At 47.7% G+C, this 70,042-nt stretch overlaps 2 protein-coding genes and 1 pseudogene across 12 annotated transcripts; 2 read left to right on the top strand and 1 right to left on the bottom strand.

Annotated features, from left to right (window-relative positions):
- Positions 1-5,303: 5,303 nt before the first annotated feature.
- Positions 5,304-5,477, bottom strand: LOC128574417 (uncharacterized; annotated as a pseudogene).
- Positions 5,478-9,445: 3,968 nt separating this feature from the next.
- Positions 9,446-28,279, top strand: TRIB3 (tribbles pseudokinase 3). 2 transcript variants are annotated; one of them, XM_053574506.1, is made up of 5 exons: positions 9,446-9,694; positions 15,896-15,939; positions 16,726-17,016; positions 21,126-21,418; positions 26,657-28,279. In XM_053574506.1, exons 3-5 carry the CDS (start codon positions 16,726-16,728, stop codon positions 27,147-27,149), a joined length of 1,077 nt encoding a protein of 358 aa, XP_053430481.1. In that variant the 5' UTR covers positions 9,446-9,694; positions 15,896-15,939; the 3' UTR covers positions 27,150-28,279. The 2 variants fall into 2 exon arrangements, with proteins under 2 accessions (XP_053430481.1, XP_053430480.1); XM_053574505.1 differs by lacking the exon at positions 15,896-15,939.
- An 8,752-nt stretch (positions 28,280-37,031) lies between these two features.
- RBCK1 (RANBP2-type and C3HC4-type zinc finger containing 1) lies at positions 37,032-65,192 on the top strand. 10 transcript variants are annotated; one of them, XM_053573696.1, is made up of 13 exons: positions 37,032-37,165; positions 37,634-37,722; positions 38,822-38,963; positions 54,673-54,766; positions 54,873-55,071; positions 57,040-57,161; positions 57,232-57,405; positions 58,351-58,511; positions 59,509-59,620; positions 61,374-61,553; positions 62,367-62,465; positions 62,829-62,972; positions 64,069-65,192. In XM_053573696.1, exons 2-13 carry the CDS (start codon positions 37,701-37,703, stop codon positions 64,147-64,149), a joined length of 1,530 nt encoding a protein of 509 aa, XP_053429671.1. In that variant the 5' UTR covers positions 37,032-37,165; positions 37,634-37,700; the 3' UTR covers positions 64,150-65,192. The 10 variants fall into 10 exon arrangements, with proteins under 10 accessions (XP_053429671.1, XP_053429667.1, XP_053429669.1 ...); XM_053573692.1 differs by having other exon boundaries at positions 38,819-38,963; XM_053573694.1 differs by having other exon boundaries at positions 37,092-37,139; positions 38,819-38,963.
- Positions 65,193-70,042: the final 4,850 nt, after the last annotated feature.

Here is a 70,042-nt window from a genome sequence, read left to right as displayed (position 1 = left end):
AGCACTTTGCCCCCCCACCCCCAAGCTTTTCTCTGAAAGGGAAGAGCTGGGCCTGGCTTGAACAAGCATAATCTCTTTCCTTCCCCAACCTCCAAGAGCTCAGGACCTGCGGGAGGCAGGCAAGAAGGCCAGAAGAAAGGAAGGCGGGACAGATGACTCAGCAACATTCTAGTATCACAAGGGGCAAAGGGGCGGGATCTGCACGTCCTCCTCCTCCACCCGGGAAGAAGGAAGAAAATGGGATCCCTGGAAATGTGGAGATCCCCACCCCCACACACAGAGGTGTCATTATGTGGCTGAGCCTATGGAGAGACCAAGGTCACCTATCAGAGGCAAGGTCAGAACCAGAGTGGCCATCCTCCTACTGTCCTTCCACCTTGAGAAGAGCACGAGACTTCCCCGGGAACATTCTGTCAATCTCACTGACCTGGGCAGGTTACTTCTGCTCTCTGACACCTGGTTTGCCCTCTTACAAAATGGCCATAAAAAATAAATAAGTAGAATGGGCATAAATCCATGCCTAGCGCACAGGGCTATATGGACTTGGTGAGAGACACAGCTTACGCCTGCGACATGGGCCACGCTCAGGAAACGTCCCCCACCCCTTTCATCCTCAGCTCTGTTGGGCTGTGTGTATTGGGGGACAGGCACAGCAGCCTGGACCCATTGGAAATAATATCAGCCAGTAACAGTTCCCAGTAACAGTAAGCAGTCCATTAATGCTGTCAGAAGGACACTATCATCAACCCCATTTTCTAGACAGGGATACTGGTCTCAGAGTAGCTAAGTGACTTGTCCAACATCACACAACTAGCACAGGTGGTACAAGGCAGGAGACAAGAGGCCACAAGTGTTTTGAGTCCCACTGGCTCCGAGTGCCCTGGCCCCTCACTCCTCACTTCTCTGAACCATAGTTTCCTCATTCATCTCAAGGGATGTAAACAGCAACTTCGTGGGGAATCTTGAGGATGACCTAAGATGATGCAAGAGTAACAACCCCACAGGGCTACCCTCCATTCACTGGCACAAGAGTCACATTCTTGTGAAGAAACCCATGCTGCCACTACACCACTGCTACGACTCCCGCAGGGCTGGCCTTCCTGCCTCTCCTGGGCCCAGCCTGGCCATGATCTCGATGATGAGAGATTTCTGCAAACCTCCTCCCACCAACAGGAACATGCCCAGTCTCTCAGATAAGGGCTCCCAAAGAACAGGCCTCGAGTGGCAACTGTTGAATCATCCACCTTTCCCTCCAAATTGATTAGCCATTTGTCATATTATTTCCAGAATGTTTTTCTTTCAACCAGCTCATTTTTAAAAACTTAGGTAAATTCATTTTATTTTATTTTATTATTTTTGTTTTTTGGTAAATTTATTTTAAATGGAAATTTAAGTCACTACCCCAAATAGAAAACTACTATTATTTGCCATAAATAAGGGTTAGACAGGCTTGGAGCACTGTGGCTCATGCCTATAATCCTAGCATTCTGGGAGGTGAAGGCAGGTGGATTGTTTGAGCTCAGGAGCTCCAGACCAGCCTGAACAAGAATGACACCACATCTCTGCTAAAAATAGAAAAACTAGCCAGACGTGGTGGTGCATGCCTGTGGTCCCAGCTACTCAGGAGGCTGAGGCAGGAGGATTGCTTGAACCCAAGAGTTTGAGGTTGCTGTAAACTAGGCTGATACCATGGTACTCTAGCCAGGGCGAAAGAGTGAGACTCTTTCAAAAAAATAGAAAGAAGAAGAAGGAAAGGAAGAATTAAATATAAAATTAAATACATGTACATGAGAGTAAAATAAGAGTATTCAATAATTCTGGCTAAATTCTCTTTCTTTCTTTCTTTCTTTTTTTTTTTTTTTTTTTGTGCCAGGGCTGGGTTTGAACCCACCACCTCAGGCATATGGGACCAGTGCCCTACCCGCTGAGCCACAGGCACCACCCCTTTCTTTCTTTTTTGAGACAGAGCCTCAAGCTGTCGCCCTGGGTGAGTACCATGGCATCACAGCTCACAGCAACCTCCAACTCCTGGGCTTAAGTGATTCTCTTGCTTTAGCCGCCCAAGTAGCTGGGATTACAGGCACCCACCACAATGCCTGGCTATTTTTTGGTTGTAGTTGTCATTGTTGTTTGGTGGGCCCGAGCCAGATTCAAACCGCCAGCTCTGGTGTATGTGGCTGGCACTTTAGTCTCTTGAGCTACAGGCGCCGAGCCTAAATTCTCTTTCTTGATGAAGGCTCTGAGCTGAGCTCCACTCTCTTTGTTAACAAAGGAAGTATTAAAAACAGAAGACATTTTCTCTCCCAAGTAATCAGAGAAATTGAAAGAAAATATGTAGATCCCAACATAAGTCAGTGTTACTTTGTGGGCAGTCTCCAGACCCTAAAACCTTCTGGCATCCCACCACTGTTGTACATAGTATATCTTGGAAAACACTGACCTAATCTCTCTTCCTGTTTTGCAGATAAGGAAACTGAGGCCCCGATACAGAGGTGAATTGCCCATTCACAGGGTCAGTGGCTTCAGAAGACCTGGAATCCAACCAGATGTTTCAAAACATCATTTCACTTTTGTGGGGAAATGTATGAAGATGAAAAGTTTCAGGGATACCAATGGTGGACTTTCAGGCATATGGCAGTCACTGTGGAAGAAGGAGGCAGGCATGGCTCCAGTCATTGCCATGAACCTCTCCTCCCTAGCAGCACAGCCCTTTGAGTTTCTCACTCCACTGCTGGGGAGTCGGAAACCAGGTTCGCCAGAACTGTGGATGATAGAAACAGTCTTCTTAGCTCAGAAACATGGGGAGAGAGAAGTTCTGAGCTTGGAGAGAAGAGAATTCATGAAAACTCAACTCTCTCTCCAGAAAAGGGCTTATTTATGAATTATTTATTTATTGCAGTTTTTTTGGCTGGGGCTGGGTTTGAACCCGCCACCTCCGGCATATGGGGCCAGCGCCCTACCCCTTTGAGCCAGAGGCACCACCCTAATTATTCATTTAATTTTACAGGATTGCTCACCACCCATTTTCTCTCCCCTTTTTTTTTTTTTTTTTTAGAGACAGAGTCTTACTTTATCGCCCTCGGTAGAGTACTGTGGCATCACACGGCTCACAGCAACCTTCAACTCCTGTGCTTAGGCGATTCTCTTGCCTCAGCCTCCCGAGCAACGGGGACTACAGGTGCCTGCCACAACTCCTGGCTATTTTTTGGTTGCAGTTCGGCTGGGGCTGGGCCTGAACCCGCCACCCTCGGTATATGGGGCTGGTGCCTACCCACTGAGCCACAGGCAGCTTCCATTTTCCCCCTTTTTAACAGTTGCTTATATAGCATTTATATTCTGGGCACTTAACAAATATTGTTATTTAATTCTTGTGACAACCCACGGGGCTACTATTATTTTATTTATTTTTTGAGACATACTCTCACTATGTCACCTTCTGTAAAGTGATGTAGCATCATAATCCACAGCAACCTCAAACTCTTGGGTTTATGTGATCCTCTTGCCTCAGCCTCCCATGTAGTTGGGACTACCGGCGCCTGCCACAACACCCAGCTGTTTTTAGAGAGGGAGTCTTGCTCTTGCTCAGGCTGGTCTGGAAGTCCTGAGCTCAAGCAATTCAGCCTCCTCTACTTCCCAGAGTGCTAGGATTACAGGTGTGAGTCACTGCATCTGGCCAAGGGTAGTGTATTATCTTCATTTTACAGATAAGGAAACTGAGGTACAAGGAGCTTAAGTAACTTCCCTGAAATCTAAGTGGCAAGGTTTGAACCTAGGAAATGTTAACTATGAGATGAGGCAGCCTTTTAATGCCATGACATAAGGTGCATTTAATCTTTAAGACTGCAATGCAAGGGAGGTTTAGTTAATCCCATTTTATAGATGTAGAACTGAGGCGCGAGGCTAGTTGGTCAAACTCCTGCCTACCTAAATTCTTCACCTCTCTGCCAATACTTCCTGGACCACATGCCAGGAAATCTCGATCTAGGGTTGTACTGCCCAGTATGGCAATTGCTTTAGTCTATTTTCTGTTGCTGATCACAGAACACCTGAAACTAGATGATTTATAAAGAAAAATAATTTATTTCTTACAGTTTTAGAGGCCAAGAAGTCCAAGATAGAGGGGGAACATCTGGCAGGGGCCTTCTTACTGGTGGAGACTCTCTGCAAAGTGTCAGGATGGCACAAAGCATCAGATGGAGAGGCGGCTGAGCATACTAAAAGGCTAGCTCTGGTCATTCTTTTCCTCTTCGTAGAAAGCCACCAGCTCCCCTTCCATGAAAACCTACTAATTCATTAACCCATTAATCCATGAATAAGTTAATTCATTCTTGAGGACAGCCTTCGTGAGCCAATCACCTCTTAAAGGTCCTACCTCTTAATGACATGTTGGGAATTAAGTTTACAAAACAAAAAATTTGGGAGACTGGCTGGGCACAGTGGCTTACGCCTATGATCCTAGCACTTCTGGATCCACTTGGGGTGGGTGGATCATCTGAGCTCAGTTCAAGACCACTCTGCGCAAGAGCAAGACTCCATCTACACTAAAAAAATAGGAAAACTAGCTGGGCCTTGTGGCAGGCACCTGTAATGTTTAGCTACTCAGGAGGCTAAGGCAAGAGGTTCGCTTGAGCTCAAGAGTTTGAGGTTGCTGTGAGCTATGATGATGCCATGTCACTCCACACAGGGTGACAGAGTGAGACTCTACCTCAAAAATAAATAAATAAATTTGGGGGACATATTTGAACCATACCAGTGGTCATTTGCCATGTGTAGATATGGAGCACTTCAAGTGTGGCTAGTGTCATTGTACAGAATTTTTTTTTTTTGGAGACAGAGCCCCAAGCTGTCGCCCTGGATAGAAGGCTGTGGCATCACAGCTCACAGCAACCTCCAACTCCTACGCTTAAGGGATTCTCTTACCTCAGCCTCCCAAGTAATTGGGACTACAGGTGCCCACCACAACGCCCAGCTATTTTTTTGGTTGTAGTTGTCATTGTTGTTTGGCAAGCCTGGGCTGGATTTGAACCTGCCAGCTCTGGTGTATGTGGCTGGCGCCTTAGCCACTTGAGCTACAGGTGCCAAGCCTGTACAGAATTTTTTATTTCATTGAATTTTAACTCTAAAACTGAAGCAGGCAAAATTTTTTTTCTGTTAAATACAATTTGATTGCTTTGGTGGGATTGTATTTTAATCATTGACAATTCCAAACTCATTTGTGTCCAAACTAAGCATAAAATACACACCAGATTTTGAATACCTTAGTATGAAAAAACATTTTTAAAATATTATTAATATTTTTTAGGAATAGGTGCATTGTTCCTGGAAGTACTGCATACCAGGCCGATGTGTGGAGTGAAGGGAGCAAGCTCTTACTCCAACTTCCTGCTCCAAAAATCCATTTACTATATTGTCCTTGGAGAGAGAACATAACTGATACAAACAGATACTACAAGCCGGGCGTTGTGGCGGGCGCCTGTAGTCCCAGCTGCTCGGGAGGCTGAGGCAGGAGAATTGTGGAAGCCCAAGAGCTGGAGGCTGCTGTGAGTCCTGTGACGTCATGGCACTCTACCGAGGGTGGTAAAGTGAGGCTCTGTCTCTACAAAAAAAAAAAAAAAGATACTACAATTTATCTTAGCCAAAAGGCTGAGAAGTGATCATTAATAATTTCTATATGTTTTTTTCTTTGAGGCAGAGTCTTACTATGTCGCCCTCGGTAGAGTGCTGTGCCATCACAGTTCACAGCAACCTCCAACTCTTGGGCTTAAGCGATTTCCTTGCCTCAGCCTCCCAAGAGCCCACCAACTCCTAGCTACTGTTGGTTGCAGTTGTCATTGTTGTTTAGCAGGCCTGGCCAGGCTCAAACACGCCAGCCTCAGTGTATGTGGCCCCAGTACTCTACTCACTGAGCTGTGGGCACCAAGCCAATAATTTCTATATTGATTATCAGTCAAGATAGTAAAATGCTGAGTATATTGGATTAAATAGAATAAATTATTAAAATTAACTTACTTTACCAGTTTCTTTTTATTTTTTGTCAATATGCAACTGAAAGAAATTTTTTTTTGGAAACAGATTCTTGTTCTGTTGTCTAGGCTAGAGTGGCATAGTGTCACCCTAGCTCACAGCAACCTCAAACTCCTGAGTTCAAGCTATCCTGCTGTCTCAGACTCCTAAGTAACTAGGACTGCAAGCACCTGCCACAATTCCCCACTAATTTTTCTATTTTTAGTAGAGATGGGGTCTTGCTCTTGCTCAGCCTGGTCTAGATCTTTTGAGCTCAAGAGATCCTATTACTTTGGCTTCCCAGAGTGCTAGGATTATAGGCCTGAGTCACTGTGCCAGGCCTAAAAAATTTTGGATTACATATATGGCTCACATTATGTTTCTATTGAAAAGTCCTGGTCTAAAGAATTGGTATTTGATAACTGCAAACATGTCAAAGTCCCCAAATTTGGGGGTTATGCCCAGGTGCCATTCCTGTAACCATACCCACAAGTCCACGTGTAGGATGTTAGGTTGCAAAGATTGTGAAATGTCCCAGGACAGCTTAGGCACTGGAGACAGCTGCCCCAGGTTCAAATCTCAAATACAACAAGGTGAGTGGGCGTGGGTAAGTCCTTTACCTTGACTCTTCTTGCCTATAGAATGGCAATGACTGTGCCATCTCATGGTTCTTTTAAATGCTCCATGTTCCTGCCTCAAGGCCTTTGCGCAAGCTGTTTTCTCTATTCCCCCCATGGCACCCTTCACCTCATCTCTTCCTTAAGATCTTAATTTAAACATCACCTTTCTGAGGCGCCCTACTGAAAATAGTTACCCTCAGTCATGATAGAGAACAAATCTTTTTTATTCAAGAAAATACATAACATGATCTATTTAAGATGATCTTGGTTTTGATTTTATTTTTTTTTATAATGGTCTGTCTCCCTAATGATTTAAAAGATCTGTGAGGACAGGGATGAGTCATTCTGGTCACTGCTGAGTTCCCAACATTTAGAACAGGAGCTGACATAGCACAAAACAAAGTCAGGAATGTATGAGCAAACCCAGCACAGTGCTGGCTTTAGAGCAGTGCTCAGAAAATAAGCATCAGGCCGAGAAAAGGGGCTCATGTCTGCAATCCTAGCACTCTGGGAGGCTGAGGAGGGTGGATTGCTTGAGTTTAGGAGTTCGAGACCAGCCTGACTAAGAGTGAGACCTATCTCTACTAAAAGTAGAAAAATTAGCTGGGTGTTGTGGCTGGCACCTGTAGTCCCAGCTACTTGAGAGTCTGAGGCAAGTGGACTGCTCAAGCCCAGGCGTTTGAGGTTGCTGTGACACAACGGCACTCTACCCAGGGCAACAGAGTGAGACTTTGTCTCAAAAAAAAAAAAAAAAGGCGGCTCCCTTAACTCAGTGGGCAGGGTGGCCGCCGCATACAATGAGGGTGGCAGGTTCGAACCTGGCTTGGGCCAGCTAAGAAACAATAGCAACTGCAACAAAAAAATAGCTGGGCATTGTTGCAGGCACCTGTAGTCCCAGCTACTTGGGAGGCTGAGGCAAGAGAATCACTTAAGCCTAAGAGTTTGAGGTTGCTTTGAGCTGTGATGCCACAGCACTCTACCCAGGGTGACAGCTTGAGACAAGAAAGAAAGAAAAGAAAGAAGGAAGGAAGGGGAGAGAGAGAAAGAAAAAACATGCATCCCACCTTCCCTGGCACGTACAGCTGTGGAAGAAGAAAATAAGTTTATTTATCTCTCCCCAGCAAGGGAGTTGCTAAAGCTAAATAACACCCCAGAATCCTCCAGTGTGCCCCAAGGCTGAGACACAGATGAGCTGGTCCCTGGGGTTCAGGAACCAGAGAAACAGAGACCGTTCTGCCTGCCTCCCATTTAGCCTCTGCCTAGAGGAGTTATTTTTTTGACACTCATGAGTTCAGATCAAAAGGGATTTCTAGGCTCAGTGCCTGTGGCTCAAGCACTTACACTTGAGCTGGCCGGTTCGAATCCAGCCCGAGCCTGTCAAACAACAATGAAGGCTGCAAACCTCCCTGCCCCCCACCAAAAAAATAGCCGGGCATTGTAGCAGGCGCCTGTAATTCCAGTTACTTGGGAGGCAGAGGCAAGAGAATCGCTTGAGCCCGGGAGTTAGAGGTTACTATGACCTGTGATGCCATGGCACTCTACTGAGGGTGACAGCTTGAGGCTCTGTCTCAAAAAAAAAAAAAAAAAAGAGGGTAGGGGATTTCTAAGAAAGGTGCTGGAGGCTGGACATTGTGGCTCATGCTTATAATCCCAGCACTCTGGGAGGCTGAGGTAGGTGGATCACTTGAGCTCAGGAGTAAGAGGGAGACCCCATCTCTACTAAAAATGGCATTGTGGTGGGTGCCTATAGTCCCAGCAACTTGGGAGGCTGAGGTAAAAGGATATCTTGAGCCCAAGAGCTTGAGGTTGCTATGAGCTATGATGCCATGGCAGTGTACCCAGGGCCTCAGAGTGAGATTCTGTTGGAAGGAAGGGAAGGAGGGAGGGACGAAAGGAAAGGAAAAGATACTGGCCAGGGCCTTGCAGGGATGTTTCACTCAACAGCAAGTGGCACCGGGGCCTCCCAGGCCTGGGGTGCAAGGCCTGTTGTAGGTCCCTTTCGTTCCCTGAGACCCATTGTTTTCACTCTATTTATTGAGATTGAGCCCCTAAGAGTGTCCATTCTAAGCGTTTTACAAGTATTAAGTCATTTAATCCTCACAACAACATTATGGGGTACTATTATGAGCTCGTTTTATGGAAAAGGAAACTTAAGGCAGGGGTTTAAGTAGCTTTCTTGGGGTATCCCAGCGGGTTGGAGCAGCGGTGGAACGCGCATAGGTAGGATAGCTCTATGCTGCATGCTCGTAACCATCAGACATCGCTGCCTTTTCCCAATGAATGCCGGGAAGCTCTGCCCACGCAGGTCTCCTCGGGACACCACCCTGGTTCTTTTGAGCCCAGAGTCAGCTCTTAAGTCTGTAAGCCTTCTCCAAACTCCTGGGCTTACTCTGGCTCTCAATGGAATGGGGAGAATGGAACTTCCTGCCTACTCAGCTCGCCAAAAGGTTAAAAAAAAAAAAAAGCAACGGTGGGAACGCGCTTTATAAACGGGGAAGCACCCAGGAAACAGTCAGTTTGCTCTTTTTCTTTTCAGCACCCATCCTGAGGAGGTATGTTCTTTGCATTTCATAGATAGGGGAATTGAGGCTCAGAAAAGCAAAAAAAAAAAAAAAAAATCCAAAGTAAGAGTCAGTGGCTGGTGTCTGCACACGAGCTCCGGGGACAGGGCGGGACTGAGTAAGGGGGTAGAGACTAGACACCCCTAGCTGGTCGGCTGGCCACCGGGCGGACCTACTGGAGACGCCCGAGCGGAGCGGGCTCGGGCGGAGTCCCGGAGAGGCGGGGCGCGGGGGATGGTGCAATCCCCGGCCTGAGGGCATCAGGCGGCGGCTGATTAGCTCAGGTTTGCATCACCCGGGCCGGGATCTGGAGCTGGCGCCTGGCGCCCTCGAAACACTCGCAGCAGAAGCGGCGCCGGCTCCGCACGCGTCGGCTGTTTGGGGTCCGAGCCCGGGCGGGACCTGGATCGGATCCCGACCTCAGCCGCAGAAGTGCGGGCCCCGGTTCACCTGCGCTGCCCCAGAGCACCGGCAGCGCCAGGACCCACGAGGGTCACACGGGCAAGCAAGGTATCGGTGGAGGGCCGGAGACTGGCAGGTTGGAGGGAGCGGCCGGGGGAACTCGGGCGCCGGAGCCTCCGGGAGTCGGTGTGCTGCCTGTTACACATAACTTTTAACACACCGGCTGTCCGGGGGGCGCCTTGGGCCGAGTGCCACCCGGAATCTCAGGTGACGCGGCCCCGCAGGGCGTGGGGTCGCCCAAGTGTGGCTGAATTGGGCTGGGGCTGGGCTGCGCACCTGCGGGCAGAGTTGGGGGAGCCGGAGACTGAGATGTCTGGCTGTCACCTGGAGAGAAGGGCATGCCGTTGTCTGTTTTGTGTGAGTGTGCGGCAGGGAACTTGTGTGGTTGGGGAGGGTTGTGTGTGAGGGACCCGTGTGGTGTATTTGTCGGGGTGTCTCCGAGGGTCCTCGTGAGCCTGTTGGTGAGAGGTGTAGGTGGGAATGGGTCTCAGGTCTGTATGTGTATCCGTGGATGGTCACCACCGTTCAGAGGGCTGGGCACCTGGTGACTGTGAGGGGGACATCGCCAGGACCAGCCTGGGGTGCCCTGGGAACAGGCCGCATTCGGAGCTCCAGGTGCGGTGCAGAGTCAGTGGGAGCCAGGACGCAGCGCGCGGGATGCGGGCCCCGCAGGTGTGGGGCCCCTCACCCGCCAGTGGCTGCGGGTTGCAGGCTGCGCTGTACGCGTGTGCACTTTGTGCCTCGGGCCGACCGGAGGTGTGGGGGAGGCGCGAGCCCAGGTCAGGCTCCAGGCTCTCGGGCCCACCCTCCTTCCCTTTGCCTCGCCCCCTCCAGTCCCAGTGCCGCCCCTTAATTTCCGCTGAACTTTCTAACCCCAAACACCCTCGGCCCGCCGCTTCCGCTCCCACGGGAGGGGCCTGGCTGGGGGAGGCGGGACGATGCGAGGTCGCCTGCTGCCCTCGGGACGGATGTCCGACCGGGCCTTGGACAACAAGGCGAGCGTGGCCTTGTTGGTGTCGCTGTGCGTGCGTGTGTGTGCATGTGCGCGCGCACGCTTAGTGTAACGCGCTCGGTGTAACGCGCTCTCGTTTCCCTGGGTCCCAGCTGTGTCAGGGAACAGAAAGGGACTGCCTTCTGCCCAGCAGGTTTTAGTTCTGCATCCTGGCCTACAAAGTCCCTTGCTGTTTTAAAGACTCAATTACCCCATCTCCCCTGTGGAGCTTATCTTAGGCCACGCACCTCTGAGGATGTTAGGTCCTAGGCAGCTTGGATGTGGCCCGGGCCCAGAGTTAGGTAGGCTCCTGCTGCGCAAGACACCAAGCATCTGTCAGGAGTTTGGATGACGACTTGGGGCAGTCTTAATGATGATGGTGACTTGGGGTAAGGGTTAATCCTTGGGAAGTTTCTAAGAGGCAGTGGCACTCAGCCTCTCCAGCTATGAGTAGTAATAATAGTAGTAGAAGTAGCAGTGGAGCAATAGCAGTGACCACTTCCTGACACCCATCTCACAGCAGGTGCACACTAAGTTCTACATGCTTTACTTGTGTTTTCATTTCATCATTACAAAAATCCTGTGAGTTAGCCAGGTGAGGTGGCTCTTGACTGTAATCCTAGCACTCTGGGAGGCCAAGGTGGGAGAATTGCTTGAGCTCAGGAGTTCGAGAACAGCCTGAGCAAAAGCCAGACCCTGTCTCTACTAAAAATGGAAAAACTAGCTGGGCATAGTGGTGGGCACCTATAATCCTAGCTACTCAGGAGGCTGAGGCAAGAGGACTGTTCAAGTCCAAGAGTTTGAGGTTGCTTTGAGCTATGATGATGCCATGGCATGACAGAGTGAAACTGTGTCTCAAAAAAAAAAAATCCTGTGAGCTTTTATTATTTATTTATTTTTAGAGACAGAGTCTCACTTTGTCGCCCTCAGTAGAGTGCCATGGCATCACAGCTTACAGCAACCTCCAGCTCTTGGGCTTAGGCGATTCTCTTGCCTCAGTATCCCAACTAGCTGGGACTACAGGCACCCGCCACAACGCCCAGCTACTCTTCCCACTTTACATGAACTAGGACTCAAAAGGCTGAGGAACTTGCTCAGGACTGTCCAGCCAGGAAGGGTCTAAGCTAGGATTATAACATAGGAACATCTGAGTCCATCCACTCCTGACTGCTCACGCCAGCACTATGTATGACACCTTACTCTAAGGTGGGGTTCCTTCCCTCTCAAGGCAGTCCTTTGCGTTTGGGAGCGGCGTGATTAGAGAAGTGCATCTCAGTTTGAAAACTGACTCTGATGTTTCCCCATTAAACCTGCCTCAGACTTTTGGGAAGGTCTTAAACAGGCCTGAAGTCTGTCTCCCTCTATCTCTCACATACCTGGGTCTGGGCCTCCTTGGAATAGAGCTCACATGGGTGGTTCAGACCAGTCCTGGAGAGAACCTTCCCATTCCGGCATGCCATTGCCCTCTCTTCCACCCACCTCACACACAGTCACACAGCTTCGAGTGTGGTGGTTTCTCTGCTATGCTGAGTGAATGAATCTTGTGGCCTTTGAGAAACCCTCTAGCCCTCCCTCACTCTCAACTGATGATGAAAATGAGCTGTCTAGGGCGGCGCCTGTGGCTCAACGTGTAGGGCGCCGGTCCCATATGCCGGAGGTGGCGGGTTCAAGCCCAGCCCCGGCCAAAAAAAAAAAAAAGAAAATGAGCTGTCTGGTGGACTAACCCTGCATATGGGCCCTGTGATTCCAGAAGCTCTTGGGCCACCAAGCAACAGTAGATAAAATTCACATTTGGAAAAAAGAAATACACTCTGGCTTGAAATACTCAAGCAATGAATAAATGCAGAATATTTTATTTTATTTCCTTTTATTTTGAGTCTCACTCAGTTACCCAGGTTACAGTGCAATGCTATCAGCTTAGCTCACAGCAGCCTCAAACTCCTGGCTTCAAGCCATCTCCTATCTCACACTCCCCAGTAGCTGGGACTACAGGTGCCTGCCACAACATACAGCTAATTTATTTTAGTTTTAGTAGAGATGGGAGTCTCATTCTTGCTCAGGCTGGTTTCGAACTCCTGAGCTCAAGGGATCCTCTGGCCTGGCCCTCCCAGAGTGCCAGGATTATAGGCGTGAGTCCTGCACCTGGCCTGAATGCAAATCTTTTTTTTTTTTTTTTTTGAGACAGAGTCTTACTGTGTCACCCTCAGTAGAGTGCTATGGCATCATAGCTCACAGCAATCTCAAACTCTTGGTCTTAAGTGATTCTCTTGCCTCAGCCTCCCAAATAGCTGGGACTATAAGTGCACATCACACTGGCTATTTTTAGAGATGGGGGGGTCTCACTCTTGTTCAGGCTGGTCTCAAACTATTAAGCTCAAGCAAGCCACCGTGCAGAGCCTAACTTTTTTTTTGTTTGTTTGTTTTTTTGCAGTTTTGGCCGGGGCTGGGTTTGAACCTGTCACCTCTGGCATATGGGGCCAGCGCCCTACTCCTTTGAGCCACAGGCACCACCCCTAACTTTTCTTTCTTTTTTTTTTGTAGCGACAGAGTCTCATTGCCCTCGGTAGCGTCCGGCATCACAAAGCTCACGGCAACCTCCAACTCCTGGGCTTGAGCGATTCTCTTGCCTCAGCCTCCTAAGTAGCTGGACTACAGGCACCTGCCACAATGCCTGGCTATTTTTTTGTTGCAGTTCGGCTGAGGTGGGTTTTGAACCCGCCACCCTCGGTATATGGGGCTGGTGCCTTATCCACTGAGCCACAGGCACCACCCTTCTTTCTTTCTTTCCTTTTTTTTTTTAGAGATGAGGTCTCAGAACTCAGGCAATCCACCCACCTTGGCCTCCCAGAGTGCTAGGATTACAGGCATGAGCCACTGAGCCTGGCCAGAATGCAGAATCTTTAAGATATTGAAACTGGAAACTCTTTGCCTCTGCCAGATCCCTTTCCTTCCAAGAGGGTAGAAGCTACTGTGGCCAGTTTAGTCTGGGCCCTTCTAGGCCTTTTCCTGTGCACATACAGATGTGGAAATATATCATTTATATGCTGGTGAGGTTTTTCACATAAATAAGATCACCTGCATATATCATTAAGCAGCTTGCTTTGTTCCCTTGACAATATACGGAGTATCTGTTCTAGAACATACACTCCTGTGCGCCTTCAGTACATACCTCATTCATTGATCATCCTCCCCCCACCTTCCATACCGATGCAGTAAAGTCTCTTTCCCTCCCACTCACCAGCCACCAATTCCATCTCTCCACTTTACTTTTTTCTTTTCATTTAACGGTTTACTCAGAGATCTTTCCAATTAGTACATAAAGAGCATCATCAACTTTTTAAATGACTATAAATTGTTCCACTGTGCGGATGAAGTATAATTTATTTAACTGGTCCTCTAATGAGATAGCCATTTAATTGTTTCTATCACAAAAGCTGCAGGAATAACATTGTACTTGCATCATTTTACACACACACACACACACACACACACACACGCGTGCGCGCGCACACACCTCTATCAAATAAATTCCTGGCAATGGGGTTAATTGCAGAATCAAAGCTCATGCATGTTTTTCAATTTGATATTGTCAAAATACACTCCCTGAAGGTTGCACTGTTTATTCTCCTACTCTTACTGTCTTTACTGTTAGTGGCTTCATTGTTGTACAGTATTCCTCAGCATACACCCACTTTTCATGCTTTTGCCGGGACAGAACACGTCTAGAATTAAACTTAGTGATTTTCTTCCAGGGTCCCCCAAATGAGAACTTCTCCAGCTCAGGAAACGAAGTCGTCATTCCTCCTCTTTGCAGGAGCCAAAGGCTGGCCCTCACATTGATCCCACCTTTCCCTCACCCCTGACAGCCAATCTATCGATTTCCCTACTCCGACACTGAGTCCCTCTATCTTCCTCCTATAAGCCCTTGACTTTGTGTCTCCATCCCAACTAGTACCCTCCTAGTCCAGGCCACCTTCTCTTGCCTGTAATACTGTGCTGGCCTCCTAGCTGGTCTCGCTGCCCCTGTCTCATACTCTCAAATGTACTCTAAAAGCATATTGTTGCCCTGCTGAAAATCCTTCAATGGCTCTCGACTGCCTTTGGAAAAAGTCCAGATATCATGGTATATTAATTAGGTTTAGCCTTGGCAGTAACACAGAAATAGCTACTTAATAGCAGCTAAAATGAAATATGTGTGGGGCAGCGCCTGTGGCTCAAAGGAGTAGGGCGCCAGCCCCATATGCCAAAGGTGGTGGGTTCAAAAACTGCAAAAAAAAAAAAAAACACCTAAAATGAAATATGTGTGGAAGTTTATTTCTTTCCTATGTAAAAAGCCTGGAGGCAGGCAGGCCAAGTTGGCCTGGTTCTCTGTGTGTTGGGACTCAGGCTCCTCCCTTGTTGCTCTGCTGCATGTGGTGGTCTTGGACTTGGATTCGGGCTTCTGGGTCAAAGATGGATGCTGGAGCTCCAGCAGTCAAGTCCACACTCCAACCTTCAGTAAAGGAGGAAACAAGGGGTTAAGCCCTCCCTTTTAAGGACTTTGTTCCAGGAGTTGCACATAATAGGTCTATTTATACCCTACTAGCTGCAAGGGAGAGTCTACTCTGGGTGTCCTTGTGTTCAGCTAAAATCCTCATGTTCTAATCCAATGTAAGAAGAGGAGAACTGAAATTGGGGGACAACTAGCCATCTCTGTCATGTAGTGCTTATAGAGCACCTTACTTTTTTCTTTAACTTTTCATATTTTTCTGCAGATACATTCATTCTCCAATATGTTCTTGGGGAACATGCAACATGCCCTTTTGCCTCTTCCCTCTCCCTAGAACAATAGTTACTAGACACAGCATCAACCTCATGTAGGAACTTGTTATAAATGCAAATTCACTTGCTTCCCTCTGGACCTTCTGAATCAGCTACTCTGGGAGCAGGGCCCTGCGATGTATGTTATAACAAGGCTTCCAGGTGATTCTAATGCCTGCTCAAGTTTGAAAACCATTGAACCAGAATATGACTCTCCACATCGCTGGCTAACTCTGACTCTCATTCAGGTCTCAATTTAGGGACCACCATTTCCAAAAACTCCTCTCTTGAAGTCCCAGCCTAGAAGGGAGACCTCTCTGGGTTCCCAGAGTCCCAGGCTTCTCCCTACAATAGGACTGATCACACCGGACTTAATTTTGTGATTCCTTATCTGCTCTCCAAATAGCCTGGGTGATCCTGACAGCAAGAATGCTGTCTAATTCATTCCTCTTCCCTAGGACCCTCCCAGGGCCAGACTCAGCAGCAGCCCAGTGAGTGTGAAGTAAATGAATAAGATCTCATCTCTCTCATATCTGTGAATGTTCTAGACCCACACATTATGAGATGGATTGATTTTCTTTACTGTGATTTTTTAGGAACAAGCTGTGTTTTCAAACAGGTATTTATTTCTTTAAATGTGAATTTCTGAGTAGGAAATATATTTATGTGGTTCAAAATTCAAAAAGTATAAAAGTACATGTCCCAGTCCAACTTTGTGTATCCTTCCAGGGAGAAGAGTTTATACATATACAAACATATATGTATGCAGCATAATATATTCATGTTCATTTTCTTTTTTACATAGAGCACTGTGTACACATATCTCTGTGTTTGGCTTTTTCCTCTTAGTACATCTGAGGGATCAGATAGAGAGCTTCCTGGTCCTTCCTCAGAGCTTTATGGTACCATGTTTCCACTACATGGCTGTACCATGACGTTTTAACTCAGCAGTTCTCAACCTGTGGGTCGTGACCCGCAGGAGCTGTATTAAAGGGCTGCAGCATTAGGAAGGTTGAGAACCACTGCTTTAACTAGTCTTCTGCTACCCAACATTTGGAACAGTACCTGACAATCAGCTTTTCACATATTTAATCATTTTTGTGAGCAGTTTAACTGGAGTATAAATGCCGAGAAGTGGGACACCAGTCAAGGGGGTGTGCTGTTGTCATTTTAACCCACACTGTCAAATCACCCTCCATAAAGGCTGTGCCATGCACCCTCTCACCACAGGGAAAAAGAGGGGCCACGGCACAGCTTCCCCTTAGTGTTTTTCTCCTGTTCTTTCTAGATGCGAGCCACCCCTTTGGCTGCTCCTTCAGACACCCCCTCCAGGAAGAAGCAGTTGGAGCTGGATGATGACTTAGACACCCAGTGCCCCATTCGGAAACGAGCTCGAAGTGGGGTCCAGCCCAGGCCATCCCCCTTCCCACTACCTCTGAGCCCACCCCCTGCTCCAGATCGTGCTCCTGCTGTGGCCACAGGCTCCCGGCTTGGGCCCTATGTCCTCCTGGAGCCTAAGGAGGGCGGGCGAGTCTACCGGGCCCTGCACTGCCCCACAGGCACTGAATACACGTGCAAGGTATGTGCCCACAGCCACTCTCCCCAACATCACAGGAGGCCTCGAAAGGCTCTTGCCTCCAGGGAATTTCAAGGACACTGAGAAGTCCTTGTATTCATAGATTCCTATGTCCATTTGGGGAAGCACTGAGCCCTTGGGGAGGCTGAGACCAGAAAGGAAACCAGATACGGCCCCAGCCCTGGGGATTTCGCAGCTGAGGCCCTATCCGGTGATAAATGCAGTGAAGGTGGAGCTCAGGGACCATGTGAGCACAGAGGAGATGCCTCTAACATATTCATGGGGGTGTCAGAGAAAGGTGAGTAGGAGTTAGCCAGATAGAAGTGAGAGAGGGAGGGGCGGCCCATATGCCAAAGGTGGTGGATTCAAACCCAGCCCCGGCCAAACTGCAACAAAAAAAAAAGAAGTGAGAGAGGGAGTTGCAGATAGGGAGAATAGCCTTGCAAAGGCCTGGAGGAGAGAGTTGTGAAGAGACTTCACTATGGCCAGAGGGAAGAGGCAGTGGAGAATGGGGCAGCCGCTGGCCATGAAAACATCAGGAAGGAGCTTCCATTAGGCTGTGGGGAGCCCCTGAAGATGTTAGCACAAGAGAAAGCTAAGATGTGATGGACATCAGAACTTGTAGGACCCCAGATGTGATTGGGCCATTTTACAAATAGGAAGACTGAGGTCAAGAGAGGGGAAGGGCCATGCATAAAGTTACATAGCATCAGGCTTGGCTCCTAGGGTGAGGGAAGGGGTAGAGAAGTCTGAGGATTCCTGACCTAAATCAGGAAATGGGGTTGGGTGCGGTGGCTCACACCTATAATCCTAGCACTCTGGGAGGCCAAGGCAGGTAGATTGTTTGAAGTCAGGAATTTTAGACCAGCCTGCACAAGAGAGAGACCGCATCTCTACTAAAAATAGAAAAACTAGCTGGGAGTAGTAGCAAGTGCCTGTAGTCGCAGCTACTCAGGAGGCTGAGGCAAGAGATCACGTGAGTCCAGATGGCTGAGGTTGCTTGTGAGCTATGATGCCATAGCACTCTACCCAGGATAACAGAGTGAGACTGTCTCAAAAAAAAAAAAAAAAAAAATCAAAAAATCAGGAAATAGGCAGGGCTAAAGCCCCCTGAGTGTCAGCCCATGTAGGACATTGGCAAAGGGACAGAGATGAGAATGCAGTCTAACAATATTTACTGCGTACCGGGTGCTATGCTGATTGCTTAGTGTACACAGTTTCTTTTAATCTTCACACAACCAGTGAGATAGGTACAGTTACTGGGCCCATTTTACTGATAAAGGACCCCAAGGCTCAGAGAGGTGTGGTTACTCACCACATCCCAAAGCCAGGAGGTGTCAGAACTGGGATTAGGCCTGGCAGGCTGAGTCCAGAGAGCCTCGTGTCCCGTGCTAGAACAACAGTTTCAGACACAACCAGGGCAGGCTGCCCCAGGTAGGCAAGTGTAAGGAAGATGGGGGATGGACACCTAGATACACAAGGGAAGGGCAGAGGGGGGCATGGTTCCCTTGGAAATCCACAGAGAGGTGGAGAAACTTAAGAAAATCCTGGTGGGAGCCCAGCACTGGCTCCAGCTCCTGATGCTGGGGGGTACAGTGTGCGGGTGGAGAGATCTAGACAAGGTACAGCCCCAGCTTCACCTGAGCTCTGGGCTGCCAGTGCTCTCATCCCGCTGCTCTCCAGGGACCCCTGAACTCTGGATCCCCTTCTTGCAGCATCACAGGTTCTTTTCCATTGCCACTGGGAAGGCAAGCCCATGAGAAGAGGAATGATCCAAGCAGGCCTGAGGCAGCAGCACCATGCTTTCACAGGGCCCCATTCACCAGAAACATTCAGGGAAATCCACCAGGATGGCCTCATCCCCATGCCAGTGTGAACTGCGAGGGCCAAACTATCATTTCCAGAGTACCCCTGCTTTTCTGGTCATTGTATAGAAATAGCAGTATCCTATCTTACAAGCCATGCACTGTGCTGTGGTTAAAAAACAAAGTTCAGGGCGGCGCCTGTGGCTCAACGGAGTAGGGCGCCCGCCCCATATGCCAGAGGTGGCGGGTTCAAACCCAGCCTTGGCCAAAAACTGCAAAAACAAAACAAAACAAAACAAAGTTCAGCTCGTGGGAAAGACCAGTAATGCACAAAGGCATTAAGTAAACATGTGCCATGTGATCATAAGTGCTATGGAGGAAAAATAAAGCTGGAAACAGGGAGATCGAGGGACACGGAGGACAGTGGTGCAGGTGATTTTAGCTAGAGGGTGACCTTTGAGCAGTGAATGAATGGAAGGAGCCAGCCTATGGATCTAGGGCAGAGGTTCTCAACCTGTGGGTCGTGACTGTATTAAAGGGTCACGGCATTAGGAAGGTTGAGAACCTCTAGAGGAACAGTGTCCAGGCAGCAGGTGCCGCAAGCACAAATGCACAGTGGAAGGAATGGGCTTGCCTTAACTAAAACAAACAAATAGGCTTGGCATCCATAGCTCAGTGGTTAGGGCACCTGCCACATACACCGGAGCTGGTGGGTTTGAACCCAGCCTGGGCCTGCTACACAAACAAACAAACAAACAAAATAGCTGGGTATTGTGGCAGGCACCTGTAGTCCCAGGTACTTGGGAGGCTGAGGCAAGAGAATGGCTTGAGTCCAACAGTTTGAGGTGGCCATGAGCTATGACTTCACAGCGCTCTACAGAGGGGCGACAAAGTGAGACTGTCTCAAAAACTAAAAATAAATAAATACAGGCCAGACATGCTGGCTCTCTGGGAGGCCAAGGTGGATGGATTGCCTGAGCTCACAGATTTGAGACCAGCCTGAACCCAGAGGGAGACCCTGTCTCTAAAAATAGCTGGGCGTTTTGGTGGACACCTATAGTCCCACCTACTCGGGAGGCTGAGGCAAGAGGATCACTTGAGCCCAAGACTTTGAGGTTGCTATGAACTATGACGCCATGGCACTCTCTACCAAGGGTGATAAAGTGAGACTCTGTCTCAAAAATAAACAAATAAATAAATACAAGTTAAAAAAATAGAAAAAACTAGCTGGACATCGTGGTGGGTGCCTGTAGTCCCAGCTACTCAGGAGGCTGAGGCAAGAGAATTGCTTGAGTTCAAGAGTTTGAGGTTTCTGTGAGCTGTGATGATGCCTGGGCATTCTACCCACAGCAATAGAGTGAAACTCTGTCTCAAAAAAAAAAAGTTTCTGTTCTGGGTTATTTCCTCTATGTCACCTCAGGTTTTTTTTGTTTTTTTTTTTGAGACAGAGTCCCACTATGTCACCCTTGGTAGAGTGCTGTGGGGTCACAGCTCACAGCAACCTCAAACTCGGGCTTAAAAGCGATTCTCTTGCCTCAGCCTCCCAAGTAGCTGAGACTACAGGTGTCCACCACAACATCTGGCTAAATTTTTGTTGTAGTTGTCGTTGTTTAGCAGGCTTGGCCGGGTTCAAACCTGCCAGGCACGGTGTATGTGGCCAGCGTCCTAACCCCTGAGCTACAGGCGCTGAGCCTCAACTGTTTTTTTTAATTATATGCTTTAAATTTTTCTCATAGATATGTAAATGCTTTTTTTTCCTGTGTGGCATAGTTAACATAACATGTAATGGGTTTAAAGTCAGACAAACCAAAGTGAGCATACTAGCTTTGCCGCTGATTGGCTATTTGGCTTCTAACAAGTCAACTTCCCTTTTCTGAAGGTCAGTCTCACCATCATTAAAGTGGGACATACCTTTCAGGGCTAGGGTGAGGTTTCCCTGGAATGCCCTTAACCCCTAACACATTTCCCAACCCTCACCACCCTTCCCATCTATGCCTGTTCTCTGCTCCACACCATTGCAGCCACACTGATCTTTGCCGGAGTTTCCAGATCAGGTCAAGCTTTCTCTCGCCTCAGGGCCTGTGCACTGTCTATGCCCCTCCACTTAGAACACGGGCTGTGTGGCCTCTCAGCTTCCCTAACTTTAAAATGGGGCAGGTTACCCTACTTAAAGGGCTGTTGTCATGGCTGAGAGACTAGGTAAGTGAAGCACTTGGCACAGCGCCCAGCACCCACCTGGGACTGTTGGCGAGGCCAGCCCAAGCTCCCGGGGGTCCCCACCACGCTCACACCATCCTCTGTCCACAGGTGTACCCGGCCCGCGAGGCCCTGGCCGTGCTCGAGCCCTACGCGCGACTGCCCCCCCATGAGCACGTGGCGCGACCTGCCCAGGTGATGGCAGGCACCCAGCGCCTCTATACCTTCTTCTCTCGGACCCATGGGGACATGCACAGCCTGGTGCGCAGCCGCTGCGGCGTGCCGGAGCCTGAGGCCGCTGTGCTCTTCCGCCAGATGGCCGCCGCCCTGGCGCACTGTCACCAGCACGGTCTAGTCCTGCGTGACCTCAAGCTGTGTCGTTTTGTCTTCACAGACTCTGAGAGGTGAGTGGGGCCGCAGAGATCTCGCCCACAGACACACCAGAGCAGTGGTTCTCAACCTTCCTAATGCCGCAAGGTATTTTCATTGTTAAAAAAGGGTCACGACCCACAGGTTGAGAACTGCTGCACTAGAGGGTGGGCCATGATGGAGACCCAGAAAGGCAGAGCAACCTAGTTAAGAGATGGACAAGCCTAGACTAACGTGCACACACTGCCCAGTTCATTCCCAAAGTGGACCCAGTTCTCTTGGAAGGCCCTGCATGTGGAGCACTGTGGCCATGGTAATCACAGTAGCTGACAGTGAGGAAGGGTATCACTGCATTGCCAGGCTTGTCTGGACCCTTAAAATATGAAGTAGGTACTGTTATCCTCCCATAAGGAAGTTGAGGCCCAGAGAGGTCATGTAACTTGCCCAAGATCCCACAGCTAAATAATGAGTAAAGCTCAGGATTTGAACCCAGATCTGATTCCAGAGCCTGGATGCTAATTCACTCTGAGCTTGAGAGACAGAGTGACTCTAGGTGACTCTAGGTCACCCAGGGTCTCTGAGTCTCAGTTTCCCCACTGGTAGGGGAAATGGGTGGATTGTTAGGATGTTTCCAGGATTCCAAGAGCACAGCCAAAGAGAGCCTGAGTTTCCCTACGTGGAAACTTTTTCTGTGAAATTGAAAATTAGCACTTTTTGGTGGTGCCTGTGGCTCAAAGGAGTAGGGCGCTGGCCCCATATACCAGAGGTGGTGGGTTCAAACCCAGCCCCGGCCAAAAAAAAATTAGCACTTTTTGGTTAAAAGATAACAGTGTTTCTCTAGGTTGGAATACTAAGAAGACAAATATTGATAAGATAACTCTCCTCAGAAGAGAGGCAGAGGGACCTGTCCCCTGTCCCTTCCCTAGAGGCTCTTCAGGGTATGTCAGGGAGTGCACCGCGCAGCTGAGAATAACCACCAGGAGCATCAGTTTCATCTCAAGATACTTTTGTGGAAGAAAGAGTGTGACCCCATTGTATTTTTTTTTCTTTTTGAGACAGAGTCTCACTTTGTAGCCCTTGGTAGAGTGCCGTGAAGTCACAACTAACAGCAACCTCAAACTCTTGGGCTCATGTTATCCCCTTGCCTCAGCCTACGAGTACCTGAGGTGCCCATCACAATGCCTGGCTATTTTTAGAAATAAGGTCTTGCTCTGGTTCAGGCTGGGCTCCAACCTGTTTGCTCAGGTAATCCACCCCCCGCCTCGGCCTCCCAGAGTGCTGGGATTACAGGTGTAAGCCACTGTGTTTGGCCCTCTGTTGTATTTTTTTTTTTTTAACTTTTTCTTTTGAAATAATTTTAGATTTTTGGAAAAGTGACAAAAATAGTTCAAAGACTTCCTATATATCCGTCACCCGGTTTCCACTAACATGAACACTTTACATAGCCATAGTACAATTATCAAAACTAAGAAATTGACCTTGGCAGAGCACTACTGACCCTAAACTGCAGATTCATTGAGACTTCCCTAGTGTCCCACAAAAGTCCCTTTGTTGTCCAGGATGCAGTCCAGGATCCCATGCTCCACTTAGTTGTCATGTTCCCTTGGTTTCCTCTAATCCGAGACAATTCCTCAGTCTGTCCCTTTCTTTCATGACCTTGAGACTTTTGAAGAGTATTTCACAAACACTGACTAATCTTGTGAATAACAGTATTGTGTGTGTGTGTGTGTGTGTGTGTGTAGGGGAGAGAGAAAAAGAGAGAGAAAATATTACTGGGCCATTTTACAGTTACTTTGTTTGTCCCTCAATTTGGATTGTTTTCCCACAGTTACATGGAAAAGTTAGATTGCAGTTATGTGTTTTTGGCAAGAACACCACAGAGGTGATAGTCTGCCCAGCACATCATATTGGGTCATTATGTGATAGGTCATTACTGTGATCACTTGGTTAAGGTAGTGTCTGCCAGGTCTCTCCACTGTAAAATTCCTAATTTAGGCTGTGGTGGCTCACACCTGTAACCCTAGCACTCTGGGAGGCTGAGGCAGGTGGATTGCTTGAACTCACGAGTTTGAGACCAGCTGGAGCAAGAGCAAGACCCTGTCTCTACTAAAAATAGAAAAACTGAGGCAAGAGGATTGCTCGAGCCTCAGATGGAGGTTGCTGTGAGCTATGACGCCTCAGCACTATACTCAGGGTGACAGCTTGAGACTCTGTCTCAAAGATAATGATAAAATAAAATTCCTAATTTACCCTTTTGTAATTAATAAATACCTTGAGGGAGGTACTTTGAGGCTATGCATATTAATATCCTGTTTTTCTCAACTTTCACCCATTAATTTTAGCAGCCATCCATCTTACCTATAGCAGTTGTTTTTGTTTTTGTTTGAGACAAAGTTTCACTTTGTTGCCCTTGGTAGAGTGCTGTGGCATCATAGCTCACAGCAACCTCAAACTCTTGGGCTCAAGTGATCCTCTCACCTCAGCTTCCTGAGTAGCTGGGACTATGGGTGCCTGCTGCAACCCAGCTATTTTTAGAGATGGGGTCTTGCTCTTGCTCAGGCTGGTCTTGAACTTTTGAGCTCAGGCAATCCATCCTCCTCGGCCTCCTAGAGTGCTGAGATTACAAGCGTGAGCCACTGTGCTTGGCCTACCTATAACAGTATTATTGTGGTGTTTGCTTACAGATGACTTTCTATTTCCTTCTTCTACATTTTATATTAAAATGAACACGCTGCCCAGGTGCAGTGGCTCATGCCTGTAATCCTTGTGCTCTGGGAGCCTGAGGTAGGTGGATTGCTTGAGCTCAGGAGTTCAAGACCAGCAAGAGTAAGACCTCCATCTCTACTAAAAATAGAAAAATTTGAATTTAGCCGAGTGTTGTGGGGGGCAGTTGCAGCCCTAGCTACTCAGGAAGCTGAAGCAGGAGGATCTTTTGAGCCCAAGTCTGAGGTTGCTGTGAGCTATGATGACACAACAGCACTCAACCTAGGCCAACAGACTGAGACTCTGTCTCAAAAAAAACCAACCAAACAAAAAAACCCCCAAAACATGAACATGCTTTTTAGCAAGAAGGAGAATGTAAAAGTTATATTGATTTTTAAGCTAGTACATAGCTTTAAACTAAGCTTAGGGTGGGTACAACTACCCTAGACCTCCCAGCGGAGTGAAAGTGTTTCCTTCTCTCTCCAGACAATAGTTTGAGAATTGGTAGTAGAAGAGGGACTGTGAGTCAGACAGACTGGTTCTGCTTCATACCTGTGTTTTGGCCCTGAGCAATTGGCTACACCTGCCTGAGCCCTGATTTCTTCATCTGTAAAATGGGCCAATAATATTGTCTCTCTTTCTCTCCCCTACACACACACACACACACACACACGCATGCAATACTGTGATTCGTAGGATTAGTCAGTGTTTGTGCAATGCCCTTAGGCACCCAGATAGTGTTACCATAAGGAAGGAGATTAATCACAGCAATAACAAGATTATTACTGTTTAAGCCATCTAGAGCACTCCATGGGAGTTGTTTAAAATGGTAGTTCTCCAACCTTTTTGGCACCACGGACCAGTTTCATGGAAGACAATTTTTCCACAGAAGGTGGGTATCATTAGATTCTCATAAGGAGCTTGCAACATAGATCCCTCTAATGTGCAGTTTACAGCAGGGTTCGTGCTCCTATGAAAATCTAATGCTATCCTGATCTGCCAGGAGATGGAGCTTAGACAGTGAAGCAAGTGATGATGAAACTTCTCTCCCAGGCTCGCCTGTCTGCTCCCCTCCTGCTGTGGGGCCCCCAGTTCCTAACAGGCCATGGACAGGTATGAGTCCTCTGCCTGGGGCTTAGAGACCACAGGTTTAAAATACAAGTTGCAAATAGGCTATACACACTTCCCCTCTCCCCTAAGAACCCATTTGTTTGTGTTTTTAATTGAACTTGGTTACTAACATTTTAAAAACTGGGACTTTTACATTAAAATATGATTTCTGGCTTCTCAGAGAAAAAAATGGGAATATGAGGCCACCTTGGGAATTACATGAGTGGTTCACAGCACTTGTGAACCAGTGTTGCCATCCAGCCTGACTCCTTAGAGCTATAAAATGGTGTCTTTGTTCCAGGTGGTAGCCAGGACAGAATGAGATGAGCCAGGTAATGCACCTAGCCTAGGGCCAGGGCTAGTGGACATTTAATAAATACTAGACTGTGCACAGTAGCTCACACCTGTAACCTACAGCTTTGGGAGGCTGAGGTCGGAGGTCAAGAGTAGAGACCAGCCTAGGCAATAGCAGTAGTGAGACTCCTGTCTTTACAAAAAATTTAAAAAATTAGCCAAGCATGATGTACACACCTATAGTCCCAGCTACTTAGGAGACAGAGGCAAGAGGATCACTTGAGCCCAGGAGTTTGAGGTTGTAGTGAGCTATGATCATACCACTGCACTCCACCCTGGGCAACAGAGCAAGACCCTGTCTTTTATTTATTTTTTTTTTTGAGATAGAGTCTCAGGCTGTTGCCCTGGGTAGAGTGCCATGGCATCACAGCTCACAGCAACCTCAAACTCTTGGGCCTAAGCCATTCTCTTGCCTCAGCCTCCCAAGTAGCTGGGACCACAGGTGCCCACCACAATGCCCAGCCATTTTTGTTGTTGTTGCAGCAATTGTCATTGTTGTTTTAGCTGACCGGGGCTGGGTTTGAACCTGCCAGCCTCAGTGCATGTGCCCAGTGCCCTACCCACTGAGCTATGGGTGACCCTGTCTTAAAAAAAAGAAATAAATAAAAACCATACTGAGTTTTTGTCAATGGTGCCCTTTTTAGGCAAGGCTGGTGTTGATACGTCTTGGCACACTTTCTGTTTCTCTCATTTTATTACCTGCCTAGACCCTAAGTTTGCATCTGGTTTAAGATAGGCTTTTTTTTTTTAAATCCCAAAGTACTGGGATTACAGGTGTGAGCTACTACCACACCCAGCCTGATTTAAAAGAGTTTCAACCCTCTCAGGTCCCTGAGTCCCCTCCCCAAGGGACTGTTGGGAAGTGATGTGTTCCTTTCAGAGTCTTAGTTTAAATGTAATTTCTCTGCGACCTTAAGAAACAACCTAACCTCTTTCAGCGTCAGCTTCCTCATGTGTAAAACAAGATCAGTCACCCAACCTCATAGGACTGGCTCATGTCTGTCAGATGCCAGCAGCCACTCAGAAGTGGGTACCATTATGGTGATAGTGCCAGGTGGCAGCGTGGGGATTCCAGAGAAGACTTGACCCCTCTGTCTCTGCCGCAGGACAAAGCTGGTGCTGGAGAACCTGGAGGATGCCTGTGTGCTGACCAGTCCGGATGACTCTCTGTGGGACAAGCATGCGTGCCCAGCATATGTGGGACCCGAGATCCTCAGCTCCAGGGCATCCTACTCGGGCAAGGCGGCTGACATCTGGAGCCTGGGCGTGGCACTCTTCACCATGCTAGCCGGCCACTACCCTTTCCAGGACTCAGAGCCTGCCCTGCTCTTTGGCAAGATACGTCGTGGTGCCTTTGCCCTACCTGAGGGCCTCTCAGCTGCAGCCCGCTGCCTGGTCCGCTGCCTCCTTCGACGGGAGCCCACTGAGCGGCTCACAGCCACAGGCATCCTGCTGCACCCCTGGCTGCAGGAGGACCGGGTCCCTTCAGCCTCATCGCAATCCCACCTCTGCGAGGCTGACCAGGTGGTCCCTGATGGGCGGGGGCTGGAGGAAGCAGAGGAAGAGGAGGGAGAAAGAGAGGTAGATCTCTATGGCTAGGCCACCCTACCAGACTCTCAGCTGCAAACAGTGGATTGAATTTGGGGCGTCCTCAAGCTTTCTCCTGCCATTTTTAACTGAGCCAAACCTTAAGTGCCTTCGAGAAGGGAGAAAGGAAGCCTGTGCAGAGTGTGCTGTGTGCCCGTCAGTGTGTTCTGCACACACACAAGGTCCGCTCGGGCGCTCCCTGTGTACCGAGCTCTCTGGTCTAGGTGCTGGGAACATAACAGTGAGCAAAGGAGACAAGACTCACTGCTCGCACCACAGAGCTGGCAGGTTAGCATTCTTTTTTTTTCTTCTTCTTTTTTTGAGGCAGAGAGTCTTACTCTGTTGCCCTGGCTAGAGGCCAGTGGCATCATCACAGCTCACTGCAACCTCCAACTTCTGGGCTCAGGTGACCCTCCTACCTCTACACTGGGCACACTTAGTACCAGTGTCATCTACCACTTGTACTGATGCTCAGCCACTTCTGCCTGTTGGACAGTCCCTTTCATAAACAACCAAGCTGCCTTTGTTTTTTTTTTTTTTTTCTGAAACAGAGTCTAACTCTGTTGCCCCAGGTTAGAGTGCCGTGGTGTCAGCCTAACTCACAACAACCTCAAATTCCTGCGTTCAAGTGACCCTTCTGCCTGAGCCTCCTGAATAGCTGGGACTACAGGTGCCTATCACAATGCTCGGCTAATTTTTCTATTTTTAGTAGAGATGGGGTCTAGCTCTTGTTCAGACTGGTCTCAAACTCTTGAGCTCAAGAGATCCTCCCACCTCGGCCTCCCAGAGAGCCAGGATTACAGGTGTGAGCCACCACCCTTGGCCCCCCAGTTGCCTTTGTATCTTGCACTTTTTCAGAGAAAGGGAGGTATCCCTGTGCCAAAGGCTGCAGGCCTTTCTCCTGCAATCAGGACTCCAGAGCCCAGGCTGCACTGGGAATTGTGCTCCCAGCAGCTCTATCCTCTTGATCAAGAGATTTTCCTTCCAGGCCCAAGCCAAGGATTTGGGCTGGAAGAAAAAAATCCTGCAGTGTTCAAACTTTTGGCTTCTCTGCACCTTACTGGAAGAAGAAGAATTGTCTTGGGCCACACATTAAATACACAAACAAAAGCTGATTAGCAAAAAAAAACAAAAAAGAAAAAGTTTGTGCATAATTTTTGTGATATCCACCACCACAGATAGGCAGAAAAGTCTTCACATAATCTGCGTGCAGCGCGGGCCATAGTTTGGACGCTCCTGATCTAAACTATGAGACTGGTTCTCATGTAATGCAAGGAATGGTTTGGAATTTGGGTCCAGGCCTGTTGACCTTGGTGGCCCTGGACCTAAGCACCAAGATTAGGGGACAAGATTATGCATGGTCTGTCCTGTGGCCAACTGGAAAATCTCAAGCCCTATCTGTCGGTACATTTGGGGTCCAGATCAATAGTATGGGTTTTAGATACCATGAATATATATTTTTACCTGTGCCTAATAAAGGAGTTATGAAATAATTTTATTTTCCCAGAAGACTTCTTCTATCTTTTCCTACTATCTCTTACCAGTTTTCCTTGCCTTCCAATCTGGCCCTGTGGTGAAAGGCCAGAGGCCTTATGCCTCAGCCTCAGCTGAGCAGATCGGGAGAACAGATCCCCTCAGATTCCTTGCAGCCCAGCCAGTCTTTGCACACTCTGTTTCTTCTGGAGGCAGTGGTATTTCCATTGGGATACTTTCCTCCAAGCAAAGTGGCTTAAACAAGAAAGAAATATGTTTCCTAGAAAGCAAGAAATCAATAGATGGTGTGGGCTTCAGTGCTGTTTCATTCAGCCCTCAGGGCTATTTGCAGGTACCTGGCTCACCAGGCTCTTTCTGTCCCTTTGCTCTGTTGTCCTTAGAGATTGCTGGCCCAATGGCTACAGAAGTCCCAGGCATCACATTACAGAGGTCTGTGACCGGAGGAAGGACTGGGCCCCTCTGTCTGGTCCCTTTCGGTCACACTAGTGTGGCACTATAGTACTTGAGAACCCAGTACCCTGGAGTCAGGCTGCCCAGAATTAAGTTCTGGCTCCATGACTGCCCAGAATTAAGTTCTGGCTCCATGACTGCCCAGAATTAAGTCCTAGCTGTTTGACCCTTGGCAAGTTTCTTAACCATTCTATGCCTCAGATTATTCCTCTGTAAAATGGGGGATAATAATAGTCCCCTACTTGTGAAAGTTGAATGAGTTATTTTATGTAAAGTACTTAGAACAAGTAGTGCCTGGCACAAGTGAGCTGTTCTCATAGGTCTTCCTTGCCATGGGGGAAGTTTTCCCAGAAGCAAGGCTAATAGATGTTACCACACACTTCATTGGCCAGCTTGGGTCACATGCCCTTTCCTGACCAATCACCAGTAAGGAAGATGTGTTTCCCATTAATCATGGCGATCCTCCAGCTGCAGGTGGAGGCAGCCTCCGCAAAGGAAGCTCATACTTTGTAAGAGAGAGGAGAGAGACCTGCACGAAATCCAGTTCTGAGAGGGAGGTGATAGTGGGGGAAAAATGTGGAGGAGCAGAGAGGTGGCCTGGTTAACAGCTTGCTAACTGCAGGTATTTGAGGCAGACCATCTTACATCACCTAGCACCAGGTGACTTCCAGCTGACTACAGACACAGACATCAGCCAAGCTGGCCCAGACTAGAAGAATTGCCCAGGTAATAAAGTCATGAGTTACATTGAATAATTGTTTTAGGGCACTAAGCTTTGGGCTATTTTGTTATACAGCAGACACTAACTGATACAGATGAGTCAGCCTCATCTGTGCATCCAGCAGCATTCCCAAAGACAGGGCCCCACTATACCTCATCACAGCAGCCCCTGACCTCTATTCTTACCCCTCCTAGCTCCAACAGACCCTGTCTGGGTTCCCTTGCAAGCTAAGTGTTATCCCTGGTATCAGTGGAGCAAGAGGAAGGGGGGCAAACTCACTTAAGATGAGGGCTGCTGCCGGGCAGGTACTGTGCCAACCCTTCACCACATTACACAGAGTTCACTTACTTCCTCATGACAATCTGACAAGGTCCATGCTCTTGTCACTTTACAGATAAGAAAGAAGAGGTTTAGAAATAGCACAAGACTCACCCAAGACCTCGTAACAGAGAAAAAGAATCACCTGGTTTTGCCCCGAAGCAGGAAATTTTGACAAGGCTGCTTAGATGCAGGCACATGAAAACTGCCCCATAAAAAAGGGTCAATCAGCTCGGCACCTGTCACTCAGGGGTTAGGGCACCGGCCACATACACTGAGGCTGGCAGGTTCCAACCTAACCCAGGCCTGCCAAACAATGACAACTACAACAGAAAAATAGCCAGGCATTGTGGCAGGCACTTGTAGTCCCAGCTACTTGAGAGGCTGAGGCAAGAGGATTGCTTAAGCTCAAAAGTTGAAGTTGCTGGGAGCTGTGACCCCACAGCACTCTACAGAGGGCGACATAGTGAGACTCTGCCCTCCTCCCCCAAAAGGGTCAAATCCACTCTTTTCTTATCAAGTAATAGATGGAGCTGCTTCCTGGCCTTGAGTAGTGAGGACTTTGGTATTCCAGTTGTGTTCATTTAATTGTTATTGTATAAGAGTTTTGTAATATGAAATGTAATGCATGAATATTACTGAAAGGGAGGGACTATTAGAAATTTACTGGACAATTTTCTCTGCCACACACAAGATCCTTTTATGGCCTGCCTGATTATCCGTTCACCTTACAATTCAACAATGGTTGCTCAATGCCCCCTGTGGGCCCAGCACCATGCAAGACAGATACGGTCCATGCCCTCAAGGATTCAGTCTAATACAGGGGACAGATGTTAAATAGATAACACATTAATGGTTAGTTCTTACAGGCATCCAAACATGTCAGTGCTCCCCTCCATATTCTAGCCAGAACATGACTGGTTCTGACCAATGGTGTGTGTGGAAGTGACAGGTATGGGCGGGGGTCACTTCTTGGGCAAAGGTTTTGGGTGTTACTTCTGAGCTAAAGCAATTGAGAGCTGGTAGGCCTGCAGCCCTCTCTTTCCCTGCCACCTCTACCCTGAGGCCACCAGATCCCTTAGCCACAAGCTGGAGGATGATCGCCAGATTCATCCTGGATTTCACTAAGCAAGAAATAAAGCTTCTTGTGTTAAGTCTTTAAGATTTGAAGTTTGGTAGGCAGCTGGTGTTAATAACTATGGCTAAGGAAAATTTGTCACAAGCGAAAGGAGAAAAATACTTTCCAGCAGTAACCAGGCTGTGTCAGTCTGTAGACTTCAGACCCCAAAGCTCAGTGGTTTATGTTTCTCTGAGTCAGCATTTGGGCTGAGCTCAGCTGGGTTGCTCACCCAGCTGTAGACAGCCCACAGCTCAGATTTTGTCTGCCTTGGCTGGCTCTCTTCCATGTGGCCTCATCTTCCCATAGGTACAGCCCCATCCTTCCTGTGGTGGTCTTGGGGTTTCAAAAGGCAACAAGATAGGACAAGTCCAGCTCAGCTCCTGTAGCACAGTGGTTACAGCGCCGACCACATACACCAAGGGTGGGGGTTCGAACCCAGCCCAGGCCACCTAAACAACTGCAACAAAAAAAATAGCTGGGTGTTGCGGTGGGCGCCTATAGTCCCAGCTACTTGGGAGGCTGAGGCAAGAGAATCACTTGAGCCCAAGAGTTTGAGGTTGCGGGTGCTGGGATGCCACGGCACTCTAACAAGGGTGACATAGTGAGACTCTGTCTCAAAAAAAAAAAAAAGAAAGAAAGATAGGACAAGTCCCAGTGTACAAGCTATGTTCATGTCACATTACAAAAGATTCCCTTGGCCAAAGCAGGTCACATAGCCCAATTTGGGAAGCTAGAAAATAGATTCTCTCTCGACAGGAGGAGCTCAAAGTAATTTGGGGCCTTTTTCTTTCAGTATATAGTGGTCTTCTATTATCCATGGGAGATATAGTCCAAGACCCCGAGTGGATGCCTAAAACTGAAGGTAGTACCAAATCCTATGTACATCATTCCTATACATTCATACCTATGATATAACTTAATTAGGCACAGTAAGAGTTTAACAACAACTAATAATACAATAGAATAATTATAACAATGTAATAAAGGGCAGGATGCAGTGGCTCACGCCTGTAATCCTAGACTGAGGCAGGATTATTTGAGCTCAGGAGTTGAGACCAGCCTGAGCAAGAGCAAGATCCTGTCTCTAATAAAAAATAGAAAAATTAGCCTGGTGTTGTTTCAGGTGCCTGTAGTCTCAGCTACTTAGGAGGCTGAGGCAGGGGAATTGCTTGAATCTAGGAGTTTGATTTTGCTGTGAGCTAGGCTGATGCCATAGCACTCTAGCCTGGGCAATAGATTGAAACTCTGTCCCACAAAAAACAAATCAAAACAATGTTTACTGTGTTTAAATAAATAATAAGCTAGAAACTATCATCAAAGTATAGATAATTATGTCAAGTAACAAAAGATTTGAAAAATAACAGAGCATCTAAAATAAAAAACATAGCAAAAATTTAAAAATTCAAAAGATGGGTTAAACAGGAAATTAGACATGGCTAAAGAATTAGTGAGACAGAAATCAAACACCAATTATAGATTCAAGAAATTCCATAAAATTTCATACATAGCCTCATCATAGTAAAAATGCAAAAATCCTAGATTAAAAAATTCTTAAAAGCATGAAGGGGAAAATAATCTGAGATTATTAAAAGGGAAACAAAGAACCCCAACAATACACTACAACATGGATAAACCTCAATAACATTAGGTCAAAAAACCAAAAAGCAAAAAACATTATGTCAAGTGAAAGAAGACAGTCACAAAGAGCTACATATTTGAAATCTAATTTATATCAAATATATAAAATAGGAAAATCTATAGAGACATAAAGTATATTAGTGCTGAGGGTCCCAGCTTGAGGATGAGAGGAGGGAACGTCTGTACATTTTAAATGAGTGTATTTTTTTTTTTTTTTGAGACAGAATCTCACTTTGTTGCCCTCAGTAGAGTACCGTGGCATCCTAGCTCACTGCAACCTTAAACTCCTGGGCTCGAACAATCCTCCTGCCTCAGCCTCCCAAGTAGCTGGGACTACAAGCACCTGCCACAACAACACCGGCTAGTTTTTCTATTCTTTTTAGTAGAGATGGGTATCATTCTTGATCAGGCTGGTCTCTGAACTCCTGAGTGGAAGCAATCCACCCACCTCAGCCTCCCAGAGTGCTAGGATTACAGATGTGAGCCATCAAGGTGGGCCTAAATGAGTGGATTTTATGGTACATAAATTTATCTCAATAAAATTGTTTATAAAAAGATCAGCCATTCAGCTCACAGGTAATGTCTCAACAGCAATCATGGAAGCTAGAAGACAATGGAATGGGCCAGGCACAGTGGCTCACACCTATTATCCTAGCACTTTGGGAGGCCAAGGCAGGGGGCTCACCTGAGCTCATAAGTTCAAAACCAGCCAGAGCAAGAGCAAGAACCTGTCTCTACTAAAAGTAGGAAAAAAAAAAAAATAGCCAGGCATAGAGGAGCATACCTGCAGTCCCAGCTACTTAGGAGGCTGAGGCAAGAGGATTGCTCAAGCCTAAGAGTTTAAGGTTGCTGTGAGCTATGATACCACAGCACTCTACCCAGGGCTATAAAGTAAGAGTCTCTTTCAAAAAAAAGACAATGGAATGCCTTTTCCAAGGTGCTGAATTATTAGCTACACCCAGTGAAAATGTCTATTAAGAATGAGGTCAGGGCGGCGCCTGTGGCTCAAGGAGTAGGGGGCCGGTCCCATATGCCGAAAGTGGCGGGTTCAAACCCAGCCCCGGCCAAATAAATAAATAAATAAAAATTAAAAAAAAAAAAAGAATGAGGTCAAAGGCTGAGGTGGGAGGATCACTAGAAGCCAGGAGTTTGAGACTAGCTTCAGCAATAGTGAGACCCCATTTCTACAAAATATTTTTAAATTGGCCAGGCATTATGGTGGGCACCTATAGTCCCAGCTACTGGGAAGGCTGAGGCAAAAGGATCATTTGAGCCCAGGAGTTGGAGGTTGCAGTGAGCTAGGATGATGCCATTTAACTCTAGCCTGGGCAACAGAGATTCTGTTTCAGGGAAAAATAAAAAAAAGAAAGAAAGAAAAGAGAAAGAAGAAAAAAAGAATGAGGTCTGAATAAAGATCTTTTCTTTCTTTTTTTTGATACAGAGTCTCACTATGTCATCCTCAGTAGAGTGCCGTAGCATCACAGCTCACAGCAACCTCAAACTCTTGGGCTTAAGCGATTCTCTTGCCTCACCTTCCCAAGTAGCTGGGACTACAGATGACCACCACAATGCCTGGCTATTTTATCGTTGTAGTTGTCATTGTTGTTTGGCAAGCCTGGGCCAGGTTCAAACCCACCAGCCCTGGTATATGTGGCTGGCGCCCTAGCCACTGAGCTATAGGCACCAAGCCAAGATATTTCTTTCTTTTTTTTTTTTTTTAAGATACAGAGTCTCGGTGGCGCCTGTGGCTCAGTGAGTAGGGCGCCGGCCCCATATGCTGAGGGTGGCGGGTTCAGACCCAGCCCCGGCCAAATTGCAACAGAAAAATAGCCGGGCGTTGTGGCGGGCACCTGTAGTCCCAGCTGCTCGGGAGGCTGAGGCAAGAGAATCGCTTAAGCCCAAGAGTTAGAGGTTGCTGTGAGCCGTGTGATGCCATGGCACTCTACCTGAGGGCGGTACAGTGAGACTCTGTCTCTACAAAAAAAAAAAAAAAAAAAGATACAGAGTCTCGCTTTGTCACCCCTGGTAGAGTGCTGTGGCGTCACAGCTCACAGCAACCTCCAGCTCTTGGGCTTAGGCGATTCTCTTGCCTCAGCCTCCCTAATAGCTGGGACTACAGGCGCCCACCACAACACCCAGCTATTTTTTGTTGCAGTTTGGTCGGGGCCAGGTTTGAACCCGCCACCCTTGGTAAATGGGGCTGGCGCCCTACTCACTGAGCCACAGGTGCTGCCCGAGCCAAGATATTTTCAAGTAAACACTGAAAACCTTTGTCACCAAAAGACCATGCATGTGGGGAATTTTAAAATAGCAGTTCTCTAACTTTGGCTGCCCATTGGAAAAATCAGCAACTTTAAAAACTCCTGACATCTGGGTCGTACCTGCAGGCATTCTGAACCAATTAATACAAGTTGCAGCCTAGATATCAGGATTTTTAAAAGCTTCCCAGGTGATTCAAACACATAGACAAAATTAAGAAACTGATTTTAGGGATATGTTTCAGGCAGAAGGAAAAAGATACCAGATAAAAGCTGAGATTCATTCATTTATTCATTCAGCACACAGTCCTTCAGCACCTATTACATGTTAGGAACTGTTCTAGACATCAGGAAAACAATAGTGTGCAAAACTACTAGAAGAGAAAAACAGATCAATTACAAGACAAATAAAGGGTGGCGCCTGTGGCTCAGTGAGTAGGGCGCCAGCCCCATATACAGAGGGTGGCGGGTTCAAACCCAGCCCCAGCTGAACTACAACCAAAAAATAGTCCGGCGTTGTGGCAGGCGCCTGTAGTCCCAGCTGCTCGGGAGGCTGAGGCAGGAGAATCGCTGAAGCCCAAGAGCTAGAGGTTGCTGTGAGTCCTGTGACATCTACTGAAGGTGGTAAAGTGAGACTCTGTCTCTACAAAAACAAACAAACAAAAAAAAAACAAGACAAATAAATAGCATAAATATATTACAGTGTTAGATAGTAATATACATTGAGAGAAAAAAATGAAGCCAAGAAGGAGGATATGAGATGCTGGATACATGCTTGTGAAATTTCATATAGGGTAGTTAAGGAAGACTTTCAGGTGGAGACCAAAATAAAGAGAAGGAACCAGCTATGCAGATATTTGGGTTGTGGCAAGTGCAAAGGCCCTGAGGGGTAACTGCATCTAACTTATTCCAGGACCCAGGAGGGCCAGTGGGGCTTGAGTGGAGAAAGCCCAGGGGAGAGCAGTCAGGGATGAAGGCATAGGTTGGTTTGCAGGCCTTGGGAAGGACTTCTGCTTTTACTTTAAGTGAGGAGAGAGTATCTGAGTGTGGAACTGGCATGATTTACACCGTCTGGGTGGAAATGGGCAATAGGGAGCAAACGAAGACACAAGGAGCCCAATGCGGAGGCTGGTTCGGGACCTCGGAAATGATGGAGGCCTGGCGGATGTGGCAAGGAGGAACAGTGACAGATTCTGGATCTGTTCTGCAGGGGAGTCCACAGATCTGCTGATCTATAGGAGAAGGAGTAGAAATAGTAAAGAGGCTAGAGAATGAAAAGGGCTTCCAGGACCAGGTGCGGTGGCTCAGGCCTGTAATCCCAGCACTCTGGGAGGCAGAGGCGGGTAGATTGCTTGAACTCAGGAATTCCAGACCAGCCTGAGCAACAGTGAGACCCTGTCTGTACTAAACATAGAGAAAACTAGCCGGGCGTTATAGGGGGCGCGGGTGTTTCCAACTACGCGGGAGGCTCAAGCCCAAACTATGACGACATGACGACACTCTACCCTTGGGGAGAGAGACACTGTCTAAAAAAAAAGCCTTCCAGCCTTTAGCAGGCAAATAGGCAAATGCAAACTTCACACCAGTGGCTTAATGAAAATGCAGACCACCAAGAGGCAGCGCCCCTCCCGAGTAAGATGAGGGGCGGGGTGGAAGTGGGGGTGGGTGTTTCTGAGCCTGCCAGGCTTGGATTCGGCAGGACATAAACAAACGGAGCCAAGGACTGGGTCAGACCACTCTTGGGCTAGAGGCTTGGTAAGTGGAGGCCGGCCAGGCCGCGCTGGGCCCACAGAGCGCTCGTAACAGGTCCCACGATGCCCAGCTGGTCCCCGCCGCCCCGCCCACCCTGGCCCGCTCCCTCCGTACCTCCGCCCCGCCCCCTCCTGCAGCGCGGCTGCGCTGCCCGGCGGGTGAGCGAGCGCTGGGGTTGTGGGCTTGGCTGTCTCCCTGAGAGCTGGGGTGGGTGCTCTCGGGACTGGACGACTGAGCACCCGGGACTGCAGGTATCCCGTGCTCGGCGTCCGCTGGGGTGGGCTGGGCAGTGGGGGTCCCGGATGAGACGACGGTTTTCCAGCCCCCTTCGCCCCGCCCCACTTCCGGCGCGCCACTTTTACTTTCTCTTCCGCCAAAGCTGCTCCGCTCCCGCTTCCGAAAGACTGGGCTTTCCCGGGTGGGGGTGGAGCTGAAGGCCGGGACCCCGTGGCGTCCCGGCAAGTGGGGACCCCTCTGGACACGTGGAGCGCCCTGCTGTGCGGAATCAGGCCGTTCTTGGCCTTTCCTGCCTCCCCACTCGTCCGGTTTATCTTTCGCTCTTTGCGGATCTGCCTTTTCACCGTCTCACGGGGGGGCCGATTCCCAGTGCCTGGCCCAGTCCCTTGCCCCCGGGCGATGTAAGGCTGTCAGACTTTTCGCCGGGGACACTGAGGCACAGAGAGGGTTTGGGCAGCGCCGGAGACCACCACGTGGGGACTGAGTTGCTGTTGGTCGCCTTTCCCAGGTGACCCGCATACAGCATTTCCGCGGAGCCGCAGCCCCCCCCGGGGGGATGGGCGCAGCAAGGCCAGATGGACGAGAAGACCAAGAAAGGTGGGCACAGACTGGAGAAAGCTGCGGGACTTGAGGTGGGAAGTGGGCTGCGGCGGGAACTGACCTCATCTCTCCCAAAAGGGATGGGTGAACAAGGGGGCTTTAGCCTGCCTTCGCCCACCCCCACCCCCCACCCCCGCCTACCTGCCCCTTTTTGAAGCCAGTGGACTTCCAGAGGCATCTTGGGACCCCGAGGTCTCCTGGGGCCAGCCTTGTGCTGAGATGGCATTACAGGGTGAGGACTCCTAGGGAACACAGGTCATTGAACTTGGAGACTGCCCAGGTTGGTGGGGAGCCTGGCCTCAGTTGACCTGATGGCAGAGGTCCTTGCCTCTTGCCCTCTGCACCTAGTGTTGTAGAACAGTCACATCACTGCCTCTAGAAACCTCCCATGCACCTCTGTGTTCTTAGAACAAACTCCAGAGACCCTGGGCAGCCCACAACATCCTGCTGACCCCTGACCTCCTGGTTCTCCTCAGTCACCTCCTGCTCACTCTCCTGGAGTCCCACTGGGTTCCTTCTGTTCTAAGCCAGCCATTTCTTGCCCAAGGCCTTTGCCCTGATTCTTCTCTCCACCTGGAATACTCTTCCCTGCTGCATCTTGACCTGTCCAGCTTCCCCTCCTGCAGGAATCAGCTTCAGTGTTAACCTCTTCCCAAAGCTATTTCCTGTTTATTTCCTTGCCAGCAAGGATCACAATCTGGCTTTTTTCCCCTCTTGTTAAACTTAATTGTCTTTCTCCCTCCTAGGCAGGGAGGTCCATGAGGAAAGAAACCCTGTCTGTCTTAATCACTGTTGGATCCTAGTTCCTAGGACAGTAGATGGCACAAAGTAGGAGCTTGATAAATGCTTGTCAGATAAACGAATAGAAGTATGGGAGAGCTACCGTGTATGAAAGGAGTATGGAACCAAATGAACCTTAAGTGAGGAGTGGGGAGTGTTAGAGAACGCCTCCCAGAGAAAGGGACTTTTAAGTCTGGGTGCTGAAGGATATGTAGGAGTTCACCAAGAAGACTGCTCACTTCCTCATACCCCCTTACCCCAGGTCCTGAAAAATAAACCATATACTAACCTTTTCTCATGGTGTTGGCTTCAGCAGAGGAGATGGCCTTGAGACTTACTCGGGCAGTGGCAGGCGGGGATGAACGGGTGGCTATGCAGTGTGCCATCTGGCTGGCAGAGCAACGAGTGCCCCTGAGAGTGAAACTGAAGCCCGAGGTCTCCCCAACACAGGATATCAGGTAAGGAGTATATGGCTGGCCAGGGACTTAAGGTTTCCTGACTCCAGTGGGCAGGGAGACATTTTTGCCTTATCATTTTTTTTTCTTTTTTTTTTTTTTTTGTAGAGACAGAGTGTCACTTGATGCCCTTCGGGTAGAGTGCCATGGCATCACACAGCTCACAGCAACTTCCAACTCCTGGGCTTAAGCGATTCTCTTGCCTCAGCCTCCCGAGTAGCTGGGACGACAGGAGCCCGCCACCATGCCCAGCTATTTTTTGGTTGCAGTTCAGCCGGGGCCGGGTTTGAACCCGCCACCCTCGGTATGTGGGGCCGGCGCCTTACCGACTGAGCCACAGGTGCCGCCCCATCATTTTTTTTTCTTTTTCGTTTCTTTTTTTTTTTTTTTTGAGACAGTCTTACTCTGGCACCCTGTATAGAGTGCTGTGGCATCATCATAGCTCACAGCAACTTCAAATTCTTGGGCCCAGGCAATCCTCTTGCCTCAGCATCCCGAGTAGCTGGGATTACAGGTGCGACCACACCTGGATAGCTTTTCTTTTTCTTCTATTTTTAGTAAAGACAGGGTGGTCGTTACTAAAAGACCTTGGCCTGGTCTTGAACTCCTGAGCTCAAGAGATCCATCCACCTCTACTTCCCAGAGTGCTAGGATTTCAGGTGTGAGCCACCGCACCTGGCCTTGTTTTCTCATTTTTGAAATAGAATAATAGCAGTAGCTATTTCATAGGGTTGTTAGGAACTATACTGTATTAGGATGTTAGGCATAAAGAAATTTGATGGCAGCAGTCCAGATGTGGGGGTTCTGCTCCCCACAGTCCTCAGAGGTGCATGCTGTTTCTCTCATTATTCTTCCATTTGTGGCCTCCATGCTAACATTTACCTCATGGTCCAAAATGGCTGTTCCAGCTCAAGCCATCACACCAGGAGGAAAATGCACCCCTCCCTACTTTCCTCTAAAGAGTGTAGCTCAGAAGTTGCATACACCTCTTCCACTTAATTCTTAATAGACCAGAATGTATTCTCACAGCCACACTCAGCTTGAAGGGAAGCCATGTAGCCAGGTATCCAACTACAATTCGGGGTTTGCATTAGCGAGGGACACAAGGGAGAATGGACACTGTCAGTCTCTGCCTCCAAAGCATTTTTTTTTTCCCAGAAGACTGAAACTCAAAACTCTAAGCACAGTGCCTGGCACAAGTTAATCACTCAATAAATGGTATTCAAGTTTTTTTTTTTGTTTTTTTTTTTTAATTAAATCGTAGCTGCGTACATTAATGCTATTATGGGGCACCATGCCCTGGTTTTATATACAATTTGAAATATTTTCATTAAACTGGTGAACATAGCCTTCCTGGCATCAAGTTCTTTTTTACTGCTTATTTATTGCTACAGAGTAGGACAGTAGTTTTACAGTTTATGATTTTCAGTTCTCCTGATGAGTCTCATTTATTATTTTTTTAATAGTTTTATTGAGACAAAATTTGCATCTACACAATTTAATCATTTAAAATATTCGATTCGATGGCTCTGTAGCTCAGTCAGTAGGGTGCCAGCCACATAGAGGGAAGCCGGTGGGTTCGAAACTGGCCCAGGCCTGCTAAACAACAATGACAACTGCAACAAATAGTCAGGCATTGTGGCAGGCGCCTGTAGTCCCAGCTACTTGGAAGGCTGAGGCAAGAGAATTGCTTAAGCCCAAGAGTTTGAGGTTGCTATGAGCTGTGACGCCACTGCACTCTACCCAGGGCCACAGCTTGAGACTCTGTCTCTAAAAAATAAATAAATAAAATATTCAATTCATTGGCTTTTAGTATATTCAGAGTTGTGCAACCATTACCACATCAATTTTAGAACATGTTTCATCATTTTTGTAAAGAAATCCTGTATTCATTAGCACTCACTCACTCTCCATCTCTCTACCTTCTCTCTAACCTCCCAACCCTAGTCTACTTTCTGTCCCTAGTGATTGGCCTTTTCTGGGAATTTCATTGAGGACAGGTATTTCATCATCCAGCCCAAATTGTCATACTGTGAATTTCACATAAATTGTATGTTACAACATGTGGTCTCTTACGTCTGATGGCTTCTTTTTTTTTTTTTTTTTGTCTTGTACAAAATGTTTTTATTGGCGAGGGAGGGATGCTGCAGAGCAGCACCAAGGAGGAGAGAAAATGGGGGGAGGAAGAAAGAGAGAGAGGAAAGGGGTGGGGGCATAAGAGGAGAGAGAGAAGGAGGGAGAGCACGCGTGTAAGAGAAAGCTACATAGGTTCCGTCTGACGGCTTCTTTTACTTAGCATTATATTTTCTGGATTCATCCACATTGTAACGTGTAAAGAACTTAAATCAGGGTGGCTCCTGTGGTTCAGTCGGTAAGGCGCCGGCCCCATATACCGAGGGTGGTGAGTTCAAGCCCGGCCCCGGCTGAACTGCAACCAAAACATAGCCGGGCGTTGTGGTGGGCGCCTGTAGTCCCAGCTACTCGGGAGGCTGAGGCAAGAGAATCGCTTAAGCCCAGGAGTTGGAGGTTGCTGTGAGCTGTGTGAGGCCACGGCACTCTACCGAGGGCTATAAAGTGAGACTCTGTCTCTACAAAAAAAAAAAAAAAGAACTTAAATCCTACTTGACAAATATGTAATTTATTCAACAAATACTTATTTTGAGCATTTGCTATAAACAAGACAATATGCTAGTTATTGTGGGGATACAAAGATTCCCTCAAGGGTCTTAAACTAGAGTAGAAAATGCACGGATTGAGTCTATGACAAAGTAGAAATTTGTATGTGCCAAAGCTATTGTGCTGGTAAAAGATTATAGGAACTCTAAATAGGGCAGATTTCATCATATTATAAGTTTTAATTTACATTTCTGTTACCTTTTGAAGAATGAGTGGAGTTTATCTGTCTACATATCTGCAGAGATGAACATGTAATAGGCTTTCAACAAATGTTTAATGAAGGAGTGAATGATTGAATGAAACAAAAAATCCTGTCATTGTATTTCCAAAGTAATGCTATCATGGAACCATCTTTCATTTGTATATTTTTTATGAAATGAATTAGTATTTTTTCATTAAACATATAAAAAAGGAAAGAAAAAAAAGAACTTAAATCCTTTTTATTGCCATATATTCCTTTATATGTGGACATGCCACATTTTATTAGTCAGTTGATGGATATTTGAGTTGTTTCTACTGTTCAGCTATTATGAATGATGCTATTGTGAATATTTCTGGCCAAATTTTCGTGTGGACATGTATTTTCATTTCTCTTAGATATATAGTAGGAGTAGAATTGCTGAGTCATATAGAAACTCTATGGTTAATCTTTTTTTTTTTTTTTTTTGAGACAGAGTCTTACTTGGTTGCCCTCAATAGAGTGCTATGGTTTCACAGCTCACAGCAGCCTCAAATTCTTGGGCTCAAGCGATTCTCTTGCCTTAGCCTCCCACGTAGCTGTGACTACAGGTGTCTGCCACAACACCTGACTATTATTATTTTTGTTGTTGTTGTTATAGTTGTTTAGCAGGCCTGGGCCAGGTTCGAACCTGCCAGCCCTGGTGCATGTGCGTAGTGCCATAACCACTGAGCTATGGGCTCCAAGCCTATGGTTAATCTTGTGAAGAAATGCCAGATTGTTTTTATAAGTGACCGCACCATTTTATATTCCCACCAGCAGTGTGCGAGGCTTCTAGTTTCTTCTCATCCTCTCCAGCACTTATTATTTATTATTTGTCTTTTTGATTTAGCCATACTAGTGAATTTGAAGATATTGCTCTGTGGCTTTCTTTTTGTTTTATTTCTTTCTTTATTTATTTATTTTAGAGACAGAGTCTTGCTCAGGCTGGTCTTACTCATTGTGGTTTTCATTTGCAGTTTGATGGCATGTGCTTGTTGGCCAGTTGCATATTTTCTCAGGAGGATTGCCTGTGTGTCTTATGCTCATTTTAGAATTGGGTTTATTTGTCTTTTTACATTTTTGAGTTTAGGACTACGTCTTCATTTTAGATAAGAGTGCCTTATCAGGTATGTGATTTGCAAAAACTTTTCTCCCATCCTGTGGGTTGTCTTTTCAGTTCATAGATAATAAAAGTTTTTAATTTTGGTGCTACCCAGTTGATCTGTGTTTTATTTTGCTGCTTGTGATTTTGGTGTCATATCTAAGAAGTTGCCTCATGCAACGTCATGAAGATTTACCCCTATATTTTCTTCTAAGAATTTTACAGTTTTGGGGCTCTTAACATTTAGTTTAAGTCTCCATTTTGAGTTAATGTTTGTATGTGGTATGAAGTATGAAGTGAACTTTTTTTTTTTAATAGCTTACTCTGTCACCTAGCTGAAGTGCAGTGGCACAGTCATAACTCACTGTAGCTTCAAACTCCTGGGCTCAAGTGATCCTGTCACCTCAGCCTTCCAAGTAGCTGGGGCTATAGGCATGTGCCACCACACTTGGCTGATTTTTTTTTCTTTTTTTCCTTTTTAACTTTCCGTAGAGACAGGGTCTTGCTCAGTCCCCAGGCTGGTCTCAAACTACTGGCCTCAAGCAATCCACCTACCTTAGGATCCGAAAGTGCTGGGATCACAGGTGTGAGCTGCTGTGCCTGGCCTTCCATTTCATTCTTTTTTTTTTTTTTTTTTTGAGACAGCGTCTCACTATGTCACCCTTGGTAGAGTGCGGTGGCATCACAGCTCACAGCAATCTCAAACTCTTGGGCTTAAGTGATTCTCTTGCCTCAGCCTCCCAAGTAGTTGGGACTATAGGCACTCGCCACAATGCCCGGCTATTTTTTGTTGCAGTTGTCATTGCTGTTTAGCTGGCCCGGGTTGGGCTCAAACCTGTCAGCCTTGGTGTATTTGACTGGTGCCATAATGTGGATATCCAATTATGCCAGTAGTATTTGTTTAAAAAACTATTTTTTCAGGCTGGGTGTGGTGGCTCACATCTGTAATCCTAGCACTCCAGGAGGCCAAGGCGGGTGGATTGCCTGAGCTCATAGGTTGGAGACCAGCCTGAGCAAGAGTTAGACCCTGTCTCTAAAAATAGCTGGGCATTGTGGCAGGCGCCTATAGACCCAGCTACTTGGGAGGCTGAGGCAAGAGAATCACTTGAGCCCAAGAGTTTGAGGTTGCTGTGGAGCTGTGACACCATGGTACTCTACTGAGGTTGACAAAATGAAAAACAAAACAAAACTGTTTTTCCCCATTAATCATCTTAGCACCCTTGTTGAAAGTTAATTGATCATAAATATAAGCACTTATTTCTGGATTCTCATTTTCATTCTATTGATGTGTATGTCTGCCCTATGTCAGTGCCACACTGTTTTGACTAGTGTAGCCTTGTGGTATGTTTTAAAATTAGGAAGTGTGACTCATCCAACATTTTCCTTCACTTTCAAAATTGTTTTGGTCATTTGGGGTTATTTGAATTTCCATATAAATTTTAGGATCAGCTCATCTGTTTCTGTAAACAAATCAGCTGGAATTTTGGTAGGGGTTTTGTTGGATCTATAGAGTATTGGACACTTTTTTTTTTTTTCAGGTAAGAGTCTTGTCTGTTGCCTGGGCTAGAGCACTTTGGCATCATCATAGCTCACTGCAACCTCAGACTTCTAGGCTCAAGTGATCCTCCTGTTTTAGCCTTCCACATAGCTGGGACTACAGACTTCTACCACCACACCTGGCTAATTTTTGTCTTTTTTTGTAGAGCAAGGTCTCACTATGTTGTTCAGACTAGTCTCAAACTCCTGGCCTCAAGTAATCCTCCCATCTCAGCCTCCCAAGTATCAGGATTATAGACAGCCATTGCACCTGGCTACCACTTGATTTTAGACAAAATATTAATATATCTACTTCTTTATTAGGGCCCCTCAAGACAATACCTAAGTACTCTTTGCTGTGAAAAATGAGGAATTTAACATACTCATTTTCTATCTTCTATCTTTCCTTTTCCTGATTTATTTTGTAAAGTATCACAATAGAAGCTCCCCAGTTGACTTCCACATGATCCTCTGAGTTTCCTTTGTAAAATATACTGCTGCATGCAGCTCTGTGGATGATAGCAGCCAGCACCTTGCTACTAAAGTGTGGGCCATGGACTCACAACACAGATGGAACTCAGATCCCACGTCAGACCACCTGGGCTAGCACCTGCTGCTCAGACCTGCTGGCACCAGTTTCTCCAGTCACCTGAGTTTGCTGACTACCTGGTAATACAGGTAACATAGTTTAGCTAGCTATTAATCAATAAAATATGAGTGCTAACAGAGAACTATTTTTATGAAAACTAAGTTGATTACTTTAGAAAGACAAGAGAGGCTGAGTACAGTGGTTCATGCCTCTAATCCTAATACTAGGGAGGCCAAGGCGGGAGGATTGCTTGAGCTCAGGAGTGCAAGACCCCATATCTACTAAAAACAGAAAAAACTAGCTAGGCGTAGTGGCACGTGCCTGTAGTCCCAGCTACAGCCAGTGTAGTCCCAGCTACTAGGTTGGCTGAAGCAAGAGGATTGCCTGAGCCGAAGAGTTTGAGGTTGCTGTGAGCTGTGATGATGTCATGCACTCTAGGCAGGGCTAAAGAGGAAGACTGTCTAAAAAAAAGTTACCCCCTAAAAATTGTTTATACTTTAGGGTTAGAGAGTTATAAAAAAAACACATATGTTAAAAATCCAGCAGGGGGCTGGGTGGCGCCTGTGGCTCAAAGGAGTGGGGCGCCGGCCCCATATGCTGGAGGTGGCAGGTTCAAGCCCAGCCCTGGCCAAAAACTGCAAAAAAAAAATCCACCAGGGTCTGGGTGGCGCCTGTGGCTCAGTGGGTAGGGCACCAGCCACATATAATGAGGATGGTGGGTTTGAACCCAGCTCAGGCCTGCTAAACAACAATGACAGCTGCAACAACAACAACAAATAGCCAGGCATTGTGGCGGGCGCCTCTAGTCCCAGGAATTTGGGAGGCTGAGGCAAGAGAATTGCTTAAGCCCAAGAATTTGAGGTTGCTTTGAGCTGTGACGCCATGGCACTATACCTAGGGTGACAACTTGAGACTCTGTCTCAAAGAAAAAAAAAAAAAATGCAGGCTCGGCGCTTGTGGCTCAAGCAGCTAAGGCACCAGCCACATACACCTGAGCTGGCAGTTCGAAACCCCAGTTAGCACATACATACCTAAAGAAAAGCTGTTGGCCATACACGTAAAAATTGGCCAGTGATTGTGCATGTATAGCACATAAGTTAAAATTAAGTATTTAAGTTTAGTCTGCAACTGTTTTTGTGATTCTCAGCTGTTTATCAGCAATCCTGATGACATTGGATAAGAGGGCTCCAGCTATGTTCTTTTTGTTAATAATGTCAAATTATAGTTTTTAGATTTTGTTTTCTAACTATAATTAAGGCTTCTGTGCTTTGCCTCTAGGTTGATTTTAAAAATGTTAAACCATTATGTAGGATTTATAGCATTTTGACTATGGAAATATTACTTGCTATAGAATAAGTGCACTTGAAACCACGTGCACTTTTATGTTTCACAATCTCTATTACTATAAGAACATCCTGGGGTTAAGATCCAGTCCCTTTCTTTTTAGTTTTTTTCCATTCTTCTATATGACACTCAACTATTATGTAGTAGTTGCTTTGTGCTGCTGTAAAGAACTGCCTGTGGCTGGGTATAAAGAAAAGTGGTTGAGGGCGGTGCCTGTGGCTCAGTCGGTGGGGCGCCGGCCCCATATACCGAGGGTGGCGGGTTCAAACCCGGCCCCGGCCGAACTGCAACCAAAAAATAGCTGGGCGTTGTCGCGGGCGCCTGTGGTCCCGGCTGCTCGGGGGGCTGAGGCAAGAGAATCGCTTACGCCCAGGAGTTGGAGGTTGCTGTGACCTGTGTGAGGCCATGGCACTCCACTGAGGGCCATGAAGTGAGACTCTGTCTCTACAAAAAAAGAAAAAAAAAAAAAAGAAAAGTGGTTGACTTGGTTCACAAGTCTGCAGGCTGTGCAGCATCTGCTTCTAATAGGGGTTTCAGGGGACTTGCAATCAAGGCAGAAGGGAAATGGGGTGCAGGGGTGTCACATGACAAGAGAAGGAGCAGAGAGCGGGTAAGGGGTGCCAGGCTCCTTCAAACAGGCTCACTCATTGTAGTCCATGCTGATCCACCCCCATGACCCAGACACCTCCCACCAGCTCCTACTTTTATTTATTTATTTACATATTTTTGAGACAGTCTAACTCTGTTGCCCCAGGCTAGAGTGCAGTGATGTCAGCCTAGCATATAGCAACCTCAGACTTCTAGGCCCAAGCAGTCCTCCTGCCTCAGGCTCCTGAACAGCTGGGACTACAGGTGCCTGCCACAACTCAGCCAGGTTTTCTATTTTTAGTAGAGATGGAGTCTTGCTCTTGCTCAGGCCGGACTCAAACTCTGGCTCAAAGGATCCTCTCACCTCAGCCTCCTAGTGGTAGGCCACCATGCCTGACCCAGGGCTCACTTTCAACACTGGGGATCAAATTTAAAGTTGAGATTTGGAGGGGCCAAACATCCAAATCACATCATCCTGTTTCTTGTTTTTCAAAAACTTTTCAGGTGAAAAAGTAGATGGTGGCCAGGCACAGTGGCTCGCACCTGTAATTCTACCTCTTTGGGGAGGCCAACGCAGGAAGATTGCTTGAGGCCAGGAGTTCAAGACCAGCCTCAGCAACACAGTGAGACCCTGTCTCCAAAAAAACAAAAAATAAGGACTTTAAAAAAACCCTGAATTCCATTATCACAGCTAAAAAGGGGAAAAATAATTTCTTTTTTTTTTTTTTTTTTTGAGAGAGAGCCTCAAGCTGTCACCCTGGGTAGAGTGCTGTGGCATCACAGCGATTCTCCTGCCTCAGCCTCCCAAGTAGCTGGGACTACAGGCACCTGCCACAACACCCAGTTACTTTTTGGTTGCAGCCGTCACTGTTGGTTGGCGGGCCTGGGCTGGATTTGAACCCGCCAGCTCAGGTGTATGTGGCTGGCACCTTAGCTGCTTGAGCCACAGGCTCTGAGCTGGAAAAATAATTTCTTAAAATGCCCTAATGGCCTATTTGTATTCATGTACCCCTTGTTAATAATTTTTACAATTAGCTTGGCATCGTAGCTGGCTGGTTCGAACCCAGTCTGCTAAACAACAATGACAAGAACAACAAATAATAGCTGGGTGTTATGGCGGGCACCTGTAGTACAGTTACTTGAGAGGCTGAAGCAAGAGAATCGCTTAAGCCCAAGAGTTTGAGGTTGCTGTGAGCTGTGATGTCATAGCACTATACCGAGGGCGACATAGTGAGACTGTCTCAAAAAAAAATAATAATAACAATAAAAATTTTTGCAATTGGTTTGTTCAGATCAGGAGCCAAATAAGAGCTACACATAGCATTTTTTTTCTTTTTTAACACCAGCCACAGGAGAAACACAAAAGCATTTTTTTTTAATGTTTTAAGTCCATTTTATTCTCCTCTACTTTTATGACCTTAAATTTTTTTTAGACCTGGTCTTCAGACCTCTAGAATTTTCCCACATTCTGTGTTACCAGTTTCTTCCTCATTGTGTCATTTACTGTCTTTTTTCCTATAAGTGGTAGCCAAAAGTAAAGGTTCAGTTAGTCAGTGTTTTTCTGTTTGTTTTGAGACAGTCTCAAGATGTCACTCTGGGTAGTGACGTCATAGCTCACAGCAACCTCCAACTCTTGGGCTCAAGCGATTCTTTTGCCTCAGTTTTTTTCTATTTTTAGTAGAGACAGGGTCTTGTTTTTGCTCAAGCTGGTCTTGAACTCCTGAGCTCAAGCAATCTACCCTCCTTGGCCTTCCAGAGTGCTAGGATCACAAGTGTGAGCCACCATGCCCAGCCAGTTGACTCTATTTATGTATTTATTTATTTATTTATTTTTCCCCAAAGTCTCAAAAAATAGATAACTAATATTTATAAATAAAAGTAGAACATAATTCAAAAAAACAGATCATGCCAAATCTTATAGACAATAGAAAAAGAAGAAATACTTCAAATTCATTTTACTTTATCTGAATATACTTGATATTAAAATTGGAAAAAATATATTAATATAAAGGGAAATTACAAACATATTTCACTTATAAATGAGGATGCATTATCCTAAACAACATATTAACAAGTTGAATTAAAAATTATTGTTCAAATAATGGACTTTGGTCAAAATTAAATCCAATTTATGTGAGAATTAGTCACTGTTTTCTTTTTTTCCTTTTCCTTTCCCCCATTCCCTCCCTCCTTCTCTCTCTCTCTGCTCTCCCCTTCCCCCACCCCTACCGTGACATTAGTTGTCATTAATTATCCTCATATCAAAATTGAGTACATAGGATTCATGCTTCTCCATTCCTGTGATGCTTCACTAAGAATAATGTGTTCCACTTCCATCCAGGTTAGTACAAATGCTGCAAAATCTCCTTTTTTTTTTTTTTTTTTTTTTTTTTTTTTTAATGGCTGGATAGTATTCCATGGCATACATATACTACATCTTGCCAATCCATTCCTGGGTTGAGGGGCATTTAGGCTGTTTTCACATTTTAGTGATTGTACATTGAGCTGTGATAAACAGTCTAGTACAAGTGTCTTTATAACAAAAAGTTTTTTTTTTTCCTTCTGAATAGATGCCCAGTAATGGGATTGCAGGATCAAACGGGAGGTCCAGGTTGAGTTCTTTAAGGTTTCTCCATACTTCCTCCCAAAAAGGTTGTATTAGTTTGCAGTCCCACCAGCAGTGTAAAAGTGTTCCTTTCTTTCCACATCCACGCCAGCATATGCAGTTTTGAGATTTTGTGATGTGGGCCATTCTCGCTGGGGTTAGATGTTACCTCAGGGTGGTTTTGATTTGCATTTCTCTAATAATTAGAGATGATGAGCAGTTTTTCATATGTTTGCTAGCCATTTGTCTGTCTTCTTTGAGAAGGTTCTGTTCATCTCTCTTCCCCATTGATGTATGGGATTGTTGGCTTTTTTCATGTGGATTAATTTAAGTTCCCTATAGATCCTAGTTATTAAGCTTTTGTCTGATTCAAAATATGAAAATATCCTTTCCCATTGGGTAGGTTGTCTATTTGCTTTGGTTGTTGTCTCCTTAGCTGTACAGAAGCTTTTCAGTTTAATTAAATCCCATTTGTTTATTTTTATTGTTGCAATCGCCACGGCAGTCTTCTTCATAAAGTCTTTTCCCAGGCCAATATCTTCCAGTGTTTTTCCTTTGCTTTCTTTGAGAATTTTTATCGTTTCATGCCTTCAATTTAGGTCCTTTATCCATCTTGAATCAATTTTTGTGAGTGGAGAAAGGTGTGGGTCCAGTTTCAGTCTTTTACATGTGGATATCCAGTTCTCCCAGCAGCATTTATTGAATAGGGAGTCTTTCCCCCAGTGTATGGTATGTTCTTGTTTGTTTAATCGAAGATTAGGTGGTTGTTAAGTTCTTGGTTTCATTTCCTGGTTTTCTATTTGATTTCAAATGTCTGTGTCTCTATTTTTGTGCCAGTACCATGCTGTCTTGATCACAATGACCTTGTAGTACAGTCTAAAATCTGGTATGGTGATGCCCCCAGCTTTGTTTTTATTACTAAGAACTGCCTTAGCTATATGGGTTTTTTTCTGGTTCCATACAAAATGCAGAATCATTTTTTCCAAGTCTTGAAAATAGGATGTTGGTATTTTAATAGAGATGGCGTTGAATCAGTAGATTGCTCTGGGAAATACAGACATTTTAACAATGTTGATTCTTCCCAGCCACGAGCATGGTATGTTCTTCCATTTGTTAATATCCTGCTATTTCCTTTCTTAGGGTTTCATAATTTTCTTTATAGAGGTTCTTCACCTCTTTTGTTTGGTATATTCCTAGGTATTTCATTTTCTTTGGGGCTATGGTGAAGGGAGTTGTGTCCTTAGCCTCTCATCTTGGCTGTTACTGGCATATTCAAAGGCAACTGACTTGTGGACATTGATTTTATATCCTGAGACATTACTGTATTTTTTGATGACTTCTTGTGTTTGAGTGTTCAGGGTTCTCTAAGTATAAGATCATGTCATCAGCAAAGAGGGAGAGTTTGACCTCCTCTGTTCCCATTTGGATGCCCTTTAAAACTTCCAGCACTGTGTTGAATAGTAAAGGCGACAGAGGACAACCTTGTCTGGTTCCAGTTCTAAATGGAAAACCTTTCAGTTTAACTCCATTCAGTAAAATATTAGCTGTGGGTTTGTCATAGATAGCTTCAATCAGTTTCAGAAATGTGCCACCTACGCCTAAACTCTTCAGTGTTCTAAATAGAAAAGGATCCTGGATTTTATCAAATGCTTTTTTTTGCATCTATTCAGAGGATCGTATGAGCTTTGTTTTTGCTTCTGTTGATATGGTGAACACGTTTACGGATTTGTATGTTAAACCAGCCTTGCATCCCTGGGATGAAACCTACTTGATCATGGGGTATGACTTTTTTTTTTTTTTTTTTTTTTTTTTTAGGACAAAAACATGCTCTTACTTTATTGTTTTGCCTTTAAACATGATAGGATGATAGATTTCTTTTTTCTTCTTTTTTCTGCAGTTTTTGGCCGGGGCTGGGTTTGAACCCGCCATCTCCAGCATATGGGGCCAGCACCCTACTCCTTTTAGCCACAGGCACCACCCAGGATGATAGATTTCAAAGCCGTCTCCTTTAGTTCCAGTTCTCAGGAGTCTCAAACCCAAACTTCCTCCTAGCATAAGAACACCTACACCGTGCATAATGTTCCATATGCTCTCCTCTGTGACGTCCTCACAAGGCCAAGTTCAGTCCCACATGTTGCAGAGTAGAAGATGCCTGTGGTTTGCTTGAAAGTCGGACATTATCCTCCTCAGTGAAGGGCTTTTGACTGCAAATCAGGGAGCTGGCACTTCGTGTCAGGATTTCATACACCGGCCTGCTGTTGGCTGGTGCTGCTGTCGGCGATAACAAGCGCACAAGATCTGTCTTCCATAAAAATGATAACCCAGGTTTTCTCATGTGTATCTGCACTCTATTTAGATCCCTCAGACACTGTGGTTTTGTTTTTGGGAACTGAAGGTTTGTTTTGAGGAATTGAAGGTTGAGCAGAAAGAACACATTTTTCTTGATAACTTTTAGCTGTAAAGCTAAGGTGAATTTTAAGATCTGATTGCATCTGAAGAGGATAGAGTGAATCCTTTCTTACCACTTGGGCCTGTCAGCATTTGGGCAGACTGGTATCCATTTTCCCTTTCTGAATGCTTCAGTTCTCTGGGGTGGGTGGGGGTGACTGACTCTCCTTCACCCCATGCAATCAGTCACTCAGGAGACTGGAGCAGGAGGATCACTTGAACCCAGAAGTTTGAGGTTGCTGGGAGCTAGGCTGACACATGGTACTCTAGCCTGGGCATAGAGTGAGACTCTATCTGTGAACTGTTTTGGTGTTCTTGGACTTGGCATTCAGTTGAACTGCCTTGGGGAGAGCTTGAGCAGGAGTGTGGAGAACTTTGGGCATTGTCTGGGGCCCCAGACTGAGCCACTGAGCTGCGCGCAGGAAGCCATTGTGAAAGAACTGGGGGTATGACTTTTTTGATGATAAGCTGTAATCAATTGGCTAGGATTTTGTTGAGAATTTTTGCGTCTATATTCATTAGTGAAATTGGTCTGAAGGTCTCCTTTTTAGTTGGGTCTTTTCCTGGTTTTGGTATCAGGGTGATGTTTGCTTCATAGAACGTGTTGGGGAAGATTCCTTCCTCCTCAGTTTTTGGGAATAATTTCTGTAATATAGGAAAATATAGGAATAAGCTCTTTGAAGGTTTGATAGAATTCTGGTGTGAAGCCATCCAGACCAGGACAGTTTTCTGTTGCGAGATTTTTTTATTGTTTCTTTGATCTCAGTGCTTGAAATTGGTCTGTTCAGGAGCTCTATTTCATCCAGGCTAACTCTAGGGAGAAGGTGTAATTCCAAATATTGATCCATTTCCTTCATATTGTCAAATTTCTGGTCATAGAGTTTCTGGTAGTATTCAGAGATGATCGCTTGTATCTCTGTGGGATCAGTTGTTACTTCCCCTTTACTATTTCAGATGGAGGTTATTAGAGATTTTACTTTTTTATTTCTAGTTAGTCTGGCCAAAGGTTTATCTATTTTATTTATTTATTTATTCATTTATTTATTTAAGACAGAACCTCAAGCTGTCACCTTGGGTAGAGTGCTGTGACATCACAGCTCACAGCAACCTCCAACTCCTGGGCTCAAGCGATTCTCCTGCCTCCGCCTCTCAAGTAGCTGGAACTGCAGGTGCCCGCCACAACACCCGGCTATTTTTTGGTTGCAGCCATCATTATTGTTTGGTGGGCCCTGGCTGGATTTAAACCCGCCAGCTCAGGTGTATGTGGCTGGCACCTTAGCTGCTTGAGCCACGGGCGCTGAGTCTATTTTATTTATTTTAAAAAACCAACTACTTGTTTCATTACTTTTCTGAATGACTCTTTTGTTTTCAATTTCATTAATCTCTGATTTAATTTTGGGTATTTCTTTTCTTCTGCTAGGTTTAGATTTAAATTGTTCTTCTGTTTCCAATTCCATAAGATGGCTTGTGAGTTTATTCATGCACTCTCTTTCTGTTTTTCAAAAGTAGCCTTCTAACGCAGTAAATTTTCCTCTCAGGACTGCTTTAGCTGTATCCCACAGGTTTTGGTAGCTTGTGTCTTCATTGTTGTTATATTCAAGGAAGTTAATAATTTCCTTTTTTATTTCTTCCCGCACCCAACTGTCATTCAGCATAAGGTTGTTTAACTTCTATGCCTTTATGTGAGATTGAACATTTTTGTTGGAGTTGAGTTCCACTTTTAGTGCCTTATGGTCTCTGAGAAGATGCAAGGTAAAATTTCAGTTCTTTTGATTCTGTTGAGGTATGTTTCATGTCTAGGATATGATCACTTTTGGGGAATGTTCCATGGGGCGATGAAAAGAATGATATCTTTGGAATGGAGTATTCTATATACGTCTATCAAGCACAGTTCTAGGGTCTCATATAAGTCCCTTATATCTTTGTTTAATTTCTGTTTAGAGGATCTGTCTAGCTCTGACAGCAGGGTGTTAAAGTCCCCCTGTTATCATGGTGTTATAGGATATCATATTGCTCAGACTAAGCAAGGTCTGTTTCAAGAATCTGGGAGCATTTAAATTGGGTGCATAAATACTGAAAATTGAAATGTCTTCTTGTTGTATTTTTCCCTTGACCAATATGAAGTGACCATCATTATCTTTTTTCACTTTGGTTGTTTTAAATCCACATGTATCTGAAAATAAGATCACAACTCCTCTTTTCTTCTGAATTCTGTTTGCCTGAAAAATTGACTTCCACCCCTTAACTCTGAGTTTTAATTTGTCTTTTGACATGAGGTGTGTTTCCTGCAGACAGCAAATAGAGGGCTTGTGTTTTTTAATCCAGTCAGCCAATCTATGTCTCTTCAGTGGGGAATTCAAGCCATTGACATTTATTGAGTGGGTGGGGAGCCAGCTACTTGCAGGGAAGAAGCAAGTCAGAAAATGAGGAAGAATCCCTGGGTTTGGCAATCTGGGATGGGGCCCTGCCCAGAGTGGGGCGCATGTGTGTGACTGTGTGTATATATATGCATGTACTTGTGTGCAAACATGGATGTATCTGCTGCTGCTGGCCGAGGCTGGACCTGTGGCCAGAGCCCTTGTGCTGCCCCTGCTTTTCCTGCAGGCTGTGGGTGAGTGTTGAAGATGCTCACCTGCACACCGTCACCATCTGGCTCACAGTGCGCACCGACATGACAGTGGCTTCCCTCAAGGACATGGTGAGTGAGGAGGCTGAAGGGAGACACTGGGCGGAGGCTCCCCATTTTGCTTTCGCCCCCTCTCTCCTCTGGTCCTCCCTCCATCCCTCTCTTGGTGTCTCTGCAGGTATTCCTGGACTATGGCTTCCCGCCAGTGCTGCAGCAGTGGGTGATTGGGCAGAGGTTGGCACGAGACCAGGAGACCCTGCACTCCCATGGGGTGCGGCGCAATGGGGACAGTGCCTACCTGTATCTGCTGTCAGCCCGCAACACCTCACTCAACCCTCAGGAGCTGCAGCGGGAGCGGCAGGTGCGAATGCTGGAAGGTGAGGCTCTGCCCCACGCAGCATGGGACTGAGAGGCGCCCCACATCACCTGAGGCCATAGGGCGAGCAGGGCCGAACTCCTGGGCTCTCGGTCAGGGATCCACCTGCATGATCATATCCAGGTAGAGAAGTGATGACATCGGACACATGGAGCAAACATTTCAGGGAACCGTTTGAGAATAGCTGACATGGGGGACAAGCTGATTCAGGCCTGGATCTGTCAGTTAACAGCTATGTGACCTGGGGCCAGTTTGTTCCTATTTCTGCTCCACAGTTTGCTGAATTTGTAAATTGGCAATGGGGCGGCGCCTGTAGCTCAGTGGGCAGGGTGCCGGCCCCATCTACTGAGGGTGGTGGGTTCAACCCCGTCCCCGGCCAAACTGCAACAAAAACAATAGCCAGGCATGGTGGCAGGCGCCTGTAGTCCCAGCTACTCAGGAGGCTGAGGCAAGAGAATCGCCTAAGCCCAAGAGCTGGAGGTTGCTGTGAGCTGTGATGCCGTAGCACTCTATTGAGGGTGATAAAGTGAGACTCTGTCTCTACAAAATAAATAAATAAATAAATTGGGAATGATGATGATGTGACTGTTTATTCTAAATATTATACTTTGGAAATATTTCAGCCTATGGGAAAGTAGCAAAATTGTAGAATGAATTATCTAAAGAATTCCCAAGTATTTTTTTTTTTTTTTAGAGACAGAGTCTCACCTTGTTGCCCTTGGTAGAATGCTGTGGTGTCACAGCTCACAGCAACCTCCAACTCCTGGGCCCAGGCGACTCTCTTGCCTCAGCCTCCCGAGTAGCTGGGACTACAGGCGCCCGCCACAACGCCCGGCTATTTTTTTTGTTGCAATTTGGCCAGAGCCAGGTTTGAACCCGCCACCCTCGGTAGATGGGGCCCGGCACCCTACTCACTGAGCCACAGGAGCTGCCCTACTTTTTTTTTTTTTTTAGAAACAGTCTCACTTTGTTGCCCTCAGGAGAGTGCCGTGCTATGGCGACTCTCGGTAGAGTGCTGTTGCTGTGGAGCAACCTCCAGCTCTCGGGCTTAGGTGATTCTCTTGCCTCAGCCTCCCAAGTAGCTGGGACTACAGGCGTCCGCCACAATGCCCAGCTATTTTTTTGTTGCAGTTTGTTGGGGGTCAGGTTTGAACCCACCACCCTCGGTATATGGGGCCCGGCACCCTACTCACTGAGCCACAGGTGCCGCCCAAGAATTCCTAAGTACTTTTCATGTGGATTACCTAAATATTAACATTTTACCACCTTTGCATTGCTTTATCATTCTCCTGTACATAAAGTTATTTTCTGGACCATTTTGAGAGTTAGTTGCAGACATGATGTTCCTCTCCCCAAAATACTTCAGTATTTCCTTAAAAAGATCATTCTCATACATTATCAGGCACAACCGTCCAGTTCAGGGAATTGACATTGATACAGTACTGTTGTCTAATCTATAGGTCTTAGACTTTACCAGTTGTCCCAGTACTGTCCTTTGTAGTAAGAAACTTGGCATTTAGCTGTCATGTCTGTCTCTTTCAAAGAGTCCAGGCCAGTTTCTTCCATGGCTGGATGTTTGCTCGGGAAACAGTCAGTCATTTGGCAGGACTGCCTCAGAGCACTGTGCATTCTTCTGGGCACATCCTCCAGGAGGTCAGGTTTTATTTTTTTATTTTTATTTATTTAATTTTTGGCCGGGGCTGGGTTTGAACCCCCCTACCTCTGGCATATGAGGCCGGCGCCCTACTCCTTTGAGCCACAGGTGCCCCCTAGGAGGTCAGGTTTTATGTGGAACTTTGAAGCCCAGAGAACACGAGCATTCATGACCCCAGGGAAGCCAGGATGCTCACTTGACCCAATAGAGGCTGAAGACAGCTCCAGGGAGGATGGAGGATGGATCTGCCTGGCTGACTCGGTGTGGGTGAAGTGGGTCACATGGATCTGACAGCTCTTCAACTCTCCTCCACAGGTCTGGGCTTCAAGGACCTCATGCTGCAGCCACGGGGCCCCCTGGAGCCAGCCCCTCCAAAGCCTGGCCCCCCCCCGGAACTCCATCGAGGGCAGCCAGATGCAGTACCTGAGCCCCCACCGGTAAGCCGCTGCCACGTGCCCTCTGTCCCCACCCTGCCTTACCCCGCTCAGTGGCCTGCTTTGCTCCCAGGTGGGCTGGCAGTGCCCTGGATGCACCTTCATCAACAAGCCCACGAGGCCTGGCTGTGAGATGTGCTGCCGGGCGCGGCCTGAGACCTACCAGGTCCCCGCCTCGTACCAGCCTGATGAGGAGGAACGAGCGCGCCTGGCCGGCGAGGAGGAGGCACTGCGCCAATACCAGCAGGTGGGTGCCGAGGTCCCCAGAGACACCTGCAGACCAGGCAGGGAGGTGTAGGCAGGAAGGGAGACATCTGCACATTGCTGTTCTTCCCTATTACTGCCTTACCCGCTCACAACCGTGCCACTGGCAGTGATGCTGCACTCGGCCCTCCTTTAGAGATCACCCTGTGGTTGAAACCCGACTCCCTGGCTGTGAGGTACATCCAGGTTCACATCCCTGCTGCTCCCACATGGTCGTGGCTCTGCCTTCAGCTTTGACATTTACCCTAGTACACACAAGTATCCGTGGCTGTGACCCCAGCACCCTAGCTGTCGCTCTGATCGTGCCTCAGCTTGGACCTCAGCCCAATATTCTTATGACCTAAGTCCTGCTTCACACCCGTTACCTCATCCTGGATCTTACTAGTCCTGACCCTGCCCCTCACTGTTCTCTGAGGGCAACTCCCTCTTCTGTCTTGCCCTCTCTCAGCTACTTTGATTGAAGCACGTGCTCCCCCGGCACAGACACCTGGCCCTGCATGTTCCCCTATTTTGAGCACATGCTCCCCACTTTGCTTGGGGGTAACGCCATTCCTTGGCACATCCACAACCTTGCTATGGTCCTTAGATGTTGCCTCCCTGCCCTGACCTTGACCTGGCCCCACCACCAGTCTATGGCCCAGGCCTTTCCCTACTTCTTGGTGGGAATGTGAGCCCTGCTACCCCAGCTCCTCACTTACCCAGGTCCCCTTCCTGTGCTTGCCTCAGCGTCCCTCACCTGGCCCTGCCCCCAGCTCCAGCCCCACTCTAACTCAACAGGCCCACCCTGCTCCCAGCCCCTCCCAACCTGCCTCCTGCCACCCTCCCCTGCCGACCCCCACGATTCCATGCTGGCCCAGCCTTGCCCCTTCATGGTCTGACCGGCCCCTGAGACCCTGACCTGTCCCGTGGCCCCACCCCGTGTGCCCAGCGGAAGCAGCAGCAGCAGGAGGGAAACTACCTGCAGCACGTCCAGCTGGACCAGAGGAGCCTGGTGCTGAACACCGAGCCCGCCGAGTGCCCCGTGTGCTACGCGGTGCTGGGGCCCGGCGGGGCCGTGGTGCTGCGTGAGTGTCTGCACACCTTCTGCAGGTGCGGCCCCAGTCCCACCCCCGGCAGAAGGTGGGTGGGGCCCTGTGCTCTGACATCTCACTGGACGCCTACAAAAACCTATGAGGTAGGCTCTATCTCTCCACTCTGCGGATGAGGAACATATTCAGGGCCACACAGCTCATAAGAGAAGCCCAGACGTGAACCAGTCATCCTGGCTCCAGAGCCTCCGCCCTTACCCGTTACCCCTTACCACCTAGACAAGGAGTTTGGGGCCTAGCCCTAGCAGCCTGCACCAGCTCACTCTAGGCACCTGCCTGTCTCTGAGTCTCTTGTCATAACCTTTCCATCCCTGGGTGTGGAGAACATGCACCCATTTAGCACAGCAGACATTTGGGGAGCAGCCCCTGCATGGCAGGCTCTGTCCCTGCCTCCTGGAGCTGATACTTCAGTGGGAGGCTGGTGTTAATCACATCACTACTGATTGATACGGTTGTAAATTGTGCCAAATGCTGAGTAACAGGAGACTATGATACAAGCAACAGAAGCCCTGGGGGGTAGACAGGAGCCTCAAGGAGGTAGCCCTGGACCAGAGCCCAGATGGGCTGCCATGGGCATGGGTCTGGCCTGCTAGAGGAGTCTAAGGAGGTCTCATGGCCAGAGCAGAGGGATGAAGGGGGAATTTGGAGAGGACAGAGAGGTGTTGGGGAGAGCAGGTCACCACAGGTTGGTGGGTTTGTTCTAGGTGCGATGGGGACCCATGGGGAAACATGGCTGCTGTGCTAAGATAGACTGTAGGGACAGGGTGGACACAAGCACCCAGTGAGGGGCTACTGCCACCATCCAGGCCTGGACCAGAGTGTCAGGGCTAACAGTGGAGTGGACAGAGTGGAGGCTGTCATGGTGGGTTGGTGGGATGAATGGGAAAGAAGGAGGGATATTGAGGAGAAGCTCTCCTGGAACGGCTGAGAAAGACCCCTGAGCTCAGGCCTCAGTGGATGGGGTACAGATGACCCTAACTCCCACCCCCCTTCCCCAGGGAGTGCCTGCAGGGGACCATCCGCAACAGCCAGGAGGCGGAGGTCTCCTGCCCCTTCATTGACAACACCTACTCATGCTCGGGCAAGCTGCTGGAGAGGGAGATCCGGGCGGTAAGGCCTGGAGGTGGGAGGGGACACCCAGATCCCCGGGAACTGTACCTGGAGATGGCAGGTGGGGACTGGCTCAGGAGTGCACCCATAGTCACCTTCCCAGACATTTTCCCTCAAGTCCAGCCCTACCAAAGGGCATTGTGACAGAGCATGGTTTTATGCCAAAGAGCTGTATGAACTTCTTTGGAGCCCCTGGGACTTGACCCAAGCCTCAGAAAGGGTCAAGTGTGGCTAAGTCAACTTTAGTAAAGTGTATTTCGCACATAATAAAAAGTGCCCATTGTTGAGGTGGTGCCTGTGGCTCAGTGAGTAGGGTACCGGCCCCATATGCCGAGGGTGGCGGGTTTGGACCCAGCCCCGGCCAAACTGCAACAGAAAAATAGCCGGGCGTTGTGGCGGGCGCCTGTAGTCCCAGCTGCTCGGGAGGCTGAGGCAAGAGAATCTCGTAAGCCCAAGAGTTAGAGGTTGCTGTGAGCCGTGTGACGCCACGGCACTCTACCCGAGGGCGGTACGGTGAGACTCTGTCTCTACAAAAAAAAAAAAAAAAAAAGTGCCCATTGTGAGTACACATTTAGTTGAGTTTTGAGAAATAAAGCTTGAATGTAGGTTTAATTTTTACTTCATTTTTACCAAATGTGGATGCAGTTTGCTTTCACTATTTTGCTACAGAATCTTTCTGAGGATTATTACAAATCTCTGTGGCTTATATACCATTTATACCTTTCCTCTTGGTAATCTAGTTTCTCAGTGTGTAAGTTCTGCATCAAGGAGCACTTTGCCAGGCGCCTCTTTGTATGTTATTTTCTTAGGATAAACTTAAAGAAGTGGGATGGGTGCAAAAGGGTTAGAAAACTTTGAACTGGTTGAGACCTTATTGCCTTTGTTGTTATTTTTATTAATTTTTTTTTTATTTTCAAAAATTGTGATGGCTCGGCGCCTACAGCTCAGGCAGCTAAGGCGCCAGCCACAAACACCAGAGCTGGCGGGTTCGAATCCAGCCCTGGCCTGCCAAACAACAGTGATGGCTGCAACCAAAAAATAGCCAGGCGTTGTGGCAGGCGCCTATAGTCCCAGCTACTTGGGAGGCTGAGGCAAGAGGATTGCTTGAGCCCAAGAGTCTGAGGTTGCTGTGAGCAGAGACACCATGGCACTCTACCCTGGGTGACAGCTTGAGACTCTGTCTCAAAAAAATAAAAAATAAATAGGGCGGCGCCTGTGGCTCAGTCGCTAAGGCGAGGGTGGCAGGTTCAAACCCGGCCCGGCCAAACTGCAACCAAAAAATAGCCAGGCGTTGTGGTGGGTGCCTGTAGTCCCAGCTGCTCGGGAGGCTGAGGCAGGAGAATCGCTTAAGCCCAGGAGTTGGAGGTTGCTGTGAGCTGTGTGAGGCCACGGCACTCAACCAAGGGCCATAAAGTGAGACTCTGTCTCTACAAAAAAAAAATAAATAAAAAATAAATAAATAAAAATTGTGATAAAATATACATAAAATTTACCACTTTAATCATTTTTAAGTGCTCGATAATTATATTCACATTGTCATGCAGCCATCACCACCATCCATTCCAGAGCTTGTTTAGGTCTATTTTTTGCATGGAGTTTTTAGTACCATGAGGGTTACATGAAGAAAAGAGCCAAGCCTATGGCTGGGTCAGAGTTTATGAGCTGGGGGCTTTCTGGAGGATATTTGGTGGCAAGAAAGGTCATGTATTGGGTATTCTGAACCTTGAGCAATGAGGATGTGGTCTGTTGGCAGCTCCTGACCCCTGAGGATTACCAGCGATTCCTAGACTTGGGCATCTCCATTGCTGAAAACCGTAGTGCCTTCAGCTATCACTGCAAGACCCCAGACTGCAAGGGATGGTGCTTTTTTGAGGATGATGTCAACGAGTTCACCTGCCCCGTGTGTTTCCACGTAAACTGCCTGCTCTGCAAGGTGAGGACAGGGGCCTGAACTGCCTTGCCATTTTTGTCCTGCTGGGTGCCCAGTGTGGTGCAGTGATTGTTCTGGGCAGGGAACTGTGACACTGGGCAGAGGTCAAGACTTAGAGCTGCATGTCAGCAAGAGTGTGTGGCCTGATCCTGAGCTGGGCCCTGACCCTGTAGACAGAGACTCAGACCTGGCCCCAGGTGAAGCTTCAACCTAGACAGCCCTAGTCCCAAATGAAGCCCTGGCCCAGTCACAGGCTGAATCCTGGTCCCATACTGAGCCCTGACCGGCCCCACACCAAGTCTCCACCACCCCCATTCCCCACCCCCCACCCCCCGTCCTGAGCTGAGCTCTGACCACAGTCCCAGACTCAGCCCTGCCTGATCCTTCCCCAGGCCTACCCTTGCCCTGATCATCTTAAGACTTGACCACTAAGGCAAGAAGCAGGTAGACAGGTCTGGAGCCTGGTCTCAGGCACAGCTCAGCGAGCTGTTTCTGAGCATGGGGACTGTAAGTGGGGCAGAGCCTAGGCAGGGGCAGAGCCTAGGCAGGGCCACAGCCTGCAGGAGAGGTGCACCCATCAGAACTCAGAACAAATAGGTATAGATGGTTTTTGCCATATGTGATGACCCTGACTTCACCTCCCTGGCTCCGATGTTTTCTTCTGTAAATGGGTGTGTGGTTACAAAACAAGGCCCTGTCACAGACACATCCAGAGGCAGTAAGTGCTTACACAGATCCCAACCCTTCCCTCACCTTTCCCAGCCTGTTAACCCCCAGGGCAGCCTTTTTACCTCAAGCCTTTCACACCCCTTTCAGGCCATCCATGAGCACATGAATTGCAAGGAATATCAAGATGACCTGGCCCTGAGGGCGCAGAATGATGTAGCTGCCCGGCAGACGACAGAGATGCTGAGGGTGAGTCTGGGACAGGGCTGAGGGCTGGGATTTGGGCTCTGAGAGTCGAGATTGAGGGCTTCTCAGGACTGTGCTCATACATCCCTGGAGGCCCTGACCTCCCTGTGGCTGTCACTCCCATCCAGGGATGAGACTTAGGCCAAGTATGCAGGTGGCAGGAGCAGGGAGAGTATGTGGAGGGAGGGAGGAGACCACCAGGTGAAGGGGTGCTGGATGGAGCTCAGCCTGGCGGAAAAGCAGGGAAAGCGATACCACGGCTCCGAGGTTCCTGCTTTCTCCCTGCCGTCAGGAGGGAGCCAGGGGTGGGACCAGGCTGGGTGGCCGCGCCAGCCCACACCCAAGTCAGTGGCTGCTCCATTCCAGCTGATGCTGCAACAGGGTGAGGCCATGCACTGCCCACAGTGCCAGATCGTGGTGCAGAAGAAGGACGGCTGTGACTGGATCTGTTGCACTGTCTGCCACACTGAGATCTGCTGGGTCACCAAGGGCCCACGCTGGGGCCCCGGGGTGAGTCCTTGGGAAGCAGAGGGCTTGGCAGTGGGGTGGGGAGGGTGCCCTTGTGGGGACTTCCCTTGAGGAGGGTTGGGAAACTATAGCCCATGAGCCAGATCCCACCCAGCACTGGTGTTTATACAGCCCCCGAGGTAAGCATGTTCTTTACATCTTTAAATGGCTGAAAAATATCAAAAGAGGACTATTTCTTGACATGAAAATTATATGAAATTCAGATGTCAGTGTCTATAAGTCCTTTGGAGCAGAGCCATTCATTTATATATTGTCTGTGGTGGCTTTTGCACTACAGAGGCAGGGACCATGCGGCTTGTGAAACCTAAAATGACTGGCTCATTGCTGAAAAGGTTTGCCTACCCGTGCCCTAGAGGACCACAAGTGAGGGTTTAGTCTGGAGGCTGACCCCGGCTCTGGCACATACTGGCTGTTCTCCACCTCTCTGGGCTTAAGTTTCTTCCTCTATGAAATGGGGATAATAGCAGGGCCTATTGCAGGCTTGTTTCCAGAATGTAGTGAAAAAAATACAAAAAAAGTGCTTAGCAGAGAGCCTGTCACATGGTGAACACTCAAGTAGTGGTTATTGTTATAAGGGGTGTGTTTCTGGACCTGGGGTTCACTGTTACCTATAGACTAAGACAGATGGAAGTCGGACACTGTGGCTCATGGCTATAATCCTAAGACTTTGGGAGGCTGAGGCAGGAAGATCACTTGAGCCCAACAGTTTGAAGTTGTTATGAGCTATGATAGCACTGCACTCTTGCCTGGGCAATGGAGTGAGACTTTATCTTAAAAAAAATAAAAATAAGTACAGATTGGATGACAGTAAGCTGCCCTCTTTCACTCTGCCAATATGCTGGCCTGTCCATAATGTGCAGAATGGTCAGGTCCTTTCCTGGGGTGAGTAGACTGAGTGCTTTGGGAGCCCAGAAAAGGCTTCAGGGATTGTTTCCATTAGGAAGCTAAGTCCAGGAAGGCCATTCTTAGCAGGAGGGCTTGCAAGGGCAAAGGTTTCGAGTTGGGGAGTGTGCTCGGCTTGGGGGACCATCTATGTGCACTGCCTGATGTCATTTCTTCTCTTCCTTCCTTCCTCCAGGGCCCAGGAGACACCAGTGGGGGCTGCCGCTGCCGAGTGAACGGGGTTCCTTGCCACCCAAGCTGTCAGAACTGCCACTGAGCTGAAGATGGCCAGGTCCTCACGCTGACCCAGCCCTACATCTGTAGTCTGTGTGGTGCAAGGCTGGGCTTGGGGCTTTGGCTCTAATTTCTGGCCTGGGAGATGCCTTTGTGTTTGGCCAAGACAGAGGCCCTGCGGAGGCTGGGGCTCCTGAGCTGCATGGACAGTTTCATTTGCTATATGAGTTACAGGGGTCCCACCTGTGCTGCTGTTGTCCAAAGTCACATCTGTCCCAGTGCCTTTGTCCTTCCCCTGGGGCTCTCTGCAGCTCCCACCTCTGCCTGACCCCAGCCTTAAACACAGTCCCTGGCCAGAGCCACCATGTAACTCCATCCTCTTCCCAACCTCCATCCTCATCTGGTACACACCAAGCACTCACAACCTCCTTTCCACTGTTGGCTCTTCAGAGGGTGACTTTTCTCTGCTGTTGTGGTTAGAGGCCTGGAGCTTCTTAGAACTCCTGCTAACCTGTTCCAAGCCAGAGGGAGAGCGGGCAGGTTTGAAAGCACAGCCCATCATGCCTGGCTGTGTATCTCCCTCTCTGCCGTCTGTGTGAGCTAATTAAAATAGTTTTCCAGGAAGGGATGAGTGTGATGTCCTTGAGAAGTAACTGTCATGGGCTGGGACTACACAGAGGTAGGATCTGAAGTTCTCTGGAACCTGCACCAGGAAGTTGATGTGTCTGAGCACTGGGTTCCCGGTACCAGACTTGGCACCCTTGTGCCCAGCTCTTGGGTCAGCGTTAGTCAAAAGGAGTTTGCAACATGTCAAGAGTCAAGAGAAGGGCCTACAGATCAGCATGAGCTTAAGGGGTGCAGAGGGCTAAGGCAGCAGCTACAGGCTGCCACTCCCTTTTGGTCTCTGGGTAAGCATCCAGGGCTGCAGGGCAGAGATGGTTCAGGAACAGATGGAGCTGTCGCAGTTGAGGGGTGAAGTCCATCCTTATTTTAACATTTGAGGCAAGATGGCAAAGTGCTGATCCAACAGTATTTATTAGTACCCACCTGCTAGGCAAGAGCAATAAAACAGAGACCTGATATCCACCCTGTGAGCCCTGGTGTTTGATGTCCAACATGCTCTGCCTGTGCTGTCACGTGATCATTACAACAGGCCTGGCCCCCAGGCTGCAGACACTGGGCCAGTGCTTTTGCAGAGAAGGGGATTGTGGTCTTGCATTGAATGCCAAGACTCAAAAGAGTTGTTCCTAGATACTCAACAGTGATATCAGAGACAGTGCGAGTGGACCCAGTGCTTTCCAGCTCTGCCAGCATTAGCTCACAACTTGTAGCTGATAGAGGCCACACTCAGCCCGCCAGCCTGGGAGCAGAAAGGGTCGGGCAGGACTATCCCTAGGAGAAAGGCTGAACAAGCTGGGCTGGGGGTGGCATGGGGTGGGCCCAGTATGTTACCTGCTCCTCCCTCTGCTGCTGGGCCTGGCTTGGTGTCTCTGAGGCCTGGGAGAGAGCATTCTCTTCGTGCCACAGGCTTGAAGTCCACCCAATATTGTTTCAGAAATTTGAATATAAGGGCGGCGCCTGTGGTTCAAAGGAGTAGGGCGCCGGGCCCCATATGCCAGAGGTGTTCAAACCCAGCCCCAACCAAAAACTGCAAAAAAAAAAAATTGAATAGGTTGCCAATATTTTTAAATTAGCATTTTTTTATACTAACCACTATACAAATGAAGCATTTTTTAACACATTAAAAGCTAGACATCCACGGGCAGCGCCTGTGGCTCAAAGGGGTAGGGCACCGGGCCCATATGCCAGAGGTGGCGGGTTTAAACGCAGCCCCGGCCAAAAACTGCAAAAAAAAAAAAGCTAGACATCCAGCTCTTCTCCAGTCAAAGCTTGGTAATCTGGGTCCCAGTATCCACCTGGCAGAAATGGAGTCACACAACATTACTTCTCTTCACAGGTACACACCTAATTCTCAGCACCCCCAGAACTACTTACACAAAGGCCTTTCCAGTGCCCTTGCCCCTTTCTCATAAGTATTAAGAGGAAATTGGAGTATTTCTTACCAACATGGTGACTCATAAGTGAGGCCAAGGTGGGCAGAGAGGGCCATGCTGGCTGTGTCTTCCCTGTATCTGCAGCCGCCACAATGGGGGCTGGGCAGCAGCAAAGGGCTGTTCCAGGTCCTGGCTTGGCTCCAAACTGAGGGCCTGTGGATGGAAAGTCAGACAGGCAGGTTCCTGGTGCCCTCTACCACAGGGTCACCTCCCGCAGGGTCACGCCATGCCAATGCCCAGATCTTGAGAGCCCAGCACCAGGGCAGGACAGACCAAAAGCCAACCCCAAACCACCTACCCAGAGCGGGAGACCCCAGATATAACTGTTAGTGTGACACAATTATCATACTCTTTACCAGAGGAAAGGGAAGGTGAGTAGGAAGCCCATTTCTCATATAAAGCACAGCTGCCATTGTGTGGGCAGAAAGCTGAGGATGGGCCCCACAGCCTGTGACAGAGCTAGCGTAGGGCTTTCTCCAGTGTCAGGCTGGCGCAAAAACTGCTCCCTTCAAACGCAGGAGGCGGGAGGCAGCCTACAGCCCAGCTACTCGCAGAACTTAGCTTTACCACATGGCAGTCTGGAGAAGACAGCCAGGGAGTAGGGGCCCTTGGAGATCAAGAAATGGCAGCAGGGGTCACCAGCAGAACACACAGAGGACAACGGGGTGGGGGTGGGGGCAGGACAAAGGCAAAGCCAGGCCGAGCCTCGGGCTCCATCAGCACTTAGCTGGATCTGGCAAGAGCCTCAGGCCTATTCCTTTCAGTACGGCTCAATCTCTGGATGGCCACAGTGCCCACATGCAGGCTGAAGGTGTTTATTAGTCAATAAACATTCACCGGAATGGAAACACTAGTACAACTTCACAAACACTACTTCATTCAACTCTCCTTGTGGATGGGCCTATCTCTTCTGTACTGTTAAGGACAAGTTCAGAGGCAGCGACTTGCAGATGTTCACATGGTCACCAAGGAAGACACAGTCCTGGTCTTTGGTCTCAGACCCAACAGGCCTCCAACAATTCTCTCTCCAAATTCAGCTTTGGTCATGGCCCATGCTTACCCCTAAATCACCCACCGTGGAGTATGGCGATTCCTCCCCATACTGCTCACAGCCATCCTAGCCTGGCTCTGGTATCCCATTGATATGGCCCATCACATCTCTCCACAGAGATCGGTCCTCCTGGGCTTATGCTGTCCCCAAAACACCAACATGTTATTCAAGTGTTATTTTTACCTCAGCCACGAATGCTGTGTGGTTTCCCAACACCACTTCTCCAGCTCTCTGACACCAAATGGGTATCCAACAATTCAATACTGACACTTTCTTCCTGAAGTTAGCCTCAGGTTGCACAAGGGCTCAGTCCCACATAACTGTCCTCACTTCAGATGGCAGCCACAAGCACCCAGCCTATGGCATCTTTGCCTACCCAACTCCAAATTCAGGGGTTCCCGTGACCCTGCCCCTTCAGGTTTAGTAATTTCCTAGAATGATTCACAGAACTTAGGAAGATGTTGTACTTATATTTACTGGTTTCTTATAAAGGATACAGTGCAGGAACAGTCAGGAAGAGATGAATGAGCAGCCCAGCAACAAAGCAGCCCAGCACACTGATTCTATTCAAGTTTTTTGTTTTTTATTTTATTTTATTATTATTTTTTGCAGTTTTTTTGGCTGGGGCTGGGTTTCAACCTGCCACCTCCAGCATATGGAGCCGGCTCCCTACCACTTTGAGCCACAGGAGCCGCCTTGTTTTTTTTTTTTGTTTTTTTTTTTTGTAGAGACAAAGTTTCACTTTATTGCCCTCGGTAGAGTGCCGTGGCATCACACAGCTCACAGCAACCTCCAACTCCTGGGCTTAGGCGATTCTCTTGCCTCAGCCTCCCGAGTAGCTGGGACTACAGGCGCCCGCCACAACGCCCGGCTATTTTTTTTTGTTGTTGTTGCAGTTTGGCCGGGGCCGGGTTTGAACCCGCCACCCTCGGTATATGGGGCCGGCACCCTGCTCACTGAGCCACAGGCGCCGCCCCTTGTTTTGTTTTTTAGAGACAGAGTCTCACTTTGTTGCCCTCAGTAGAGTGCTATGGCATCACAGCTCACAGCAACCTCTAGCTCTTGGGCTTAGGCGATTCTCTTGCCTCAGCCTTCTGAGTAGCTGGGACTACAGGCACCTGCCATAACGCCCCGCTATTTTTTATTTTTATTTTTTGTTGTTGTTGTCGCAGTTTGGCCGGGACCGGGTTCAAACCCGCCACCCTCGGTATATGGGGCTGGCACCCTACTCACTAAGCCACAGGCACCATCCCTTTTTTTTTTTTTTTTTTTTTTGAGACAAAGGGTCACTCTGTCACCCAGGCTAGAGTGCCAGGGCATCATCATAGCTCACAGCAACCTCAAACCTCCTGGGCTCAAGTGATCTTCTTTCCTCAGCCTCTGGAATAGCTGGGACTACAGGTGCCCACTACGCCCAGCCAATTTTTCTATTTTTAATAGAGATGGAGTATCACTTTGCTCAGGCTGGTCTGGAACTCCTCAGCTCAGGTGATCCACCTGCCTCAGCATCTCAAAGTGCTAGGATTACAGGAGTGAGCCATTGCTCCCAGCCTTAGGTCTTCAAGTTTTTTATTTATTTATTTATTTATTTATCTTTTTTTTGTAGAGACAGAGTCTCACTGTACCGCCCTTGGTAGAGTGCCGTGGCGTCACACGGCTCACAGCAACTTCTAACTCCTGGGCTTACGCGATTCTCTTGCCTCAGCTTCCCGAGCAGCTGGGACTACAGGCGCCCACCACAATGTCCGGCTATTTTTTTGTTGCAGTTTGGCCAGGGCTGGGTTTGAACCCGCCACCCTCGGTATATGGGGCCGGCGCCCTACTCACTGAGCCACAGGCGCCGCCCATCTTCAAGTTTTTTTTTTGCAATTTTTGGCTGGGGCTGGGTTTGAACCCACCACCTCCAGCACATGGGGCCGGCGCCATACTCCTTTGAGCCACAGGCACTACCCAAGCCTTCAAGTTTTCTTTTCTTTTCTTTTTTGAAACGGAGTTTCACTCTGTTGTCCTGGGTAGAGTACCTTGGCATCATAGCTCACAGCAACCTCCAACTCTTAGGCAACCTCAAACTTCACCCACCTCGGTCTCCCAGAGGGCTAGGATTACAGGCATGAGCCACCATTGCCCGGCATTCATTCAAGTTTTCAAAGAGCTGTCTCCAGCAATTTCTACTCCTAGAAGATCAAATATACCCTGTGATCACCATGGTCTTTCTAGCGACAGTCTCATCCTGAGGCTATCTAGAGGGTCCCATATAAGTCACCTCGTTAGCATAAACTCAGTTTAGATCAAAAAGTGACCATTAAAAAGAACAAGGACCACTCCTAAGACTCAGGAAATTCCAAGGGTTTTAGGAGCTCTATGTCAAGGACCTGGGACAAGACCCAATATTTCCTATTATACCACACAGATCCTTGTTAAATTTTCCCATTGTCAACATTCTATCTTTTTTTTTTTTGAGTCCTATTATGTTGCCCTCGGTGTCGCGATGTCACAGTTCATAGCAACCTCAAACTCTTGGGCGGGCTTAAGCAATTTTCTTGCCTCAGCCTCCCAAGTAGTTGGGACTACAGGAGCCTGCCAACATACCTGGCTATTTTTTTGTTGCAGTTGTCATTGCTGTTTAGCTGGCCCGGCTGGGTGTATGTGGCTAGTGCCCTAGCCACAGAACTACGGTGGGCACCACCAATTTTGTTTTTGTTTTGAGACAGCGTCTCACTCTGTTGCCCCAGGCTAGACTGCCATGGCATCAGCCTACCTCACAGCAACCTCAAACTCCTGAGTTCAAGCTATCCTCCTGAGTTTCCAAGGTAGCTGGGACTACAGGCCCC

Source organism: Nycticebus coucang, chromosome 21, assembly GCF_027406575.1.
Source record: "Nycticebus coucang isolate mNycCou1 chromosome 21, mNycCou1.pri, whole genome shotgun sequence".
Lineage (NCBI taxonomy): Eukaryota > Metazoa > Chordata > Mammalia > Primates > Lorisidae > Nycticebus > Nycticebus coucang.
This window is presented reverse-complemented; position numbering and strand designations above follow the sequence as displayed.

Excerpts from the sequence above, each read along its gene's own strand:
- RBCK1 (XM_053573692.1), top strand. The coding sequence starts at position 37,701 with ATGGACGAGAAGACCAAGAAAG. Across the intron at positions 38,964-54,672 it reads TCCCCAACACAGGATATCAG|GCTGTGGGTGAGTGTTGAAG; the intron begins GTAAGGAGTATA and ends CTTTTCCTGCAG. Across the intron at positions 54,767-54,872 it reads TGGCTTCCCTCAAGGACATG|GTATTCCTGGACTATGGCTT; the intron begins GTGAGTGAGGAG and ends GTGTCTCTGCAG.
- TRIB3 (XM_053574505.1), top strand. The coding sequence starts at position 16,726 with ATGCGAGCCACCCCTTTGGCTGCTCCTTCAGACACCCCCTCCAGGAAG. Across the intron at positions 17,017-21,125 it reads GCACTGAATACACGTGCAAG|GTGTACCCGGCCCGCGAGGC; the intron begins GTATGTGCCCAC and ends CTCTGTCCACAG. Across the intron at positions 21,419-26,656 it reads GTCTTCACAGACTCTGAGAG|GACAAAGCTGGTGCTGGAGA; the intron begins GTGAGTGGGGCC and ends TCTCTGCCGCAG.